Source organism: Dipodomys spectabilis, unplaced genomic scaffold (assembly GCF_019054845.1).
Source record: "Dipodomys spectabilis isolate Male_0828 unplaced genomic scaffold, ASM1905484v1 ptg000474l, whole genome shotgun sequence".
NCBI lineage: Eukaryota > Metazoa > Chordata > Mammalia > Rodentia > Heteromyidae > Dipodomys > Dipodomys spectabilis.
The window spans coordinates 628,748-684,579 of NW_024871151.1; the positions used below are offsets into that span (position 1 = coordinate 628,748).

Here is a 55,832-nt window from a genome sequence, read left to right on the forward strand (position 1 = left end):
TTATTCACCCATGTCATTAGGTCTGAGTTGTATGTAGGAGTCCTCAGGGCCTTCAAAACAGGAAGATCTCAGGGAGAGATTAACACTGGTCTGCCATTTTGAGCATAAAATAACCAGTTTGATGAAAGCTCTTAGTAATATCCTACAAATATGTGCATTTATCCTACTACACTTGGTAAGTATCCCCTCAATAAATTATCTTTGGTTTTGTCACTTGCTGACATAGCAGCTGTCTGGTAGCTCCATTGTGAATTCACTTTATGCTGTGAACCAGAAATGGAGGAGAGACTGACTAGAACACATTTACATCTTTCTCAATGAGCAGTGAATGGCAGCGGAGTATTTAAGAAGCTCCCCATGTTATCAGTTAGCTAGTACCATCTTGGATTCCAGCTCAAATCTTGATAAACAGATACAGAAGTTAGCTTGTTGTACCATATTGACAGCTAGAGAGGTAGATGAGAAAGTGGAAGGGTTTGGTGTGAAAGCCACAGATTAATATGAAGCACAATTCAAAAGATGTGGAGATGAAGCGAGCTAACTGGAGGGAAATGGAGAGGCAGCTGAAACAGAAGAGCACCTAGAGAGAGAAGATAGAGCAAGTTTGATGCCACCTATACATCAAAGTATTCCATCTGAGGTACAACAAACTGGTTGGGCAGAGCCACAGAGAGAAGTTGGAAGAACATCAGCAAGTGCTCTTGCCCATTTCTAGGGAGCTCCCAAATTGCCATGGTAAGAATTGGTAGCTGTTCAGAGCACTGCTGCTGAGCACATCTCAGATCCCTTGCTACCATTATAATTGACACTTGAGAGGAGCATCAAGAGTTGTATGCGGTGATTGCAGCTCACTATGTGGAGCCTGTTCTGTAGCATTGTGGAGTGTGGTCTCTCAGGATGCTTAGAGCAAAGATCCTATAGCTGATGTCAAAGAATGCAATCTACTTGGAGAAGACATTTATATATGGCACGTGCCTGAACACAAGCTGATAATGAGCTGCTAGAGGTAGTTTCCCTAAAGATCTAACAGCCAAAACTGGACAGGAAAACCCAGAGCTCTGCACCACATCAGGCCACCATGCCAATTGCTTCTACCATAGTACTGGCTATCCAGTTTACAATCCCATGACTTTGTTACCCTGATTGTGCCCCACAATCCTTCACAACTTTTACTCTTTCACTTTGTCTATGCTTACTTGTCCCTGCTAAACAGTTCTGGATACCTGTGTTAGCTACCCCAACCCCTGGAAAGCTGTTGTTGCTAACCGATTTCCTAACACTGGAACTCAGCAATTACAGTCACAATTAACCTTTACCTGGTATCCTAGTCTCTACTACTCTTTTCTGCTACCCATAATTCATAACACCATGGTTCCAGCCACCTGAACCCTGACACCCCTGTCTCCCCGGTCTCTGATACCCCCTTCCCAAACAAAGTAAGGGAATAGTGGGCACAGAGAGTTGACTTGGATACTCCTCTTGCAGGCATATTGGGACAAGTTATTCCTCAGGTTTTTAATGCGAGGGACTAACTGGTGGTGGAAAGAAAACAGCTTACTCAAAGTTGACAAAAATCCAAGGACATGATATAACGTATTGCTAGGAAAAGAAGGCCCTGCAGTGAAAGTTAATGAGAAAGAAAATTTTACAAATAGCATTGGGAACGATGCAAAAGGTTGAGCTTACTCTCTTCTACTAGTGGTCTGAATTATTTTATGACATATGATATGTAACTACATTGCATTTTAAAAATTATATGAAGATGCACATTTATGTGGTATTTATATTAATTGATGGACTAGTTGAATAAGATCACGTTAATGATATTCAATAGCTTATCTTTGGCAATATGTATTGAGCTATCTAACAACAAATGGAATTTCATTGTCAAATACTACACGGAGATTATTCGTGCTAGTATCAAAATGAAAGCGGGAACAAGAAAACTGAATAAAGCTACAAGTTTGAAGGGAGGGGGTCACTGGTAAGGGCTACGATAAAAGAGAAATTCTTCACCATGGAATCTTGGAAGAATAGAATGTGTTTTATTGAATTACTAGCTTTTAAAACATTCTTAGAAAGCAAAACATTGTTTTTATTCTTGATATTTGGAACCTCTTTAATGAATAGTTTAACAAAAAATTCTCAATACGAATTTGAAAATTCAATGATGTGAATTATCAGATTAACATTATACTCAAAAATTTCCTTGAGAGGCAGGCAGGCTGCATTCCTTTTCTATTAAATTAATGGAATAAGCTTCCTTTTGAATGGTTGAACAATCCATGACACTTGTTCCAAAACAAAAAATATACTGTAGAAAAAAAAAAGAGTAGTTTCGGGAAGATGGCAGAGGAGAACCTGGAGGCTAAACAAGCTCTCACCTAGAAAGCAGTTTTAGTGAGTGTGCCATCCCAGTACAGAGAGTTTTGCCAGAAAGGGAAAATCCAGGAAAGGAAACAGATCTGAGCAATTGTCCGTAGCTGTGGCTGTGGTGACAGCGGCGGTAGCAGTGGCCGTTGCTGCCATACCTACAACACAGAGAGTCCTGGACAAATGTGCCAGACACAACAAGTGATCGGATTCTACCCAAAACCAGCAAGAATTGACAAGGAGCAGGTATCTTTATCCTGCAGATCACAGACCAGAGACGACTCAAGAACCAATACACTGGCATGAGTCGAACCCTGACATAATAACACCTTCTCAGGGAGCAGAGGAGGCAAGGTCACCCCTCTCCCTCCTTCTCCCCACTGTGCCACTATCTGAGATCTCCATCTTTGATACTGGCAAAGGCTCAGAATATAGCTCCAACCCTGGCCTTGGAGGAAAACAAAAGAGTCATTTAGCAGGTCACAGGAACCTGACCTGACCTGCCAGGCTCAGCTCCACCCAGGAGAAAGTCACCCAGCCCAGGCAGTGAAAACTCTGCCCCCAGAGGAATGTCTTTCTTCACTGGGTAAACAGAGCCAGAGGGTTCCCCTCCCTATAGCAGCCTAGATAATCAATTGAAATTCAGTAAACATAAACCCTGAGAATTACTCCATGCTGGGCTCTGTGAGTGTCCCAGAAGGAAGCCCCTCAGGGAAAAGCTACTGTTTGCTGAAAGGCCTCAACTCTACCCAGAACCTAGGCTCATCACAGCATCTCCAAAAAAGAGGAAACAGCCAACTCCCTCTTTTGTAAGAAACAAAGCAGATCTCCCTCCCACTGAACTTGCCTGGGAGGAGGGTCACAAAATTCTGGGTAAAGCAGACCATTTTTCTGCGTGCCCAAACAAACTAACTTAAGAAACCAATCAAGCCACAGGAAAACCAAATACCACAAGTAGACCAGAGACTCCACTAAGAGACTAGTTATAGACACAAGGGAGATACAGGATCTTCCCATTCAACACCCCCCCCCCCCCGCCGCCAAAGAACCCTTTCTTTGTACCTTTTTATTAACTTGTAATTTTTTAAAAAAATTATTTTCTATTAATCTTTTTTTCCTCTTATAATTTTTATTTTAGGTGTATATGTATGTGCACTTTTGTATTTTTATTTTATCTCTACTGAACTTTTGATCCTTTTCCTTTCTTTCTTTCTTTCTCATTCTTTTCACTTTTTCTTCTCTTCATTCTCTTTTGGGTGATTTAATTGCTGTTCTGCTCATCCTCAGATATACCCTTCATTGATTATTAGACCTTATTCCATATTGTTTACACACTTAATCCAGAAATTTATTACTTATTTCAAAAACTCTTAGGCTTAAATTCCTTAATAACCATATTATCTCATAATACCTATATAATATTATAATTATTTTTTATTTTTATTTTTATTATAAGTATTTTTAGTTCTTCATATCTCCTTTCTACTCCTCCTCTCCTCTCATCCTTTTCCCATTCTTCACTCAATATTACTTCTTTAAACTTGAATAATTTTTGTGTTTCACTTTTTAAATTTAAATTTTGGTTTTTCCATTTTTTCCTGCCTCTTTTATTTTCTCTCCTCTTTCTCCTATCATTCTGTCCAATCCATTTTCCCCTTTGAGATTAAGACTTGGTTAATTTCACTCTCCGTTTACCTATCCACATCTCTCTAATCCTATTTTTCCCCTTTTCTCCCTAAAACTAATCATTTCTGGTTTGCCAAATTCTACTTTGCTGTTCATAGCCCATTAATACATTGTTGTTTTATGTTGAATAGATTGTATCTGTTGAAATAGATTGTATCTGTCAACTTTTGACTATGCAACTACAGGACTTTGGTTGATGCTTGCCTTAAAATACTGTTCTAGCACAAAACTGATGTTACTTTCATACCAAATAGAGGCATTCATGGAATCTATTAAAAGACAGCTGAAAGAAGTCAGGGAGACCCGAAAGGGAATGTTGAATGGAGTCCAACAGAAGGAATTAGAGTCCAAGGAAACCATAACCAATCAGCTAAGTCCTGTGAGAATAAACATTGAACACGAAATTAAGGAAGTAAACAAATTCATACAAGATCTAAAACAAAGCTCCAATAAAGAATTTGAAGCCATCAAAGCTGACCAATTAGAAGGAAAAGAAATTAAAAAAAGTAGAAATTCTTGACAGTAGGTTAGACCATGCAGAAGTCTGAAACTCGGGGATTGAAGACAGCCTATATATTATAGAGGAAGAACATACAACTATCTAAGACAAATCCAAGAAATATGATAGATCTATCCAACATTTGGAAGACACAAACAGGAAGCCTAATCTGAGGATAATAGGTGTAGAGGAGCTCATTGAAACAGAAAGTCTAGGAAATTTGTTTCACAGGATCCTAGCAGAACGCTTCACAAACATGCAAAAAGATAGGCCTATTCAGATACAAGAAGCTTTTAGAACCCCAACTAGACCAGACCATAACAAGACATCACAACTACACATTATAATATCCACAGAATCAATTCAGAACAAGGAAAAGATCCTTAAAGTTGTCAAGGAGAAAAGATCAATTACCTATAAGGGAAACCAATTAGAATCACCTCAGATTTCTCAGCAGAGACAATTAAAGCAAGAAGAGCCTGGAATGATGTAGGCCATGCCCTAAAGTCAAACAACTATCAACCAAGAATACTGTACCCAGCTATACTCTCCTTCATAACTGAAGGACAAATAAAAATTTTCCATACCAAAGAAAAAGTGAAACAATATATCTCTACCAAACCAGCCCTACAAAAGTTACTTAAAGATGTCCTACACTGAGAAAACCAACAGGAACATAATAAAGGCTAAGAAACTGCACCCAAATTGAGAATCCAAGAACCGTAGGAAGAACCCAGTTGGAGCAGCCCCCAAGAAGGTGCATAAAATGGCAGGAACTCCCAAATATCTCTCAGTACTATCTCCCAACATTAACAAACTTAACAATACACTTAAGCAACATAAACTGTCTAGTTGGATTTTTTAAAAAAGATCCTTCTGTCTGCTGCATTCAGGAGTCACAACTTGCTCATAAAAAGGAACACATGTTGAAAGTAAAAGGCTGGACAAAATCTAACAAGCAAACGGCCTCATAAAGAGGAAGGAGTTGCAATCCTAATATTAGATAAAATACATTTCAAATTAAAATTAATGAGAAGAGATAAAGAAGGTTGCTATATACTAATTAAGGGATCTCACCTTCAGGAGGATATTACAATTCTAAATATCTATTTCCCATAAGAGCATCCAAAATTATCCAAGAAACTTGACTTTTTCTCACATCTCCCATAGATCCAAAGATATTAATTGTTGGGGACTTTAAAACACACTCTCCCCACTAGATATATCAACTCGGCAAAAAATTAACAGAGAAACCATGGATATAAAAAAACTGCATAGATCACCAAGATTTAACAGACATCTACCGAATATTTCACCCAGCAGCATCAGAATACACGTTTTCTCAGCAGCACAGGTAACTTTTTCCAAAATAGACCACATTTAGGTCACAAAGCAAACTTGTCCAAATCCAAAATCATTGAAGTTATACCTTGCATTCTCTCAGACCACAAGGGAATAAAATTAGAACTCAACACCAAAAGCCACCAATGAAAGTCATTTAACACATGGAGGTTGAACAACACACTGTTGAATCATCAGTGGGTCATGGAAGAGATCATAAACGAAATTCAAATGTTTATAATATTCAACAAAAATGAGCACTCAAATTACCAGCTCCTCTGGGACACAGCAAATGCAGTACTCAGAGGCAAATTTATAGCTCTGAGTTCCTACATCAACAAATTGAAGTGATCTGAAACCAACAATTTAATGACACATCTGAGCCTCCTTGAAAAAGAGCAGCAGGATAAACCCCACTCCTGTAGATGGAAAGAAATAATTAAAATTAAATCAAAATTAAATGAATTAGAATCCAAAAAAGCATAGAAAGAATCAACAAAACAGAGTTGGTTCTTTGAAAAATTAACAAATTGACAGACCCTTTACAAATCTTATTAGAAGAACAAGAGAACACACTCAAATAAATAAACTCAGAGATGAGAATGGAAACATCACCACAGAAACAACCAAGATTCAGTACATTATAAGGAATACTTCTCAAACCTTTATGCTAATAAGTTTGAGACCCTGTCAGAAATGTACCGTTTCCTAGTAAATATAGACATGCCGAAACTAAACCAAGATGAGTTAAACCATCTTAACTGGCCCATATTAAGCAATGAGATAGAAATAGCAGTAAGAGACCTCCCATCTAAGAAAAGCCCAGGACCAGATAGTTTTACAGCAGAAATCTACAAGGCCTTCAAAGCAGAGCTCACATTAATACTCCTCCAAGTCTTCAATGAAATTGAAAGAGAAAGTTCACTACCGAACTCATTCTATGAAGCCATCATAAACCTCATCCCCAAACCAGGCACGGACTCATCAAAGAAAGAGAACTATAGACCCATTTCTTTGATGAATATTGATGCAAAACTTCTCAACAAAATTTTGGTCAATTGACTTTCACAATTCATCCAAAAAAATCATACATCATGATCAAACAGGATTCATTTCAGGGATGTAAAGCTGCTTCAAAATACGCACATCAATTAATACAATAACTTACATCAACAAGAGCAAGGATAAGAACCTCATGGATACCTCAATAGATGCAGAAAAAGGATTTGACAAGATCCACCACCCATTTATACTGAAGGTTCTGGAAAAATTAGGAATTCAGGGAACATTCCTCAATACAATAAAGGATGTATATGACAAACCTACATCCAGCATTTTACTTAATGGTGAAGAAATAAAGGTATTTCTTCTTAACTAATGAATGAGATAAGGATGTCCACTCACTCCACTTCTCTTCAAACTAGTATTAGAATGCCTAGCTACAGCAATAAGATTCAAATATAAAATGGAATCCAAATAGGGAAAGAAGAAGCTCTCCCTCTTTGCAAATGACATGAACTTGGATTTAAAGAATCCCACGGACTCCACTCCCAAATTATTCATGCTCATTCAAAACTTTGACAAAGTAGCAGGGTATAAAATTAATCCTCAAAAAACTGGCTTTTCTGTATGCCAACAATGAGAAAAGTAGGGCTGAAATCAGGAAAGCAACTCCATTCATAATAGCCCCACAAAAAATAAAATACCTAGGACTTAACAAAGAAAAGAAGGACCTCTATGATGAAAACTTTAAAAACCTGAAAAAGGAAATCAAAACCTAACTTACAAAGTGGCAAAAACTCCCATGCTCCTGGATTGGAAAGATCAACATAGTGAAAATGGCAATAATTCCCAAGGCTATCTACAAATTCAATATGATACCTATCAATATTCCAGCCTCATTCTTTTAGTAAAAAGAAGAGGCAATCCAAAAATTCATATGGAACAATAAAAGACCACGAATAGCAAAAATGATTATTTAATGGAAACGACAGTGCTGGAGGAATATCAATATCAAATTTCAAACTCTTCTACAAAGATATAGTAATTAAAATAGCTTGGTACTCTCACAAGAACAGACCATAGGACCAATGGACTAGAAATTAAAACCCAGAAATGAACCTATAGACCTATAGACATCTAATGTTCGATAAGGGAGCTAAAAAATTAGAATGGAAGAAACACAACCTCTTCAGTAAATGGTGCTAGCAAAATTGGTTAACTACTTGTAGAAAACTAAAGCTAGATCTTTATATATCATCCTGAACCAGAATGAACTCCAAATGGATCAAAGACCTTGGAGTAAAACAGATACTCTGAAAACATTAAAGAATGGAATAGGAGAAACAATAGGTCTCCTTTGCACAGGCTGAAATTTTCTTAATAGACACACAGGATTACAACAAATCAAAGAAATGTTGGATGAATGGGATTGCATGAAATTGCAGAGCTTCTGCATGGCAAAGGACATAGCTAGCAAGATCAGTTGAAAGCCTATTGATTGGGAGAAGCTCTTCACTACCATAAACAGACAAGGGTCTCATATCTAAAATATACCTGGAACTCAAAAATATTAAATCCCCCAAAAACAAGTCCTCAAGAAACAACTGCCCAATAAATAAGAGGGCTAAAGACTTAAAGAGAAACTTCCCTGAAGTTGAAAGAAGGATGGCCGATAGACACATGAAGAAATGCTCAACCTCTCTAGCCATAACAGAAATGCAAATCAAAACAACATTGAGATACCACCTCACCCCAGTTAGAATGGCTATAACCAAGAACTCTAATAACAACAGATGCTAGAGGGGATGTGGGCATAAGGGAAATTTATTGCACTGTTTGTGGGCATGTAAACTTCTTCAACCACTTTGGAAAGTAGTATGGAGGCTGCTCAAAAGTCTCCACATAGAGCTACCATATGACCCAGCAATCCAACTTTTGGGCATTTACCCAAATGGTCAAAAACAAGACCATATTAAAGCTACCAGCACAATTATGTTTATTGAACCATTATTTACCATAGCTAAGACATGGAACCCACCCAGATGCCCCTTAGTAGATGCATGCATCAATAAAATGTGATATATATATATATATATATATATATATATATATATCACATTATATATATATATCACATTTTATATATATATATATACCACATTTTATTGATCCTATATATATATATATTATATATATATATCACATTATATATATATATATATATATATATATATATACACACCACATTTTATTGATCCATGCATCTACTATATATATCATATATATATGTGATATATCTATCTATCTATATACAAATATATGTATATATATGCTATATATAAGTATAGGTATATATACATACATATATATGATATATATACCATATATATGGTATATATATCATATATTTATGTATATATGTATCATATATATGTATGATGTATATATATGTTCGATATATATATATATGTTCGATATATATATATATACACACACACACACACAATAGAATTCTATGCCTCCATCAGAAAGAATAACATTGCCCTATTTGTTAGGAAATGGAAAGACTTGGAAAAATTGATATTAAGTGAAGTAAACCAGTCCCAAAGAAACATAGTTTCCCTGGTTTCTCTTATTTGCAATAGCCAGAATATGTCTGAGACGAGCAGAATAGGTCAGAGAATTTGGTGTTAGGTGAAATGAACCACAAGATAAAGATTCCATGTTTATTTTTCCTTGCGATATTTTCTAACATATTTATAAGATGATTTCTATATTGCTTTATATGTCCATCACCCACAGTATAGCCCCTGCTTTCACTGTATTTGATGTTGTTATAATTCGTGTAGGGGATGGGAAAAAACTAATCTTTTATCTAGGGATACAGGTGGACCCATTGCAACAATGAGATATACAAGTCTTTAGGTCCAAAAATGAACTTTACAACTTTGATGGGGGGTGGGGGGAGGGTCGGGTGGGGAGAGGAAGGTAGTATGGAAAGGAATGGGAAGGGGAAGCAAAGAGGTGGCAACAATGCTTGATAAGAAATGTACTCGTTATCTTGCCCATGTAATTGTAACTCGTCTGTTTGGTATTCTCACTATAAAAAAATAAATAAAAAATGAAAGAAAAACGATCTTTACACCTTGGCCAGCGAGGGTGGGGGGCGGGCAAAGGGGTGTCTGGAGAGCATGGGGGGCGGCAGATGAGAACAGATGGGAAGGGGAAACAATGGAGGAGGCAACAATGCTTGATGAGTAATGTACTCATTATGTTGCCCATGTAATTGTTACCGCTCTGTATGGTATTTTCACAAATATAAATAAATAAATATGAAGGAGACTCAAGGCTGCTGAAATGACCATATTTCCAATTTGGACTTTAATTGGACTTTTCTACAAACAGCAAGATTTTCATCTTAACATAATAATTTCAAAAGGTATTGCTACAGAATAGATTGTAAATGTAATATTTAATACTATTGGAATACTTGAAGACAAAGTTTTACAGAAAACTTTAAATTTCAGATAAACTGCAATATTCCAATAATTAAAAATTCACTAATCAAAGCAAACCCTGACAGGAATGTCTGAAAGATGCTTATCTGAAAACAGGAATTGGCACTGTGGCTCAAGTGGTAGAGGGCTCCACTTGAGCTGAAGATCTCAGGGATATGTTTACACCCTGAGATTAAACTACAGGACTGACAAAAATAAAATTTAAAGAATTGAAGCATTAAGGCTGGGAAGGAGACTCAGTGGTAGAGTGCTTGTCCTGAATGCATGAGGTCCTGGGTTCAATTTCTCAGCACCACATAAGCAGAAAAATGTGGAAATGGCTCTGTGGCTCAAATGGAGGAACACTAGCCTTGAGCTGTAAAGCTCATCAGGTACAGCAACCAGACCCAGAGTTCAGGCCCTCCTACCACCACCAACAACAACAACAAATTAAAGCATCAAACAACCTGAAGTTGTCCAGAATAATGAGTGCGGCATTATCCATTTACATGACTTAGTGACTTTAAACCTAGTTTAAAAGGCGAGGTGGTGGGCAATTTGTGTGTTTGCTAAAACCTGCAAAATTATTTTGTACTTTCCCAAGGAGGAAGAAAGGAAGGAATGGGGGAGGAAGGGAGGTGTTTGGTGACCTTTCCTTTTGGTTCAGTAGTTGTTTTCTGGAGTCAAATTCATAGAAATTCTGCTTGCAATCCTAGTTGCATTGGGGAGGGGGGAATGAAGAAGCCATGCCCTGGAAGTGGTTTTGTCCTGTCCTTGGCCTAGTTCCAACCATCACTGGATAATCTAAGTCCCACTTCACGACCAAGAAGCCTTGAAGACTACTGATCCACTAGGCAGATGGACCTAACCACAGCCAGAAAAGGCAAAAAATGCAATGCCGAGGGCAGCACTGGAAATCTATACCAGGAAGAGAGTTTTATATTTTTTATTGTAAAAATATTATACAGAGGGTTTACAGTTACATGAGTAGGGTAATGAGTACATTTCCTATTGAGCATTGTTACCTCCTCCTTTGTTTTTCCCCTACTACCCTTTCCCTCCCCAACTCTCCAACTCCTCCCTCCTTGACCCCTACCCGACATTGTAAATTCATTTTTGACACAGTGTCCTGTACATCTCATCATCACAATGGGTCAACCTGCATCCCCATTTCAGCATTCTGCTATAACCTTTCCACACCCCAAATTACAAAAATGTATACAAAAATGCAGAACACTGGAATCAAATACAATGAAAACAGGGATTATACCATGGGGGGATGAACCTACAAAAGAATCACATAGTGCATTATAAGTATATTAAAAACAAAAACAAGAAAGAAAAAATCACTTGTGTGTCTGACTTGGGGTACCTTTCAGTTAATGTCATCTTATATGGTTATACATCCATAGCCTTTGATCTTCTCTGCTTGTCCTAGACATATACTAGTCCTTGCAAACAAGGAAAACCATGGGAAATATGTTTCCTTGGGCCTAGCTTACTTCACTTAATATAATATGTACCAAATCCATTTCCTAACAAATGTGACAATTTCATTCTTTCTAATGGAGGCATAGAATTCCATTGTGTGTGTGTGTATGTGTGTGTGTGTGTGTGGTGTGTGTGTGTGTGTGTGTGTGTGTGTGTGTGTGTGTGTGTGTGTGTGTGTGTGTATCACATTTTCTTGATCCATTCATGAACTGAGGAGCATCGAGGTTGGTTCCATATCTTAGCTATGGTGAATAATGCTGCAGTAAATATGGTTGCACAGGCAACTTTCGTATGACCATGTTTGTGATCTTTTGGGTAAATGCCTAAATGCCCAAAAGTGGGCTTGCTGGGACATAGGGGAACTTTACATGAAGTCTTTTGAAGAACTTCCATACTGCTTTCCAAAGTGGTTAAACAAGTTTACACTCCCACCATCAATGAAATAGGGTTCAGTTTTAGCCACATCCCCTCCAACATGTTGTTATTAAATTTCCTCATTATAGCCATTCTAACTAGAGTAAGATGCAATCGCAATGTTGTCTTGATTTTTCAGTTCTTTTGTGGCTAGAATAGTTGAACATTTCTTCATGTGTCTAATGGCCATTTTTATTTCCTCTTCAGGGAAGTCTCTCTTTAAGTTTTAGCCCACTTAATTATCGAGCAGTTGTTTCTTTGAGGATCTGCTGTTGGGGGATTTAATTTTTTGAGTCCTAAGTACATTTTAGATATAAGACCTTGTGTGTTTTATACCTCATGAAGATCTTCTCCCAGAACGTGTGTTTTCTATTGATATTGCTAGCTATGACCTTTGCCTTGCAGAAGCTCTCATGTTTCATGCAATCCCATTTGTCCAACGTTTCTTTGATTTCTTTTTCTGACTATTGTAATATGTTTATTACATACAGACTGCATCAGCATTTGGAATTTATAATTTCATCTCATCTTGTAATAGTAAATTACTTGTTTCATAAAGAGATGAATTAAGGAATGAATTTCTTAACTTATTTTTCTTTACTCTTTGTTTCTGGCTCTCTATTAAGAAAATTTCGGTATGTGCTAAAAAGCCCTAGAGTTTATCCTATTCCTTCATGTAATGTTTTCATGGTGTCCTCTTTTATTTTGAGGTCTTTGATCCATTTGGAGTTGATTCTTGTGCAGGATAATATACACGGATGCAGCTTTAGTTTAACAGGTGTTTAACCAATTTTTCCCACACCATTTACTCAAAAGTCTGTCTTTCTTCCATACTCTTTTTTTAGCTCACTTGTCAAAGATTAGGTGGCTATCGGTCAGGGGGTTCATTTCTGAGTCTTCAGTCCTACTCCATTGGTCCTCAGGTCTGTTCTTGTGCCAGAAACAAGCTGTTCTTATTACCATGGCTTTTTAGTAGCGTTTGAAATTTGGAACTGATATTGCTCTAGTGCTGTTCTTTCTGCTAAGAACTGACAAACCTACAGCCAGCGTTATACTTAATGGTGAGAAGTTAAACCCATTACTTATAAATTCAGGAATAAGATAAGGATGTCTGCTCTCTCCATTCCTTTTCAACTTAATATTAGAATGCTATCTTGGGCAATAAGTTAAGATGCAATCTTAAAGGGATCCAAATAGTAAAAGATGAAGTAAAACTCTCCCTCTTTGCAGATGACATGGTCTTGTATTTAATGAAACCCATGGACTCCATTCTCAAGTTACTTGAGCTGGTCAGAAACTTTGGTAAACTAGCAGATTATAAAATTAACTCTAAGAAAATAAAGGCTTTCCTGTATTCCAATAACGATAAGAGTGCAGCTGAAATTAGGAAAGCAACCCCTTTTTACTAGCCGCACAAAAAATAAAATACCTAGGAGTTAATTTAAGAGGTGAAGGACCTCTATGATGGGAACTTTAAAAACTTGAAAAAGAAAATTAAAGCAAAGCTATGGAAGAGGGAAACTTCCCATTCTCCTGGATTGGGAGGATTAACATCATGAAAATGGCAATACTGCCAAAGGCTATATCCAAATTCAATGCGATACCTACCAATATCCCAATGTCACTCTTCAATGAAATAGAAGAAGCAATCCAAAAATTCATATGGAATAATAAAAGACCCCGAATAGCAAAGAAGTTTATTGTGATTCTCATTTTGTATTGCCACCTTGATTCTACAAAGTCACTTATGAATTTTAACTTTCTTCCCTCCCTTTGGATAAACCTCACAAACACTATGCCTCTAGGTCCCAGACACTTAACTCTTAGCTCTGGACAATTGCTCCTAGATAGTGAGTTACTTAATTGTATTTTGAGCGCATAAAACATGCATATAAAACTAGCACATTTTGATCTTATGAGAAAGCAGCCTTTTTTTCCCCTCTCAAATTTATTTCCTGATAGGCATTTTTATAGAGAATCTGTTTTCATTTTTAAATGAAAGACTGGTAGGAAACTGTGTTCATAATCTGGCTCCTTCTCTCGCACCTCAACACCTAAAACACAAATTTCACAAAGCATTTACAAGAAACAATACAAAAACCAAACTTGGGAATGCTCAGATGCAGAATGTTTTACAAAACCCAGAATAACAATGCTGTCTGAGGGAGGGGCTGTCTGTATAAATTAACAAACAAACCCAAAAGAGCAGCAAGGAGTACCAGACATGAGTCTCCCTGGCTGCTACTCCATGGACAAGGAACATGGAAGGGCTTCCTGAGCCTGCTGGAGAGTGCATGGAGGAAAGTTTCCTTGCCAGCCTGAGTACGAAAAGTTGGCTTCACCTGCCTGGGTCTGTCTTCTTGTTTTCTCCCCACAGCACAGCAGAATTGTCCCCTGCCCTAATGAGAATATATACTGTACCAGCTAATCTGCAGAGTGGCTTCTGTTTGGTCTAAACACCTTCCTAGGTAGGCACCCCCTGCCCCACGGTGTGTGTGTGTGCTCCCAGGGGCTGATCCTCAGGGCCCAAGCCCACGGGGCAGGCATGTGTTAGATGTGAGTCAGTGACACTGTGTCATTCACACAGCAGCTGCCGGGTTGCTGCCCTACCTGAACAGCAGGTGCACCCTGATCCTCTCCCACAGTTCCAGGCGAGGTGCCTGCAATGGCCTGATATGGGCAAGCTGCCACTAGGATCCTACTTCACCAGACAGACCAGCATGGCAGATGAAGTGGCTGCCACCTGAATTATCAATTATTTTTTGGAGCAGTATTAAACAAAGTGTTACACATTACTGTATGTTATGTAATGCTATGCTATATCCTTGAGTCTCTAGTCCAAAATCATTGAACTTTATACCAACAAGAATGGATTTTATTGTTTGTATTCATAAGGCCATAATGGAAAACTGAAATAAAAGTACAACAAAACTCCTATCCATAAACACGTGATTAAATCACAGAATTTGAAAAAAATTATAAGTAGTGCAAATGAAATTATACTAGAATAGTAAAATACACACAAAATACATTACATTAGTTACATTCAAATGTAAAATAGGTAATTACAGACAGAATTCCTACTGGATAAAAATATTACAGTGGTTTAAAAGGTTGAAGTGATATAGTTTATATATTTTGTTTTTATAAAACTTATTTATATCTCCAAGTTCTGTTTATCTCAGTGAAGGAAAATGTTAGAAAGTATATATTATATGTGGCACCTCTTGCTTGCAGTACCACGAAGGAGAGTGGCACTTCCTAATGGGAGTCCTGAGATGAAACCCACACCCAGCCCAAGTAGGCCCATCAGGGGTCCATGTGGTGACACTAAGGGGGTCCAAGACACTGCATTGTTGCTGCAGCGCAGGACCTTTGCGGTGGGCTGTAGCCAACAAGGTTCCATTAGTGACTAAACCAAGCAACCCAGACTCAGGTGCCAAAGCCGGGGGGAAGGCAAGGCAAGTCCTGCCTTCCATCTTTGCAGCCTAAATTGTCAAGGCCAGGCATTTTCCCCTGCTTTGGAGAACAACGAGGGTAGGGGGTGAGCCCATTGCCTCCAAATGGAGTATCCCTGGAATGGCACCCAGAGCTGGGCCCATGTGGGCCAGAAAGGCGACGGAGGAGGCTACAAAGCAAAGCAAGAGGAACTTCACTCCCTCGGTGCTGCAGCTGGTGTGCTGATTGGAATATGTAGGTTTGGCCCTGTACCCGAGTCCACAAGGACCAGAAAAAGGAGGTCCACAGAGTTGCTGAAGGGGCTCCAGGCTGCTGAGCTGCTGCATCTGTCACAAGCCAGCTGGCAGAAAGGCCAACACATGGCTCCAGTACCCAGACCCCCTTAAAAACAGATGAGGTGAACCAAGGCTGGGCTGCCTGGCCCCAAGGGGGCAGACTGCATGCCCAGCCTTCCTTTACCAATGGACTGTACAGTGTACAAACAGGGTGTCCCCCACCCCGCACTCATGGGGGCAGGCAGTGACCCCAGAACAGAGTCTCGCTAGGATGGGCCACGCACTCAGGAGCACAGAAGACCAGTACCAACACAGCTGGAGGAGGAGAGGGCAACAGTGGCCTCAACTCCATACCCATAGCTGCCAGCTCCTGGGTGAAATGGAGCAACTGTGACTGGGAAGTTAGGTGGGAAGGGTGGGCTGGGCTCATCTGGAAATGCTGGGGAGCATGCACACACATCCACTCACTGCCCATCCACCATAAAGGAGTTGGCCACACATCTCAACGGGTGACCTGAGGAGGCACCCACACCCACAGGGACTACAGAAATGGAGTTTCATGTGGTGACTTGGAAAGGGCTCCAGGGCACAGCTTTGGAGCAATGAACAACTGGCAAAAAACAAACAAACAAAAAAAAAAACGAAAGACGTCCAGTAAAACTTTTCAGCAATGATAACCTACTATACTTTAAAAACAGTTTTACTTTCCTCCTGTCCTGTATTTTTGCATGGGGCCCTCTGAATTAACCAGAAGTCTCCAGAATTTCTTCATGCATAGTAAGACAAATAAATATAGCTTCTATTCTTTTTTTATTAAAGGAAGTTGCATTTAGTTCTTTCCACTGTTTGATTCATGAAAAAGAAATCCTGAAGTATATCTGTAAAACACCGAACTAAGCATTTCTTCTGAACTCCTCACTGAAGAAAGAGAATAAAATGATTGAGTAACAGGTATCACCCATATTGTCACTGTGCTAGCTGTCTCTCTGATTAGAAAATAATCCTGCCATGAACATGCAGATCGCTTATGCAAAATGTTTCCCAACAATTCTTGTTGATATATTGCATTTATCTTCCTCTTCCTGCCTCCTCACCTGCTCCTCTTCTCCAGAGTCTTGTTTCCCTCTTCCTTCTCTCCTACCTCTACTTTCTCCCTGTCCCCTCCTCTTCTCCCTCCTGCTATGCCCTTCCTCCTCTCTTACCCCTTCTTCCTCCTTTCCTTTCCTCTTTCTCTTACACTTTCTCTTCTAATTCTTTATGGTCCTGGGGGTTGGACACACACTAAGCAGATGCTCTCCTGCTTGCTACAGGCCTCCAGTCTGGACTTCATTTCAATGACACTCTATTTCTTTGTTGCAAACCCAACAAAGTCTTTATGATTTAATTCATTGTTCATATTCTACACCATGAATATGTGCTACTTCATACAATGTGGCAAATAGGTTTGGATTATGCTTTGGGCTTCAGTTAAACTCATCAGAAATAATGTGTTTGAATGCAATCCAATGTGATCCTGTTACTCCCACATTAATGAACTGGTTACTTCATATCTTGCAAGAGTACTTCCATATTGCTCCCAGTTTAATGAACTGTCATTTTGTGGTAGCACCCACAGTAACACTAACCCAAGGATTGCTGGGGATCAGAAGATTAAGTCTAGACAGGAAAATCCATGAGATATTTATCTCAAAATAACTACTAAAAAGCCAGAAGAAAGCCTGTGGCTACGTGGTTTAGTACCATACTTCCACAGAATAAGCTGACGACAGGGCCCAAGCCTGATTTGAAGACATGTGGTGGGTGCATACACACACAAACACACACACACAGACACACACACACACACACACACACACACACACACACACACACACAATTTCCCAGCTAGAGCAAGTATCTGTTTTCCCAGTAACATATCTGAGTTCCAATTTTACATGTTTGGATATTTTTTGAAAGTTTTATCATCAACTTACCCAATTTTAATAAATGACAACCTGTTCACTATTATTTAATCCTGGTTGGAAAATATTTTAAGACACATTTTCATGTAGGAAATTGTTTTTTCCCCAAATCGTGACTGTCTTGGTTTGTAAGAATGAAAGAATTGTGCCTTTAATTCATTAGTTCATAAATTAGAAAAAGTATCCCTAACCCTAGAACCAATTGCCTTTGGATTCTAAAAGCCACAAACGTACATTAAATTTATACATCCTGTCTTTGATTCATCTCATCTTTCTTAAAATAGTTTCTACTTAATATCTTGCCATTTTTCTAACACAACATTCAGGCTCCCTCACACTAATCATACCCTAATCCTAATATTATTAGCAGTTTCCTATTTCCTATTCATCCTAATTTGATCTTGACTTGTTATTCAAAGATTTATTTTCAGTTTGACCCTAAATTTTCCATTTCCCTAATGCTAACACTGTCCAGCTGGAACTGAAACCTAATTTTCAAACTAATAATAGTCCAAAATTAATAATAATAAATACTCTAGATTTATTCATTTTAATGAATATTCCAGTTTGCACTCTGGAAATGAGTTTCAATTTGCCCTAATTCCAACAAATTTCCTGACTCTACCTGTGAAGTTATCTTGTTTCCTAACATGAACCATTATATTATTTGTCCTCAAATTCTCTTACCAGGAAAAATACTGCAGTTTCCATTAATCCTACCTTTTCCTGCACCACTGTATCCTAAAACAATTTCAGATTTACATATCACCTAGTCCTTTACTTAACGCTAACTCTCAACCTAAAACGGGATGTAAAACTCTCATCAATCATTACAAGAATGATCACTTAGAAATAAATATAATGATAATGCTCTAGTTACTATTAAGGCTCACATTTTTGCTTCTACTTGTTAGTGAAATCTCAATTTTATAGTAAAACTTTCCTATTCATAACGCTAATCATAATCAGAACAAAATACTGACCCTGATTTTAATCCAAATTATATATCAATACTAACACTAACTAGTTAGTATTACACTAGTTTTCATTCATCCTAACTTGATTCAAATAAGCCTTCCAAACATAAGTTTCAATTTTTTTCCAATATCTTAGTCATTTTCTAACCCTAAACTTAATCTTAACTGGAATATTGAGAATAAATATAAGCCTAATTGCAAGTTGATTCTAATATTAATAGCAATACTCTAGTTCACATTCATTCTAATTCTTGCCAGGCTTATATTAAAATTTACCTTCAATTTGACCCTTATTTTTTTTCTCTTTCAACCTAACACTAACCATGGCTGGAATCCTAACCATAACCTTAACTCTAAAGGTATCCCAATTCTAAAATTTATGAAAAATGCTCATTTTTTGCAATCCTGAAATTCCACTGTAATCCTCGAAATAAATTGCAGGTTTTCCTAAGCCCTACAGATTTTCTCACTCTTATCTCTGAACCTATCTTTTTCCATAAGAGGAATCATTATACCCATTGATCTCAAATCCTGATATTATGAAATACATTGTACTTCCATTATCACAGATTTTTCTGAATTCCTAAAATCTAAAAAAGTTCAGTTTTACTTAACATTTAACACATTTCTTTTTCTTTTTTTTCTTTTTGTCGGTCATGGGGCTTGAACTCTGGGCCTGAGCACAATCCTTGAGTTCTTTAGCTCAAGGTGTGCCCTTGTACCACTTGAGCCACAGCACCACTTTCTGGTTTACTGGTAGTTAATTGGAGATAAAATTCTCACAGACTTTCCTGCCTGGGCTGGCTTTGAACTGCGGTCCTCAGAAATCAGCTTCCTGAGTAGGTAATGAGGCTGACGGGGGATTATAGTTAAATGCTTAAGGTAATGAGTACATTTCTTGTTGACCATTGTTACTCCCTTCTTTGTTGTTGTCCAACTATCCCTTCCCTCTCCCATCTCCATCACTCTTCTCTCTCTATGGTGTAAAGTTCATTTTCAGTACAGTGTGCTGTGAGTATTATTGTTGCAATAGGTCATCCTGAGTTGAACCTAAATTTGCTATTTCTCTAACCCTAATTCTAATTCTGTCTGGTATCCTAACCCTAACCATAATAATAATGATAGTTCAATTAGAAGTTAACAAAAAAATACTCGTTTTTGTTCATCCTGTTAATCCTCTGTACATCTTAAATTTGTAGTAGGAAGACCCCCCTATCAGGCAGGCAAGCCCACCTAGTCGTCCGGAGTGACAGAGCCCACCACAACAAAGTTGTTATTAAAGAAGCAACTTTATTGAGAAGGTTCCTACACTGACCGGCCAGGGCTGCAGCATAGGCTCAGGAGCTGATACTGCGACCCCCAGCAGCCCACGTACTTAGGTTTTTAAAGGCAAAAATCACAGCCTGGTCATGTAGGCAACCAATGAGATTGTCACACACCCAAAAGATTGCACAGTCATACCAGACCACACACAGGTGGCCAATGAGGTTACACTTTGTCACATAATGGCTGTTTAAACCAGCCTATCACTTTTGGTTTAAATGACTCACAAATTCAATGGTAAAGTGGAGCTTAAGGTAAGCATATACAAGGAGTTTAGTGGAGTTTAACATAAGCATGTGAAAAAGGTGGAGTTTATGGTAAACTCAGGATGTTGCCAGCATGAGCCTGATTACTGGCTCTCTGTTTAAAAGGTCAATCCTTAACAGAACAATGAAGGTGGGTTAAGTTGTTAAGGGGAGGGGAACCTAGGGGCATTCTTCTCATTCTAAGAACTGGGCTGGTTGGAGCCAAGGTCCAGTTAACCTTGTTTAGAGGTTTTTGGTTTTTTTCCTAAAATCCCTAAAACAAAAACAAAGTCTGTAAAGAAGCTGTACTAGTTCGAGTCTCCTTTCAGGGCCTAGTTCAAAATTAAGTTGCAGTTTAGCTTAAATCTTCCAAAAGAGTTTATATGTGCATATATAAAGATATAATTTTATGTAAAAAACAAGATCTTTGGAGGAAGGAGTAGCAAAAAGGAAATAGAGTGAGTATAATCAAATGTTTTAAATATATTATGGAAAGAGAATAACGAAACTGCCACTTCTGAAAATTAATAACCATTAATAAAATAACTAAAAATAAATAAATAAATAACACACTGCCTTCCAGTGTTCGTGAAGAGAACTATGATATGTTTTGTGAAAGAAATACTTGTTCTAAACTTTGTTCATGCATAATTTATATTGTTATTGGCCAATTATTTAACTTAATGAATAAAAATAAGATTCCCTGACAAAAAATATAAAACAGTTACCTAGTAATTGTTTGAGAAAAAGTTATGGTCATGAGTTTTAAGAATCTTTCTATTTCCCTACAAAGCAATGATTTAGGTTTACTAATCTAATATTTGTAGTAAGTTTAGAGAACATAATAGGCATAAAAAACAATGAACTGTACATCTTGTGTCTTGGATGAGTGATATTTTAAACATTGACTTTTATTCAAATGAATACTTAGGTTTACTTTTCAAAATAAATGCAATTTTAACTCCTTTCAGAACAAGTACTTACCCTGCAATTAAATGTATTAGTATATTCAGATATTTAAAAGCTAAATTTTCTATGTTTGTTATGTAGCTCTACATATTCAGAATGACATGATTTTTCTATTCGTAAATGTCTAAATTCTGGGATTTTTCCTTCATCAATATAAATTGTCTCATGAGGTTTTTGTGAAAGCTCCAGTAATCAGTGTGGGATGTTTGCTTCATCAGTATCAATTATCTCATGAGGTTTTTGTGAAGGGTCCAGTAACCAGTGTGGTCAAAAATATTCCCTGAATTCTAAATTTTAAATCTAATCATTTTTAGCCTTTGATTTTATCAGTTATTGTCTCTTCAGAGCAACTAAAATAAATACTACTTTTTAAACATTTCACTCACATTGTAAATAATATTCACATGGGTCAAACAGAGACTAATCATTTCAAACTCACCATATTTGATGATCTCAGTGTGAAGAATGTAGAGAGTATAAGAATCTTATACTCAATAATATTTTTGGTAAAATAAAATTAAATTATATATCTAGATTTCTAAATTGGAGGTAAATCACATGGAAATAAGAAAATAATACAAAAATGATTACTTTGGGATCATTTTCTTCTTAATTTTTTTATTGTGAAAATTTTGTACAGAGGGATTACAATTATATGGGCAAAGTAATGAGTACATTTCTTATCAAGCAGTTTCCTCTTCCTTTGTTTCCCCTTCCCATCCTTACCCATCTCCACACCCTCACCAGCCAAAGTTGTAAAGTTCGTCTTTCGACATAACGTCTTGTACATCTCATTATTACAATGGGTCCAACGGTATTCCTAAAATTATGAAGCAAAAATATCTTCAGGAAATATATTTTTCAATAAAATGTTTCAATCCTTAGGTAAAGTGCATTATACTTCAATATAAAGTTTATCTCAAAATAGAAATTCTGCAACTAATCTAATGCATGTTTTCATGCACAAAATTCTGTGACTTCTAGTCTTATTATGTGATTTTAATTATATTTTTATTGTGAAATGATCCCTCCTTATATTTATTACAAACTTCTGTAATTATACAAATCATGCCTGTACATACTAATTTACATAATTTAATATACAAACAAAATTATCTTTTTTCTTGTCTCCCACAGGGAAGGATGAGTTGCTGAAGTATGTTAAATGAAAGCACTCTAACAGAAAGTCTATATGGAATGGAAATTTGCAACGTGAGGATGGGAACACGAGCACTTTCTACTTGGCTGAACAAGAAGTCTTGTTTCTACAGTACTTTCTTGCCATTTAATCACACAGGGAAAGCCACAAAATTTGAAGTTCATATGAAGGAATTAAATTCCTAAAAGTTGTGGCCACCATGCTGGAAGCTCAATCTTATCACAAATTCTTTGTGCTTGTTGGCTGATCTATTTCTTTATCACATGTTTCATATTATTTATTAAGCATATTAGTAATTCAACTGGAAGTACATGGCAGGAGACTCCTGAAATCACATCTATTGCAGTGTAATATTTAGAAGAGAGGAAAAAAAGATTATATTGATCTCCAATTCCTCCCTTTGGCCTTTAATATACTAATTAATTGTCAAAACAATCGTGTAAGAGGTTAGTTTATTCTATTTAATTAGAGATTAAGCAAGTGTTTTTTTTGCAGTAAAGTGATGACAGTAGTATCACAGCTATGATATGAGCACCTCTTCCCTAACAAGTAATGCTCTATGGACTGTAAATATGGAAGCCACACTAAATTCTCTCTCTGTCTCTCTTTCTCTCTCTCTACTCACACACACACACACACACACACACACACACACACACACAAACACATAGAGTTGCCACCCAGACACATCAGAGATCAGTTCCATTCCTTTGTAATTATAGTTGACTGATGTTTGTGCTCCCTTGCTTTTCTTTGCTTCAGGATCTTGCCTGGATTTGTATGTTTCCCTGAGATCAAGTCCCTTGTTCTAAGTATACTGTGTATCTTTGTACGCTTCAGGCCAATTAAGAGTACCTTGAATACAATATCTTCATACTTGACATTCAAGTCAAACTCCGTGAATTCATACTACTGTTCCAAGATACTAGAATGTATTGGATCTCGAGACAAAAAAATGCCCACTTTGTTGTTTTAGAAGGAATTGAGATCAAGAAATAGAAGAATACCGATCAGGAACTGTGCTAAGAGAATGGGAGTATGTGGGAAAATGTAGAATGCTGTATGTGTGTTAGAGATACAGAATAATAGGATCATTTATTGAAAACTTGTTATCCTCTATTGAAAGCTCAATTTAAGCATACAGTTTTCCAATTACTTTGCTTACCTATCACTTCTGATCACAAATTCTCTTATGAGTGTGTATAGTATCTTTGAATAAATCACACGATTTGCAGGTAATTAACATCTTAAGGAAAGACAGTCTGCTTCTACATTTTTCATTCTATGTGACAAACCCTTATTTTTTGTTTCCCTGTTTGCTAAATAAATGTATTCCTGGAAACAGGATATTGGCAGCAAATGTGAGTGTAATTTTCATTTTGTAAATTTCAAATAGAATGTAAACTTTGTATTGACTAGTCATTTTTTAAAAATGAGTGATATTCATGAACACAATATTTTGATGCCTTTAAGTTAATTGAGAATTGCATGGTAGTTCTTGTGTCTAATTGACTTAACCATTATATTATTCATGTTTAAACATTGCATTGCACTTATTTATTTTTATATATAAACTAATTCCCAAGGGTTTAATTTAAAGTGGTTAATAGGAGAGTTGTCCTCATGTCCCAAACTTTATATTTACTTCAGTAAAAATACTAGAAACACATGATGTTTACTGAAGCAATTTAAAAGCTGAGAACGCATTTCTAAAGAGACTGGATTTATTGATTAAAGCATAGAATAGAGTAAAAAAGTCAGGTTTCTTGCTTGAGACTGCATAAATTTCATATGAATGTAACTAAAGATGAGACTCACAGATAAATTCATATTTATATTACTGAGATTTACATCACAATATAAGCAATATAGGTATTTTAAGGAAGTGGTCATTCAAAGCCTTAGATACATAATGGATGAATAATGGAATTGAAAATAGCAAAGGGAAAACAATTCAACATGCAGATATTATGATTTTATAATACTAATATGGAAGTTATGGAACTTTTCCCTTTCTGAAGAACGTTTAGCCAGTAATTTCAATGTAAGTCATCAATTGTAATGAGTCTATAGTCTTTTCCTCCGAGATATCCAAGAGTACTATAGTCATCCTCTGAAGAGTAAATAAGTAATTATTTTCATTAGCTTTGCTTAATATTAATTTACTTGTAGTAAATAGGTTTAAAAGTCTTCTCTTTCTCTCAATTTAATAACATACATTTCTATTTCTTCTTAAAAGCCTGAAATCACTATTTCAAAGTAGCATAAGCAGGAAAACAAAATAACCTGATACAACAATCACAAATCCTAAATTATGTGAAAAAATCCACAATATAAAAAATAAATCTGAGGAAGAGGAAAAACAATGACAGAATAACAACAGAAAATTATCCTAGCTATCTCTAATAAAGCAGAGATTTAGAGTCGTAGCAGGTACTCCACAGCTAGAGGGTCACATGAAATCAGCTATAATTATAGATATGCAGCTATAAATATAGATATAATTATAGACATACAATTCATAAGAAGGTTTTATACTGTCTTCACAAGAAAAGAGAAATCTATGAAAAGGTGCCACCCAGGAACACATTGGGCAACACATTCAAAAGCACATGTGCAGTGTGGAAATAAAAGGCAACATGGAAAAAAAAACAGGAACAGAGTGTACATCAGAGAAAACCACATCCATATACATAGACAATTTGCCATACCACTGGACAGTCCAAATGGTCACTAGAACCACAAATATTAACATCACAACATCTCACCACAACTGATTTCTATTGCTACACTTAATGGACTTGACAAAAATACAATTCCAGAAAAACACATTACAACTGGAAGCCAAACCAAGACCCTGCAAATCAACTAAGAACATAGAGAGTCACCTATTAATATCATAGATCCCCTAACGAAAACCTCCAAATGGACAGAAAAAAATCAGAAAAATACAAAAAAAGTAATGTCAAAGTAGTATTATTCATACAGTAAATAACCAGGCATTAGAATAGACAATCAAGGATGTAGAAGATAGTTATCAAAATGTATTACAGATACTGCTGGAAAATGTGATTAATGGAAAGATAGAAAACTTCTACAAGGAAATTTGTGAACAAGATGAGACCAACCAGTCATTAGCAAAATAATTCATGGAGACTTCAAACAGAAAGCTAAATAAATTCTGAGAAGGCAAGGGAGTCCAAGAAAAAATGGATGCCTAGTTAAAAGATATGACATAAGACACAGTTAAGAAAACAATCCTTACATCTCCCCCAACCAAAGAAAAAATGTCCAGAAAGTCCATACAAGACCTAAAACAAAGCTTTAGCAAAGAGACAGAACCCCTAAAAAATGACCAATTAGAAGACAGGGAAATAAAAAAACAAAGTAGAAGTCTCCACAGCAAATAGATGACATAGAAGATAATCTCAGGGTCAAAGACAGAATAGATCTAATAGGAAAGAGGAAATAATCATTTAGAACAAATCCAAGAAATAAGAAATGATCTTGCCAGAACTTCAAGACTCAGTTAGAAGATCAAATTTCGGGGAGATAGGTATCAAGAAGGAGAAGAGCAAGATACTAAATGGATGGGAAGCATATTACAGAATTCTAGCAGAGAACAGGCCAAAAATCCAGCGAGATAGGCTCATTCAAAGAAGAGAAGCCTTTAGAAACCAATCAGAATTCTAGAACTGAACAATCCACCACCATATCATAATCCATTAGAGGATTATTAAAGATCAAGGAAAGGATTCTTAAAGATGCCATAGAGAAAAGATTGATTATTTATAAAGGATATACAGTCAGAATAAATATAGATTTCTTAACTGATATGGTAAAAAGGAGAGCCTGGTATTATATATGACAAACATTAAAGGTAAACAACTACCAACCATGAATATGGTCCCAAGCCAAACTCCTTTACATTTAAAGGATATATAAACATATTTCATGACAAAGAAAACTTGAAACAAAATATGTCCACCAAATTATCAGAATAGAATATGATCTAATATATCCTACATAGAGAAGATCAAGAAGAAGAGGAACTGGTCATATAAAATGTTCCCTTCCAGAGAACAAGGTAAATATATTAAGAGTAGATGAGGGACAGCTCCTAACAACAGGTGTATAACATAGCAGGACTTATCAGATATTTCTGTCTTAACTCTCAATATCAATGGACATAAATTTCCAAATAGAAGACATAGATTAGATAGTAGTATCAAAAACCAAGATACATCCATTTAGTATCTATGAGAGAAACATTATCAAACGCATTCTATGAAGCTAGAATTAGACTCCTCCCCAAATCACATAGGGACTCACCAAAGAAAGAGAACTATGAACCAAACTCTTTGATAAGCATTAATGCAGAACTTCTTAATAAAATTCTCACTAACCAATTTCAGCAACTAACAAAAAAATCATATGTTATGATCAAATAGGAATCATCTTGGATACGATTTGAGTCAATATTCTTGTCAATAAACATAATACAAACCATCCGCAAAAGCAGGGACAAGAAACACATGATCGTCAATAGGGATGTAGAAATAGCTTTAAACAAGCTCCAATACCCTTTTATGATTAAAAGGTCTGGGAACCTAGGAATGCATGGAACATTCCTCAATATTAAACTGAGTATGTATAAGACACAGATAATTAGCATTTACCTAAGGGTGGAAGCATGAAGACATTAACATGAGGAATGAGAAAAGGATGTCCACTCTCTACTACTCTTCAATATGGTAGTGGACTTTCTTGCAAGAGCAATAGACAAGAGAAAAACATAAAGCAGAGCCAAATAGGGAAGGAGTAAAACTATCCCATTTTACCATTGAAATGATCCTGTATTTAAAGGACCCTGTGGATTCCTCCCTCTAGTTAGTAAAGGTGATGCTAACCTTCAGCAATGTAGCAGGGTATAAAAACCACAAGAATCAGTAGTTTTTCTGTTACCAACAATGGGAAGATCCACGCTGAAATCCAGAAAAACAGCCTCATATACTAGCCTCAAAATCAAATCAAATCTAAACAAAACAATACAACAGCAACAAAACTAGGAATTAATTAATTTAACTAAAATTGTGAAGGCCCTATATGTGAAAACTTTAAAAATATAAACAGGGAAATTGAAGGAGATTCAAAGAAATAGAAAGTATTTCAATGTTCCTGGTTGGAAGAATTAACATTTTGAAAACTGCAATACTTCCTCTAAACAATTGGCAATGCAATACTCATCAAAATCCCAACAATATTCTTCAAAGTAGAAGAGAAGCAATGCAACTATAATATGGAATTACAAAATTACAGATGAAACAGAATGCTTAGAAATGAATACATGGGCCTATAGTCATCTTACCAACACAAACGCTCACACACACACACACATACACACACACAATGGAATTATATTCACCCATCAGAAAGATGACTTTTCATCAGTAGTAAGGAAAATGAAAGGTTTTGGAAAATTATATTAAGAGAAAAGACAAAGGAATGCAGACTCAGAGCAATATAGGTTTCATGGATTCATTCATTTATGATAGCTAGAAGATGCTTACAAATCTATAAGTAAACAAGACAGATTCTACCTCGTCCATTAGAAAGGCCATTACTAAGAAAATTAACTATAGCAAATTCTGGCATGGATGTAGCCAATTGGGAACTCTATTACACTGTTGGTGGGAAATTAAACATGTTCAACCACTGTGGAAGGCAGTACGGAGTTTCCTGAAAAGAGTAAATATAGATCTCCCTTAAGACTCAGTAATTCCCCTCATGGGCAGTAATCCAATAAATAACAAACAAGCTCACATGAAAACTACCAGCATAACCGTATTCAGGGCTCAGGCCCAGAGTTCAAGGACTGGAAAAATGTTACCACTGCTGGTATTTGTTTCCGTAAATATGAACCATTTTATATAAGATACCAAATCAATCTATTTGCAGTAGCTAGATTAGGACTTAAATGTTAGTGGGTGATAAAATGGCTCCTTTGTTGAATGTTAGGAAGAGATGTAGGTAGTCCATGAAAGGGAGATTTTGTTGTTGTTGTTGTTCGAGGGGCTTGAAGTCTGGATTTGGACACTGTCCCTGAACTCTTCAACTCAAGGTGAGTGCTCTACCACTTGAGTGACAGTGCCACTTCTGGTTTTCTGATGGTTAAATGGAAATAAGAGTCTCAGGGTCTATTTGCCCAGGCTGGTTTTGAACTGTAGTCCTCAGATCTCAGCTTCCTGAGTAGCTAGGATTACAGCTGTGGGCTACTGGCACCAGGTAAAAATGGGGGAGTTTTAGAAATGAAAATCCACCTCTTCACCTGTGTCTAAACCTCAGATATTGCTATTAGAACACTTCACCTTCACCTCATTTCATCAGACATTTGTAAATTTTCTCTTTTCTTTCATGTGGGAATACTGCAGTCAATATCAAGTCAGCTGGGGGACTGGATCAATTGTATGGTAATTGTTAGCACCTAATTTAAGAACTTTTACATCAGAAGAAATGAAACCCTCACTTGCAATAATTGTTTTCTCCTTTTATTACAAATCTGTGCTTGATTATTCCCTAATGTGATATTGGACTTCCTAATAGAGTGATGAAATTTTCTTTATTTTCAACCTTCTCCCACATGTGGTCAAATATTTAAGAATTCAAAGATTTGCACTGAAAATTGATTAAGCTGACTTCTAAGAAAATGTGCATTTCTGGAATTTGGTCTTCTGTCATGTTCTTACATGCACAAGCTTTCTATGATTTATTTGTACTACAAGGAATTCTACTTTCCAATCTTTGTGTGACCAATTTTAGTCTGATCAGTCTTTCTGATCCTCTCTCTGGAGTCTCATTTGAGTATGACTCATAAAAAAGATATTAGTTATCAGCTAAATGATTCTCAGCTTCTGTTTTTTGCCTGACTTCTTGTAGGCTGTGATAGCAACCCTGCCTGACTGTGCTTACTGGAGTGTGTGTGTGTGTGTGTGTGTGTGTGTGTGTGTGTGTGTGTGTGTTTTGTTTTAGATATCTAGGATTACTATTCAAGGTAGTAGTTTCTCTGGGCCCCTGTGATCCCCTGGCCTAGAGTCAATGAGTTATACTCCTTAGGATACAAAGAACAACTGACTAAATTCCTCTTAATTGTCTCAAAATGAGGCAATCAGGCATCCTTGCAAAGCCATCAATAATGCTTTGTAACCACTTACAGAAGTCGTCTATCAAGATGGCTTTTCAAAGTTGAAATATTCATTTCTAAGTAGGCACCATAAAGCAGATCACATTCCTGGGATCAGACTTTTGGAAGGAAGGTTCCCCTTCCTTCTGTCTCTTATGATAGTTCAAACCATAGTATTCTTCAGTTGTGGCCTGCCTGGAGCACATATTCCCAAGAATATTCTGTAAATATGGGGTAAATACTTGTCTACTACAGACTGATTTATCTTGCTTTTATCTGTTGTTATTTTCATTACTTCAAACACATGGATAATTTATATTGGGATTAGACAAAGGATTAATGGAATAAACATTCAGTTTACTTTCATATATCCAATATAATACACTTAACCCGTAATGGACAAATAAATTCAACTCTAGAAACAATGTCAGGAATATAAAATAAGCTTTAATACGTATAATCTGGCACACATAAACCATCATCTACAGAAAAATGCAGTCTCTCTGTAAATATTTATTTGGTATGAAATAATAAAAATTTAATTAATGAATATCACTTTTAATTATCATCTGAAATAGTCCTCGTGTATATAATTGTAAATAATTTTATAAATGTCACCTAGACAAGAATTTAACATGCATGTAGAAATCAAATTTCCACAATTCAAGCTATATGAGAGGGATCATACCCTCGTGTACTATGTGGTGTGAATTTTGCCACAGTGCTGAAGCCTTCCAAATAATACCAAGGGTCATGTGTAATAATTTATTATTTGATGTTAAGATGATTGCTAAGTGTAGAATACACTTTGAATTATTACATTAACTCACAGAAATGAAGCAATGATTTGTTATTTGTTTAAATTCTAATGCTTCTCAATTTTACAATTCATTAAATATATTATTAAAATTATTTTCACTTTCTTCTTTTCTATAGCTGATGAAATTAAAATTATATATTAAACATTCAATGTTTAGAAATCAATAATAAGTAAACTATTATTAAAATGATATACTATTAAACTGTGATTTGAATTATACTTCTAACAAATTGTGATGTAAACAAGTCAATAGAATTAAGGGTGATCATTTTTAAACTTAGCAGCTTGTTATCGTGGGGCCTGAACTCTGGGCCTGGGCGCTATACCTCAGCATTTCAGCTCAAGGCTAGCGCTCTACAACTTGAGACCCAGCACCACTTCCAGCTTTTTTCCTTTTGCTTATGTGGTGCTGAGGAATCGAACCCAGGGCCTCAGGCATACAAGGCAAGCATTCTAGCACTGAGCCACCTTCCCAGCCCAGCAGCTTGTTATTTGTTTCCTAATTGTGTCATTTGTTATTCTTGGTCCAAGTCATCTCTTCATCTTAATTGTTTAGTTTTCTATTTTATCTCAATTGGTTTGCTGATTGTGCATTTTGTTTTCCCTTTTTAATGACTGACATGAGGCTGAAAATCTGTATGCTAGTTTATTACTTCCTACATTAAAGTCAAATTGCTGTTCTCCACAGCTGTTCTACTCTATGATACTACAGTATTTCCCCCACTCCCATCTCCTGTATTGCTGCTCTCATATATTTTATTTTATTTTTTATTTAAATTTTATTGTCAAGGGATATAGTTACATAAGTAAGGTAATTAATTTATTTCTTTTCTAACTTGTTAACCTTTCCCCTATTTTTCTCTCTCTTCACTCCCAATGCACCCCCCAAGATTATTTACAACATATTGACTTGTGATTACCACTGTTGCATAGGTTCCCCCTTTGTCCTTTGTCTCACCATTTTCTTTTTTTTTTTCTTTCCCTTCCCTAGTTCAGATCAACATATTTAAAATACCCAGGGTATCAAAATCAAATGCAGTGACTACAGGGGATAAACCATAGGTGGGGAAAACACAAAAGCATAAAAAGAAATCACAGTACATTAAGAACAACAACAACAAAGAACATGTCTTGGAGTTCATTTCACTTAGAATCACCTTATACAATCATATGTACATAGCTATTGAACTATTCTGCTCATCTACTAAGATTATCCTTGATGTACACAATAATGCTCCTCTATTACCCAGTAATCACACTTCTGGGCATATAACCAGGTGATCACAAACAAGGCCACAGTAAAGCTACTACTGTGTATCACAGTAATATTTACCAAAAATGACACACACACTCACACACACACACACACACACACACACACGCACAGATAAATACACATGGAAAACTATGCTTCAATCACAAAGAATGTGACCACCTCATTTGTAAGGAAATGGAAGATCTTGGAAAAAATCATATTAGTGAAGTAAGCCAGATTTAAAGACACATAGGTCCCACGGTTTCCTTTATTTGTAATAATTAGTTTACATGAATGATAATCTCATGTATTTTAATTTGACATTTTGTTCTATGTTGAGCGTGCAACATTATTGCTATATTTTTTGTTATTATTTCTGCAAATAGGCAGATATACTTAATGAATTACATTCATCTTATCCATTATTGAAGGAAGAACAACTAAAAGAGTAACCACTACTAGGAAGAACAACTCCTACTTACTTAGCTTCATTCCTATGTAAGACCAATGTTGTCCCCTGTATCCTCATGTTGTACATTACAACTCTATACCTGATCATAATGTATATCTAGTATCTTATGCATTGTGAACTAAATGCCAGAACTAAATGCTTTACTTTAAAAAAAAATTCTGTCAATGTTTGAGGATGGTTTGTGTGTGTGTGTGTGTGTGTGTGTGTGTGTGTGTGTGTGTGTGTTTACAAAGATCAGAACATAACATTTTTCTTCATTTCGAATACATCTTACAGGTCATTGCAAGTTGTGGCTAATGGGAGCAGTCTCTTGTTATTTTAAGGATGAAACAGAAAAAGATATTTGTGCATGTAACACAGTTGCTTTATTAGTGTCGTTGAACACTGAACTTCGATTTACATCTTGGCTGTTGTTGTGAATAATGTGAATAACAATGAACTACAGATATATTTACGAGTTACCCAGAGAGAAATAATCACATGATTGGTGGGTCAGATGATATTTCAAGTATGATTTCTTTAGAAAACTGCATACTACTTTCTACAAGGAGAATACTAACCTGGATTTTGTCCAAGAGTAGAAAATTTCTTTTTCTTCACACTCTCACCAACACGATTACCTTTTATTCAAAAGGGAATAAAGGGCAAGTTTTTACTATCTTCAGTACCTTAGACTGGCTTAAGACCAAAATCCAACCTCCTAAATGCTTGGAATTACAAACTTTTACCACCACACCTGGTTCCTTTGATTTTTTTTGATAAGAGTTATAATAGTTATAAAGTAGTATCATAGTAATTTTGAATTACATTTCTCTAATGACTTCTTCTCACAGCATTAAGCCAGCACAGAAGTTGTATTAAACACAACTGTGTAAACCCACTGGTGATATAGAGGGGTTTATGGAAAACATGTCTATTCGAACTTTTGTCCATTTTTAATCAACTTTCTTGTTAATCTCATCTTTAATCTCTCTATACAAAAATAATTAATTCAAGGTAGTAAAAAGGAAAAAATTAAGCAACTCCTAACATTTTTCAATTTTCAATAACATGATATTGCTTAAATCATTTTCTGTTTATGCTTGAGACTATATAACAATTTAGTTAGACCTTTTACATATCTATATGTATTTTATTTATTTTACATTGATTGCTCTTTCCAAAGCCTGCGAGTCTAATTTTGGTTTCTTTCAGTCTTAAGAAGTTCAGATTTCAAACTCAAGAATAAATAGATGTAAGCAAACAAAAAAATACAGTTCCTCTCATCTGATAATGCCTCTACAAGGATGAGAAAAGAGTTCATCATTCTAAGGACACTTAATTCTTAAGATAACATTTGCTATAATGCTAATGTTATTACCATTTTAGTGTTGGGAAAAATTGTAATTAAAGGCACTAAGTGCATGGCCCAAGACACACACTGAGGAAGGAAATGAGTCAAATTTTCCAAAAGTCTTCCAGCAATACACAAAAGGTAGATAAATTCTCTCCATTCACTGATACTCTCAATTCAATATTCATACTGTCCAAGAAATAATAGCATAGCAATTATTGCCCATGGTAATTGTTTTCTGTTACATTTTGTCTTCAACACAGACTGTGTTGGTGACATTGTGTTATCATGCACAGAGCTGAGCTTATAAAATATGGTCCAAAGAGAGGCAAATTTCTTCTGTCCCATAGTTCCAGTATCATTTTTAAAAAGTACTAAATCTTTTAAATGTCATCACTTACTGTAGTTTAATAATTCAAGAATGAAAAATTTCACATATAATCACTCCAAAATGCTTTAAGACTAGGAGATGATAAAACAGGCCTCTGTGAAGTAAATTTTCTTCTACTTTTAAAATTATTCTGAAAGCCTGGTACTGGTTTGTCACACCTGTAATCCTAACTACTCGGGATACCTACTAAGGAGCCTGAGATCTGTGGATAATATTGGGAAGCCAACAGGACAAAATAAATTCATGAGATTATTTTTCAAAATTTTAACGAAATAGCAAAGGGCCAGGAATGGAGATGTAGCTCATATAATAACTCACCAATCTAGAGAGAAAGACGTAGCGAGATGTTGAAGCCCTGATTTCAAACTCAGAGCATGCCAACACGCAGGAATGCACACACACTCACTTTTTCAAAATATCTTCATATCAGTGTTTTGCATTAATTTCTTTGTTAATGATATTATATGGGTAAAATGGGCGTCATAAACTCTTCCATCTCAAAACATTTTTATACATTTTTGTTGTAAAAATACTGTACAGAGGTGTTATAGTTATATGAGCAAAGTAATAAATACATTTCCTATCAAGCATTGTTACCTCCTCCTTTGTTTTACCCCCACCATTCCTTCCCTTACACCTCCACAAGTACACTCCTCATACCCCAAAGCCCCACCAAATGTCCCTAGCCTAAATTGTAAAGTTCGTTTTTCAAAATAATTTCTTGTGCATCTATTGTTATACAATGGGTCAAACTGAATTCCTATTTAAGCATGTTGTTTTTTTCCTTTCCCTGCCCAAATTAGAGAAGTGTACATTCAAGATGCAGGTGCACCAACATCAAATAAAGTGAAAACAGGGTTATACTGTTGGGGAGGAACGTATAAAAAGGAAAAACAATCATGTCGTACATTATAAATATGTGAGAAACAACAGCAAGAAAGAAAAAAAACACTTGTGTCTCTATCTTGGGGGTTATTTAGCTTAACATCAACTTATCTAGTCATATACACATAGGCTTGCAACTTTTCTGCTTATCCCAGACATATACTAGTTATTGCAAATAAGGGATACCATGGGACCTATGTTTCTTTGGACTTGGCTTACATCAGTTAATATAATTTTTTTCCAAGTCTTTCCATTTCCTAACAAATTGAGCGATGTCATTCTTTCTGATGGAGGCATAGAATTAATATACATACAGATATATATATATATATATATATATATAGTATATGTGTGTGCGTGAGTGTGTACACACAAATACACACAGAACATTTTCCTTTTTTGTTTTTTAGAGCAACTTATTTTTCCACCTTCATCATTTTTTCAAATGTTTTTATTGTGATTAAGTGGTTACAAATTTCTCAAATTTCACAATATTGTGGGAAAGTGATGCTTAGTTTAAGTCACAAACACATTCTAACTTCGATGGAGCAAATTGTCTATTATGGTCTACAACATTTATCAATTCTATGAGCTTTGCAATAGAGTTATTTCTTCCATATGTAAATTTTTTGTTTTGAAATATGTATATTTCTTTTGTATTGCATAGCGTCAGCTGTTCCCTCTTTCCCACTTGTTCCCTCCCTCCCTCCAGTGACATTGAGTTGCTTAGTTCATTTTGGTCAATGTCCAGTGCAGCTGATGGATCCCACTGTTGTATGTTTTTCCCTGATTCTTTCTAGTTCTGTGTCATCCTCCTGGTTTTCCTTCAGTGTGCACATATGAAGGGGAGAATGGAGTTATTTAGTAATGATTCGACCAGATGAGTGGAAGTTCTTGGTTTCTTAAGTGTTGTTAATTTTGGCATATCACCTTACATTTTGGATTTAACATCTGCTTATCACGGAGACCATGTGCCATTTGTCTCTTTGCTTTTGGCTTAACTCACTCAACATGATTTCCTGTAGCTTGATTGATTTCCCTACTAATGCCATTATTTTGTCCTTTCTAATGGCTGGAAAATATTCCATTGTGTATAGTTTCCACAGTTTTTTGATCCATTCATCTCTGGTGGGACATATGAGTTGTTTTCATATCCTGGCTATTGTGAACAGTGCTGCAATAAACATGGAAGTGCATTTGTCCTTGAATATTGGTACCTGTTGTTCAGGATAGATGCCTAGAAGTGGTATGAGTGGGCCATAAGGAAGGTCAATATTTATCTTTCTGAGGACTCACCAGACTGCTTTCCAAAGTGGTTGTGTAAGTGTACATTCACACACACACACACACACACACACACACACAGAGAGAGAGAGAGAGAGAGAGAGAGAGAGAGAGAGAGAGAGAGAGAGAGAGAGAGAGAACATTTTCTTGATCCATTCTTCTACCTGGCAGCATCAGGGTTGGTTCCATATCTTAGCTATGGAAAATAATGCTACAATAAACATTGTTGTGTTGGTGTTTTAGTATGGACTGGTTTGTGATCATTTGGGAGAATGTCCAAAAGTGGGATTGCTGTATAATAGGGAGCTCTATGTGGAGTCTTTTGAGGAACCTCCAAACTGCTTTCCAAAGTGGATGAACAAGTTTACACTCCCACCAAGAATGCAGTAGGCTTCCCTTCTGGCCATATCCCTTCCAGCATCTGTTGTTTTAAAAATATGGAATGATTCACTAATTTGTGTATCATCCTTGTGCAGGGACCATGTTAATCTTCTCTGTATGTTCCAATTTTAGTGTATGTGCAGCCAAATTGAGCACAAAACATTTTTTATATATAAAGAGTAATTGATTTTCTTAAACTAGACAATTCAACAAAAATAAGTTCAAAAGAATTGTGAAATTTTAGAACCATGTGTTTCTTACATAAGCACACATTTAAGAATAAAGTCAAGATTGACATATCAAAAACAAAATAATTCCAGATATTTGTTGTTCATGAGATTTGTAGGAGGAGGAATTCAATTATTCTACAAAAGGCACTTGTCATAATGATCATTGCAGCAAATGTTAAGGTTTGTTAAAAGTTTTAATGTTTTAAATATGTTTAATTTTGGGATTTGCTTATATATGGCAAAATTAAGACTGTTTGGCAGGTCATAAAAATTTTTGATAAAGTATATAATATTTCTGGTAGCATGTACTAGTAAATATGAACATTTCAGATTTTATAGAAACTTTACTAATGAGAAGTTGTAAAGACTGTGTAAAGAAGCAGAGTGAAGGGTTAAGATTTTAAGTACACAGTTTCTGTTAAATCTTTAGGGCTCCTTTACGTTATATGTTAGTGATGAACAAATAATGATATAATCCACATACAAATGATGAGATGAACTATAAATAGTAATCTTAGTGAATAAATTTAAAGGCTACTTATAGCTTTATCCAGTTTTAAATGTACAGGAATATGAGAAAATAGTAAACTCTACTATGTACACTTCAAATACTGAAAACCCTGGTAATTGTTTTGTTTTTTATTTTAGTAATCATTAATATTTAATTATTGCTTTCTTTATTTATAGCATTTTTCCTTGTTGTAATATAATACAACTTTTTGTGAGTCATGATTAAGAGGTACTTTGAAAATATTATTGGGATGGCCACACAATTTTTCATAGGTGCATGTGAATTTACAAAGAGCAAAACTAAAAACAAAATATTGATGAAAAATTATATCAAGTAGAGTCTGAATCAGGAGTGTTGATAAATGTCCACACCTAAAATCTTAACCCTAGGCTGGAGCATCTTATTTAAATATTGTTGAGAATTTCAAGACTTCCTTTATTTAGGGCCCTTAGAAGTATGTACAGCATGCATGTGTACAAAGCCAGTGACAACAGGCAAATATGACTAAGTTTCCCCAAAAACAATCTATGAAGTCAGTAGTTATCTTCCCAAACAGATGAAAAAATGCATCCAAAATGATTCAGTGCACCTACATTTGTGGAGTTATTTAAGTTATGGATTCTTTGTTAGACATATTCTTTTCTTTTAAAAATTGTCAAATATTAGTTTATAATAAACTTTGTCTAGTATTTCTTGGTTCAAAACAGAAATCTTGATACAGTTGATGTCACTTGGCTTTCTTACTATCTCAGTTCAAAGCCAACCTAGGCAGGAAAGTCTGTCACATTCTTATCTGTAACCAAACACCAAAAACGCCAGAAGTGGAGTTTGGCTCAAGTAGTAGAGTCCTAGCTTTGGGGGAAGTTGGCCAGGGAAGACATTTCTTCAGGGACATGGTACAGCCTCTGAGTTCAAGCTCCAGAACAAGGACAAACTAAACAAACAAACAAGAAAAAAATGCACATATTTCTCTGGGACCATCTATAAAGCACTGGTTTGAGAACAGACTCCTTTTGCTGATCATACTCACTGAATCCTGCTTTTTTGGAATACTAATTGCGCTGGAGAATTCAGGACAAGACTAAATGAATTAATAAGTGACTCCTGCAACAACAGAATCATCTCAATAGTGAAATATCCATGCATAAGACAAATTAAAACCTCCAAGTCTTTGTTTCCTTGCAAAAGAAAACTTTTAAAACAATGTTTATTTCCTTTTGTTCTATGCTGGCCTTCAAATGGCAAATTGTTTCCTTTTGAAATACTTTCAAGAAGAAGTTTTCAGACAATTTTTATATGAATAAAGAACACACTCGAAAAAAGTCAGGGACAGTTTCTTCAAGCGTGGATTCTTTTTTTTCTAACAATGAATATATATTTTTTACAGTGAAAATACTGAACAGAGTGGTTACAATTACATGTGCAAGATAATGAGTACAGTTTTTATCAAGCATTGTAGCCTACTCCTTGGTTTCCCCTTCCCGTCCCTAGACATAAAAGAAATGCAAATCAAAACAACATTGAGATATCACCTCACCCCAGTTAGAATGGGTATAATCAAGAACTCTAATAACAACAGATGCTGGAGGGGATGTGCAGTCCCACTTTTGGGCATTTACCCAAATGTTTACAAACTAGACCACACTAAAGCTACGAGCACAACTAAGTTTATTGCAGCATTATTTATAGCTAAGATCTGGAATGAGTACATTTTTTTATCAAGCAATGTAGCCTACTCTTTGGTTTCCCCTTCCCATCCTCCCCTCCCCCCTCCATCCAATCCTCCTCCCCATAACAATAAAGTTGTAAAGTTCGTTTTTGAAATAACGACTTCTACATCTCATTGTTGCAATGGGTCCACCTGTATCCTTATTTAAATGATTCGTTTTTTTTCCATTCCCCTCCAGAAATTATACCGACATCAAATACAGTGAAATCAGGGGTTATTGTTATCCCGTGGGGAAGGGACATAAAAAGCAACAAGGAAATCATCTTATAAATGTGTTAGAAAAAGTCACATGAAAGAACAAAAAACATTCGAATACATATCTTAGGGTTCATTTCCCTAACATCAACTTATCTGATCTTTTTTGTTTGACTCAGACATATACTAGTTATTGTAAATAAGGAAAACCATGGGACCTATGTTTCTTTGGGCGTGGCTTACTTCAATTAATGTAATTTTTCCAAGTCTTTCCAGTTCCTAACAAATGGGGCAATGTCATTCTTTCTGATGGAGGCATAGGATTCCATTGTGTATATATACCACATTTTCTTGATCCATTCATCTACTGAGGGGCATCTGGGTTGGTTCCATACCTTAGGTATGGTAAATAAGGCTGCAATAAACATAGTCGTGCTGGTACCTCTAATGTGGCCTGTTTGTGAACATTTGGGTAAATGCCCAAAAGTGGGATTGCTGGGTCTTAGGGGAGCTCTATGTGGAGTCTTTTGAGGAATCTCCAAGAACCGACCTCAGGACTACTGGAATAGAATTGAAAACCCAGAAATGAACCTACAAACCTATAGCCATCTAGTCTTCGATAAGGGAGCTAAAAAAATTGAAGAAAGACACTCTCTTCAGGTAAAATGAATGTTTTCAGGCTTCATAGAACTAGCACAAAGACATCTTTGGACATGAGGTAACACGCCTTTCAGAGACAACTTAGTAAATACAAAATATAAAATTTAAATGACTTATAAAAACATTATTCATGTACATATGGCCATATAAGATAATGTTAAGAAAAATGAAACCCAAGATAGGGACACAACTTGTTTTATTCTTTATTGAAATTGTTTTAAATGTATCTAAAATGTACTATGTGATTTTTTCGTTTCTCCTCCATGTTCTTCCCGCATGATATAACTCCTGTTTTCACTGGATATGATGTTGGTGCCCTGCATCTTGCATATACATTTTTCTAGTGTGGGGAGGAGAAGGGAAACAACAAAATGCTGAAACAAAGATTCAGGATGACCTATTGTAACAATGATATGAACAAGACACTATGTAGAAAACGAATTTTACAACTTGTGGAGGGGAGGGGGAATTGGGCAGATGGGGAGGGAATGGATAACACAGGAAAAACAAAAGAGGATGTAACAATAAGAAATGTACTCATTACCTTACTTATGTAACTCTAAGCCCTCTGTACATTATTTTTTACTATAAAAACATAAAAGAAACCATTATCCATGAGTACATTAACTTCAAATTCCATAAGTGCTCTTAAATTAAATTTAACTTGGAGAAGATTCTCAGAAAAGTTTATTTGTGTGTGTGTTGTGAATTATTTCCCAAGTGTACACAAGTTAACAGTAGAAGAAACAATAGGAATAATAAGAGAAAGAAAAGTTCTGTGTTTAAGTCTAATGGTTCAATATACTATAGAAGACTCTGCAAATAAGACAACATTGAACCAATAAAGCCAAGGCCATTATGTAGATCTATGGGAGTGACATAGAGAAATAATTAATACTAAGAGGAACATGAACGATGAGGCCACTCTCTTTCAACTTCTATCTCTAAATCATGGTTGCTAATCACGCAAATTTGTAAAATGTACAATTGAAGAATAATTCTGGTTCCAAAGCAAGTTAGATATAAGAGCATGGACTTAACTGGAAAAAAAGTCCATGGTGAGAAAACAGGAATTATACTAGCAATGAACTGGTGGCCAAGATCTCATTTCTTTTTCTTTCTTTCATCTTTTTTCTTTCTTTTTTTTTTTTTAATGGTTGAGGCAGGGTTTGAACTCAGCTTGGGAAATATCTCTTCACTCTTCAGCTCAAGACTAGTGCTCTACCTGTTGAGCCACAGCGCCACTTCCAGTTTTCTGGTGGTTAATTGGAGATAAGTGCCTCAGAACATTTCTTTCCTACTCATACAGGATTTGAACTGCAATCCTCAGATCTCAGCCTCCTGAGTACCTAGAATTATAGGCATGAACTCAAGTGATGGAATACTAGTGATGAGCAAGATTGCTGAATGAGGTTGCTGAGGCTTTTGCATACACACATACAAACATACACATACACACAGAGGCACATATATGTGCAAACACACCTGCACAAATAAAACAACTCTCAGAATATGGAGAAATGTTAGAAAACAATAGAAAATATATCCTGAGTAAGACTAGATCAAGTGATAATTTTTAATATTAGAAAGTCCTCAAGTGAAATTTATTCAAAGTTTGATAATATTACATACCTAGGGACCAGAGATAAAAAGAAAGTCAAGTAATCATTATTAAAGGGATTGGATCCATGGAAGAATGAATCAGAGACCCCTGCAGGTGCATCTGAAAATGTTCATATCCTGTGTGAAATGATAGAACATCTTTGAAAATAGTACATAAACAACTTGAGCAGTCAGTCTAATGAATAAGATCATAGGAGAAGTTCAGAATTGCTAGTCTGTATCTAGATTAAATAAACCACCAAACTATGGAAGGGCAATTTGATACAAGCCTGGAATTCTAGCACTCAAGCTAAGACAGGAGATTAGAGAGTGGGATTACATAGTGATACGTTCCCTGGACAAGGTAGTATAATTTTGTCTCAATGAAACAAACCAAACAACAAGAAAGGAATACACAGTTGGAAGTTTGGGCTAATTTTGTCATTATGTTTTGAGAAGGCAAGTTTCCTATTGAAATGCAACTCATATATAATCCTCAGTTGTGTTTTAAATGCTCTCTGCATTACACAACATTCCTAGATGCAAAATGGCTCATGATTCCCAATCAAAAATTTGAAAAAATAAGCATCATTCTGTTGGATTTCAAAGAAATAATGAAGGATTACAAAATTTTAAGCCTGGAAAAATAAAAAGTTCATCTAACGTAGGACTTTGTAGACCTTGCTAAATTAGAATTTATATTTAAAATAAATATTTTGGTTGTGTTTCTAATTTCATATTCTATAGGATACTACAAAATTTTTTTTAAGTAGAGGTTTTAATTCACAAATTCACACATGAATCAGGCATTTTATTTGCTTAAAATATTCTTTCAAGCGAGGTATAATTAGAACTTAGTTAATTGATAATTCCAACAGTTCATGTATAAAATGAGATAGTGTGAATAATCTGCACAGAGTTGCCAACAAATAGATGATATTAATTTATTAATTTAGAACAAGCAATTTTTTGAGGCTTTGGTGTAACATGGTATGAAGACAGTAATTGTGTGAGGTCTTGGTTCTTCTATCTATTTGTAATACAGGGAGAAATTTCCTTAATTACATGCCTCTGTATACAATGAGAAAAATGCGAGGTTGGAGTTGGTTTTATTTTTTGGTTTGTCCTCAGGTTTGAACTCTGGGCCTGGCCACTCTCTTTGAGCCGGTTTTTGCTCAAGGCTCATGCCCTACAACTTCAACCTCAGTGGCACTTGAGTCTGGCTTTTCCTGAGAAGTTTATTGGAGATAAGAATCTAAGGAATCTTCCTGACTGGGTGGGCTTTGAACCATAATCTTCTGATCTTAGCCTCCTGAATATCTATGATAGATAAAAATATAAATAATATTTGCAAGTGCTCTGATTTCTAGAAATCAGAAAAATGTTGCAGCAAAGTTTAGTGTAGTGTACTTTCCACAATAGGAAAGGCTTCATATTAGCACAAGTGTAGTATTTTTTCACAATAGTGATAAGCTATTCATGATGTGAATTAAGGGAATTTTAAGGTGCATCATACAAATTGGAAACTGTTGGGCTAGGAAGACGTTATGGCATAAAAGCTTGGGATTGATGATCACAGAAATAATAGCTTACTATGATGAACAAATGTTTACTCTTGAGGAATTAATTATTACACATACTTCGTAGTTATATCCTCCACCAGAATGTGGCTATTTTTTTTGTTGATTTCTCAATATGTAGCACCCCATTAGAAACTGCAGTTATTCAGAATTAAATAACATACAAACAGGTAATGTTTTGAATATCTCTGATATGGAATGTTCAGAATTTGAAAATGAGTAGTTAGTATTTGTAAGAACTTTGAAGAACACATATATTCTGTCCTTTTAACAATTATTCAGTTTTAAAAGTTAGGAGTTTCCATAGAATTAAACTGTTTTCTGTTTTACTATGGGACAATATTAGCTTATAATTTTTTTTGAAAATTATGACAGATATATTGTGAAAATATTGTATATTTGGATAACATTCAAGTTGATGAACCTCTGATAAAGAAAGGTGTAATTGATTCAAATTAGATGGCAAATAGTGTTCATTTTTTAAAAGGTAATGCACATAGGATAATATTTACTATAGCAATACAGTGAAAGTATACTTTATGTAACTTATTTTTGTTTAATTTTATTTTTAAGGTGATATATACAGGGGTTGCATTAATTGTAAGGTAGTGAATACATAACATGTACCTCATTTTTCTCACACTTTTCCTTTCCCCCCAAACCCTTCACAAGTTGTAATGTAAATTTCCAACATGTTGTCTTGTGAGTACTGCTATTGCATTGGTTTGCCCTTTGTCCTTTGTCTCCCCAATTTGTTGTTCATCTTGTCTTCTCAAATTAAGATAAATGCATGTGCAATACACACAGTACTGAAATCAAATACAGCAGGGGATAAACTATAGGGGAAAACACAAAAGAAATCACATAGTACATTAAAAAAAATCACAAAGAAAAACCTCTATTTCCATATCTAGGTGTTTATTTTGCTCAACATGATCTTGTATGGTCCTATATGCAAAGCTTTTGAGCCATTCTGCTCATCTGCTAGTGTTATTCTATACATATCTTATTATTACAAATGAGGGAAACTATGGAATCTGTTTCTTTGAGTCTGGCTTATTTTATTTAGCAGGATTTTTAAAAATCTTTCCATTTCCTTTTGAATTGGAAGCATAGAGTTCAACCATATATATATATATATATATGTCCACAAAATGTGATATATATATACATATATATATCACATTTTGTTGATTCGTTCATCTACTGAATGGCATATTGGTTTGAAAATGTTTGCATGTAAGTATTACTTAGGGTCATTCAAAAATGACAGATGACACCTCCCCAGAAATACTAAAATCATGATTTCTTCGTAAGAAAGGATTTTATGGTGGTACAAGTGTTGAAATATCTGGATGAATGTAATTTATATCTTGCACTGAATTAGGCAGGAAGATATCTAATATTATATAGGATAAAAATGGTAGTGACAAAATATTCCCTTGAGAAAGATATAGGAGTCTGCCAGAAGTATGAAGAAATTCAGATAATTTTAAAGAATTTAGAAATACAAGCTCAAATATGTTTCTTTAAATAAAAATTATGTAAGTGGAAGGGCAAAAGAAGGAGAAGAGAGGAAAGTAACTGACAGCAGATCATTGTCCCAAGTTAGAGTATAAAAAGTCATAATCTAGAGTTCGGATGAAGATGGCAGAAGGTCTAGGCTAAACGAGCTATCATGTAGACAACAGTTTTAGTGTTCCAGTCAACAGTCCTAGGCTAGAGAATCACACCCAGTGTGCCATCACAGTACAGAGAGTTTGGCCAGAGATGGAATATCCAGGCAAGGAAACAGATCAGAGAATCAGCGGCCAGAGCCAACATGCCTACAGAGAGAGTCCAGTCAAAAAGATGCCAGACACAGTGTGCGTATTCTACTCAACACCAGGAAGAACTGACAAGGAACAGATATATTCATGCTGCATATCACAGACCATAGAGGGCCCACTCACCAAGATTCTGACATGAATAGAACCCTGACATCCTCACTCCTTCTCAGAAAGCAGAGGAAGGAAGGTGGCCCCTCTCCCACCACCAGAGAGCTCCATCTTTGATACTGACAAAGGCCCAGAAATTGATACTGACAAAATGCCCAGACTTTTGACTGTGCAACTACAGGACTTTGGTTGATGCTTGCCTTAAAATAGTGTTCTAGCACAAAAATGGATTCATGGAATCCAATAAAAGACAGCTGAAAGAAGTCAGGGGGACCGGAAAGGGGATGTTGAATGGAGCCCAACAGAAGGAATGGGATTCCAAGGAAACCATAACCGATCAACTAAGTGATTTGAGAATAAACACAACACCAAATTAAGGAAATAATGAAGTTCATATAAGATCTAAAACAAAGCTCCAACAAAGAATTTGAAGTCATCAAAGCTGACCAAATAGAAGGAAAAGAAATTAAAAACAAAGTGGAAAGTCTTGAGAGTATGGAAGACCATGTAGAAAATCGAATATGAGGGATTGAAGACAGCGAGGTTATTATACAGCAAGAACATACAAATATCCATGACAAATCCAAGAAATATGCTAGATCTATTCAACATTTGGAAGACATCCTCAGAAGGTCTAATCTGAGGATAATGCACCTAGAGTCAGAAGTTAATGGTCTAGGAAATTTGGTTAACATTTTCCAAGCAGAGAACTTCTCAAACATGCAAAAAGATAGACCTATTCAGATTCAAGAAGCTTTTAGAACCCCAAATAGACCAGACCGTGACAGGATATCACACCATGACATTATAATCCCCACAGCATCAATTCCAAGGAAAAAATCCTTAAAGCAGTCAAGGAGAAAAGATCAACCACTTACAAAAGGAAACCAATTAGAATAACCTCAGATATCTCAGTGGAGAAAATTACAGCAAGAAGAGCTGCCATGCCCTAAAGACAAACAATTATCATCCAATTATGCTGTACCCAGCTATACTCTCCTTCATAACCGAAGGCCAAATAAAAACCTTCCATACCAAAGAACAACTGAAACAATATATATACACCAAACCAGCCCTATAAATGACACTTAACGATGTATTACACATAGAAAATCAACAAGACCACAATAAAGGCAAAGAAACCGCACTCAAACTGAGAATCCAAGAACCATAGGAAGAACCCAGTTGCTGCAGCCCCCAAGAAGGGGCATAAAATGGCAGGAACTCCCAAACAGCTCTCAATTCTAACTCTCAACATTAACGGATTGACTCTCCAATTAAGCGACATAGACTGTCAAGATGGATTAAGAAGCAAGATCCTTCTATCTGCTGCCTTCAGGAGTCTCATATTGCCCATAAAAACAAACACATTTTCAATGTGAAAGGCTGGAACAAAATCTACCAAGCAAACGGCCCACATAAACAGGCGGAAGTTGCAATCCTAATAACAGATAAAATAGACTTCCAATTAAAATTAGTGAGAAGAGATAAGGAAGGTTGCTACATACTAATTAAGGGATCTCTCCTTCAGGAGAATATTACAATTCGAAATATCTATTCGCCAAACAACCAAGCACCCAAATTTCTTCAAGAAACACTACTTTCCCTCAAATCCGACATAGATCCAAAGACATTAATTTTTTGGGACTTTAACACACCACTTTCCCCACTAGATAGATCAACTCGGGAAAAACTCAACACAGAAACTGCATATCTAAACACCTGCATAGATCAACTATATTTAACAGACATCTACCGTATATTTCACCCAGCAGCATCAGAATACACGTTTTTCTCAGCAGCTCATGGCACATTTCCCAAAATAGACCACACTTTAGGTCACAAAACAAACTTTTCCAAATTCAGAAACATAGAAGTTATACCTTGCATTCTCTCACACAACAAGGGAATAAAATTAGAACTCACCACCAAAAGCCACCGAAGAAAGTCCTGTAACACATGGAGGCTGATAAACACACTGTGGAATGACCAGTGGGTCATGAAAGACATTACAAAGGAAATTCAAATATTCATGATATTCATCAAAGGTGAACTCACAAATTACCACCTACTCTGGGACACAGCAAAGGCAGTACTTAGAGACAAGTTTATAGCCCTGAGTTCCAACACAAACAACTTGTAGATATCTGAAACCAACAATTTAATGGGACATCTGAGAGCCTCTTTGAATAAGAGCAGGAAGATAATCCCTAATCCAGTAGATGGAAAGAAATGTTTTATATTAAATCAGAATTAAAGAATTAGAATCCAAAAATACCATAGAAAGAATCAACAAAAGAAAGAGTTGATTCGTCGATAAAATTAACAAAATTGACAGAACTTTAACAAATCTTACCAGAAAAAGAAGAGAACACACCCAAAAAAATAAACTCAGAGATGAGAATGGACACATCACTACAGAAACAACCAAGATTCAGAACATTATAAGGGAATACTTCTCAAAACTTTATGCTAATAAGTTTGAGAACTTGGCAGAAATGGACCTTTTCCTAGCAAATATTGACATGCAGAAACTAAACCAAGATGAGTTAAACCATCTTAACAGGCCCATATCCAACATTGAAATAGAAACAGCAGTAAGAGTCTTCCTATCTAACAAAAGCCCAGATCCCGATGGATTTACAGTGGAATTCTACAAGACCTTCAAAGAAGAGCTCACACCAACACTCCTCCAAATCTTCAATGAAATTGAAAGAGAAAGTTCACTACTGAACTCATTCCATGAAGCCATCATAACCCTCATCCCAAAACCAGGCAGGGAGTCTTCAAAGAAAGAGAACTATAGACCCATTTCTTGGATGATCATTAATGCAGGAATTCTCAACAGACTTTTGGCCAATCGACTTCAACAATTCATCCAAAAAAATCATACACCTCGATCAAACAGGATTCATTTCAGGATTCATTTCATGCAAAGTTGGTTCAATATACACAAATCAATTAATATAATTCATCACATCAACAAGAGCAAGGACAAAAACCACATGGTTATCTCAATAGATTCAGAAAAAGGATTTGACAAGATCCAACACCCCTTTATGTTGCAGATTCTGCAAAGATTAAGAATCCAGGGAACATTCCTCAGTACAACAAAGGCTCTATATGACAAACTTACAGCCAGCATTATACTTAATGGTGAAAAACTAAAGCCATTTCCTCTTAACTCAGGAACGAGACAAAGATGTCCACTGTCTCCACTTCTCTTCAATTTAGAATTAAATGCCTAGTTAAACCATAAAACCAGATGCAAACATTAGAGGGATCCAAACAGGGAAAGAAGAAGTAAAACTCTCCCTCTTTGCAGATGACATGATCTTGTATTTAAAGAAGCCCACGGACTCCACTCTCAAATTACTTAAGCTGATTCAAAATATTGGTAAAGTAGCAGGGTATAAATTTAACCCTCAAAAATCAATGGCTTTTCTGTATGCCAACAATGAGAAAAGCATGCTGAAAACCAGAAAACAACTCTATTTGTCATAGCCCCACAAAAAATAAAATACCTAGAAATTAACATACCCAAAGAAGTGGAGGATCTCTATGATGAAAACTTTAAAAACTTGAAAAAGGAAATCAAAACAGAACTTAGAAAGTGGCAAAAAAAAAAAAAACTCCCATGCTCCTGTATTGGAAGGATCAACATCGTGAAAATGGCAAAACTTCCCAAGGCTATCTAAAATTCAGTGTGATACCTATCAATATTCCAACATCATTCTTCAAGGAAATAGAAAAGGCAATCCAAAAATTCATATGGAACAATAAAAGACCCCAAATAGCAAAAACGATCCTTAACAGAAAGAACAGTGCTGGAGGAATATCAATACCAAATTTCAAACACTACTACAAAACCATTGTAATCAAAACAGCTTGGCACTGGCACAAGAACAGACCTCAGGACCAATGGAATAGAATTGAAAACCCAGAAATAAACCCACAGACCTATAGTCATCTAATAGTTGATAAGGGAACTAAAAAAATAGAATGGAATAAAGACAGCCTCTTCAGTAAATGGTGCTGGCAAAATTGGTTAATCACTTGTAGAAAATCAAAAATAGATCCATAAAGTCATCCTGCACCAGAATCAAATCCAAATGGATCAAGGACCTCGGAGTCAAAGCAGACACTCTGAAAACATTACAGGTCTGAAATCATTACTAGGTCTCCTTGGCATAAACCTAAAGTTTCTTAAAAGAGATACAGAAACACAACAAATCAAAGAAAATTTGGAAAAATGGGATTGCATTAAGTTGCAGAGCTTCTGCATGGCAAAGGATATAGATAGCAAGATCAATAGAAAGCCTACTTATTGGGAGAAGATATTCACTAGCCATACAATGGACAAGGTTATCATATGTAAACTATACGTGGAACTCAAAACATTAAATCCCCCAACAACAAATCCTCAAAGAAACAACTGCCCAATAAATAAGTGGGCTACATTGCAACAATGAGATGTACAAGTCGTTATGTCGAAAATGAACTTTACAACTTTCATGGGGGGGCGAAGAGGATTGGGGGGTGGGGGGAGGATGGGAAGGGATGGGAAGGGGAAACAAAGGAGGAGGCTAAAATGTTTGATAAGAAATGTACTCATTATCTTGCCCATGTAATTTTAACTCCTCTGTACAGTATTTTCAAAATAAAAATAAATAAATAAATAAAAATAAGAGGGCTAAAGACTTACGGAGAAAATTCTGTGAAGAGGAAAGAAGGATTGCCAATAGACACATGAAGAAATGCCCGACCTCACCAGCCATAAGAGAAATGCAAATCAAAACAACATGGAGATACCACCTCACCCCAGTTAGAATGGCCATAGGCAAGAACAAAAATAACAGATGCTAGAGTGGATTTGGCCAGAAGGGAACCTTACTTCATTGTTATTGGGAGTGTAAACTTGTTCAACCACTTTGGAAAGTTGTATGGAGGTTCCTCAAAAAACTCCTAGAGCTCTCCTATGACCCAGCAATCCCACTTTGGGACATTTACCCAAATGATCACAAACAAGACCATACTAAATCTTCCAGCACAACTATGTTTATTACAGCATTATTTACCAGAGCTACGATATGGAACCAATCCAGATGCCATTGAGTAGATGAATGGGTCAAGAAAATGTGGAATATACACACAAAGGAATTCTTTGCCTCCATCAGAAAGAATAATAATGCTCCATTTGTTAGGAAATGGAACGACTTAGAAAAAATTATATTAAGTGAAGTAATCCAGCCCCAAAGAAACATAGGTCCCATGTTTTCCCTTGTTCAAATACCACTTCAGGTTTGCACACACACAGTCTATGTATGAGGGTACGTTCTCCATGTTAAACAATAGGGTAGTACTCCCTATCTGAACGGGAAAGTTCCACAGTATAACCCTATGCCCACATTAGAGGGTGTACAATTTTCTTGGAGCTCATTAGTTTACCCAGGAGAAATATAAATATCCATAAATTTTGGAGCTAATTAGTAAATATCTGAATTAACACTAGATCCTAGATGTTGTGTTATTACAAGTCAACATTGTATTATTGTTACATAAGAATCCTTCCCTACTTGCCAATGTGTAAGAGAAAATGAAAGAAAGGCATTAAAGCAAAATGCCTTATCTTTTTAGGAATTTAATCCTAGTGATGAGGGTAATGTCTGAACTCTTCCATTCAATAAAAGCTTGAAGTTTATCAGAGCACTTCCTACATATAAGAATTTGTGGCAGTTTGAATGACAAGGTTATTTCATCATGGAGATATCGCCAAAACACTGTTCTTATTGAACTTGTCTATACCTTTTTAATTTTCAAATCCAAATAGCATATTTCCTTCAATATCTCTGTAACCGTTTTGAACTTTTCTTCCTGCAAATTCTTTCCTTTCTTTACTTCTGTAAATCTGCGTTTATTACTTTCTTGTTTCCTTATTTATCTCATTCTTCCAATCTTGTCCACACTGGTACTCACATTGTTCAGAATTGTGTCAGAACTTTCCCTTAACTCTTCCCTTTATAATGCCCCCAATTTTATTATTCTTTTTCATATAAACTTTACAACTATCAGAGTTTTTTTTTTCTCCCTAAATCCATCATTTCCACCTGCAATCCCTATCACCAAGAATATCACTAACACAGTTGCCTGACCAGAGATGTAGACCACTTTAGATTTCTTCATACCCTTCTGCTCTCACCCATTAGTTAAGATGAATGATCAAGATTTTCTGAGTTTCTGTCACTAATATGATTTCTATGTATGCATTTTTATGCCCCTGACACCAGCCTGTTTCATGTAATCATCACTGGTCACCTAGATTTAAGCAACCTTTTACAAAGTATGTTTTTCCCCATAGTCTTTTCTTATTGGCCCTTTCCATCACCAAATTACTTCTGCTTGTAAGCACACAGAGTGAAGGGCTCAGACACAAATTCTAGTATCATTATTTACTCATTACATTGACTACTGACCTTACATTTCTCATCTGTAAATGGATGTAATCTACCAGAAATATTGAAGAATATATTTGTTGGCTTATAGAGCAAAAAAAAAAAAGAAAGAAAAGTGAAGAGTCCTTACATTTTCCTCCTTAGCTTACAAATAAGGAAAGTGTCAAATTCAGTTTGTTGGTATAAAGTCACAAATTTTTTCATGCAGAAATAAAAATAAATTTTCCTCCTGGCTCTAAGGACCTTGTCCTTTTAATGTAACTCCAGATATTTAAGTGGTATTATGTAATTGTGTCATGTGTTTACAGCTATATTGAAGAATATGTCATTGGAAAACATTGGTTATTGAATAGTGTCTTTATGAGAATGGTATTTGAACTAATCACACTACATTGAAAACTACATCTTAGTCCATCAAAATTTTTCTTATTGCTTTATGTGTTGCCAAGAGTTCTTAATAAATTTATACATAGATTTTCTCCAGTTAACTGGATGAAACTAAAACTGATCATGGATTTCTGCCTAATGAGTGAAGTATGCTTCTTGAGGCATGTGTTGTTAACGTCTAGGGATATATAACTAAGCCAATGGCTATGTGGGTAGTTAAAGGCTTTCTCCTAAATTCCTAAGGCTAGAACAAACAAGATCATTTGTAACAGAAAGCACTCAGCTTATTATATTTTATCTATGTGGGATAATCAACATGTGCAAATAAACGATTTTATTTATAAGAAAACAATAGTACCAAGAAATGTGAGTATATTTAGAGAGACTGAAAGAATAACATTAGGGTATTTACTGTCTCACCTGTTTATGTGATTGTATTTCTTGATATTGAGACTCTACTCTTATTATTCTTATTGCATTAATCCAATGCTTTTTAGTACTATGAATTCAATGTGGGAAATCTGGCTTAAAAGATGTCTAAAATTTTTTCCTTTTTAATCACAACCTTGTCATTATCAGGCTACACTGTGGTCATCATCATCTTCATAAAAATTATTATTAGAATCATAAGTGCTAACTATTGAACGTATGAAACTTGTCTATGATTTTGCAATATTTGTATTATGATTAATAATTTTAATGTTACCACTGTGCATGCATACATGTTAAAATTTTGAATAAATAAAGAAACAAAAAAAAAAAACTAAGCCATATCAGGTAGCTTGACTATGTGCTTATAACAAATTATTCAATAGATTTTTGAGGCATTGCAAATTCCTAACCAGTATGAATTATCTTCCTCTCTCCCTGTCATTACACACGAATATTTAAGAGTTTGAACAGAATTTTTTCAAGTAATATACTATAAACGTTACCACAATATCATGCGTATATCTAAAATTCCCTTGAAATTAATAAACAGTACTTTCTACTTTGAAATATTAGTTATTTTATACTAGGAAACTTTTCGAAAAATAGACAGCCTATTTTTGAAATAAAAAAAATAGTTGAATAAAGGTTTCAGAGGGAGTTCCGGGATGATGGCGGAGGAGAAGCTGGAGGCTAAACAAGCTCTCACATAGAAAGCAGTTTTTGTTCCAGTGAATAGTCCTAAGCCAGATAATCACACCAAGTGTGCCATCACAGGACAGAGCGTTAGGCCAGAGAGGGAAAATCCAGGCAAGGAGACAGATCTGAGCACTTGCCAGCTGCTGTAGCTGAGGTGGCAGCTGCTGAGGCAGCAGCAGCGGCAGCTGTAGCCACCATACCAGCAACATAGATAGTCCCGGATGAAGGCCCTAGAGGCGGCAGGTGAGCAGATTCTACTCAACACCAGCAAGAACTGACAAGGAACAGACATCTTCATCCTGCAGTTTGCTCGCCGACCAGAGATGAAACAGGAACCAAGATTCCGGCGTGAGTAGAAGCCTGACATCCTCACTCCTTCTCAGGGTTCAGAGGAAGGAAGGCCACCCCTCCCCTCGCCACTACCAGAGATCTCCATCTTTGATACTGACAAAGGCCTGGCTGAGCAGCTAGCTCTAACTCAGGCATTGAAAGAAAACAAGAGTAATTTAGTAGGTCACAGGAACCTAATCTGACCTGCTAGGCTCAGCTCCACCCAGGGAAAAGTCATCCAGAACAGGGCGCAAGCCCCAGGAGTGGATTTCTTCGCTGATTACACAGAGACAGAAGCTGTCCCTCCCTACAGCAGCCTTGAAAATCAATTGAAATACTGTAAACATAAATCCTGAAAAAGGCTCCCGGCTGGGCTCTGTGAGTGACTCAGAAGCTAGCCCCTCAGGGAAAAGCTACTATGTGCTGAAAAGCCTCAACTCTACCCAGAACCTAGCCTCAACACAGCATCTCTAAAGTAAACAGCCATCTCCCTCTTTTGTGATACTCAAAGCAGATCTCCCTCTGGGAGGAGGATCAAAAAATCCTGGGTAAGCAGACCATTTTTCTGCGTGCTCATACTAACCGACTTAAAAAAACCAACCAAACCACAGCAAATTCAAACACCACAAGCAGACCAGAGACTCCAACTAGAGACAGGTTAAGGACACAAGGAAGATATAGGATCTTCCCATCCCCCCCCAAAAAAATCAAAGAACTTTTTTGTACCTTTTATTAAAAATTTTTTCTAAAACTTTTAAAAAATTTTTAATATTGAACTTTTTTTTGAAAAAACATTGTTTTCTATTAACTTTTTTCTTCCTCTTATAATTTTTTTTTAAGGGTATAAGTGTGTGCTTTTTTTCTTTTTTGTTTAGCGCTACTGACCTTTTGATCTTTTTTTCTTTCCTTCTCATTCTTTGAACCTTTTCTTCTCTTTTATTCTTTGCATGACTTAATTGCTCTTCTGCTCATCCTCAGATATATCCATAGTTGATTATTAGATCTTATCCCCCATTGTGTACACATTTAATCCAGAAATGTATTACTCAATCCAAAACCTTTTAGACTTAAATTACTTAATAATAGTACTACCTCTTTATATCTATATAATATTTTAAGCATTTTTAAAGTTTCCCACATCTCCTTTTCATCCCTACCCTTATCTTATCCTATCCACATTCTTCTCTGAATATTACGTTTTTAAATTTGAATAATTTTTAAGTTTTTAAGTGTTTCACTTTTTAATTTTTAATATTTGTTCTTCTATTTTTGTCTTTTTATATCTTTATCTTCTTCTCTTTTCTCTCTCTCTACTATCATTCTATACAACCTAGTTCCCACTTTAAGATTAAGAATTAGTTAAGTTAACTCACCCTCTGCCTTTACATATCCTTCTATCCCTATTTTTACCCACATCTCTCCAAACCTAATAATTTCTAGTTTGCCAAAATCTTCTTTGTGGTTCATAACCCATTAATACATAGTTGTTTGATGTTGAATAGATATATCCGTTGAACTAGAGTGTATCTGCAGACTTTGACTGAGCAACTACAGACGTTGGTTGATGCTTACCTTAAGATAGTGATCTAGCACAAAACTGGTGTTACTTTCATCCCAAATGGGCAGAGCAATCAGGAAAAACACAAGAAAAATGGCAAGTCTGGGTATCTCAACTCCCACTCATGATAATCCGTAGACAGAACAGATAATAATCCAGAGGAGAGTTCCCAATTAGCTCTACAAACACTACTGGTAAACATGGTAAATGAAAAGATTGAAAACCTGCAAAGGACTCAGTATGAGCATGATAGGGAGAGAAAGGAGGCAAAAAAAGGCCAATACAGGAATATCATGAGCATGAGGAAGCTACTCAAAGATTGATACAGAATTGCGTGAGCAGCTTGAGAGCACTCAAACAGAAATAAAGGAATGGTGTGAGCAGGCTGAGATCAGTCAAAGAGAGCTACAGGAATTGCATGAACGGGAGGAAGCTAATCAAAAAGTAATACAGGAATTGAGAGACCAGGATGAGAATACACAAAGATAATTAAGGCATTCATGGAATCCATAAGTGGTGAACTAAAAGAACTCAAGGAGTCCACAAAGGGAATAGTGAATCTAACCCAGAAGAAGGAATGGGAGTCCAAGGAAACCATAACCAATCAACTAAGTGATTTGAGAATAAACACTGAACACCGAATTAAGGAAGTAAAGAAGTCCATACAAGATCTAAAACAAAGCTCCAACAAAGAATTTGAAGCCATCAAAGCTGACCAACTAGAAATAAAAGAAAAAAAAAAAACAAAGTAGAATGTCTTGATAGTAGGTTAGAACTTGCAGAAGATTGAATCTCCGGGATTGAAGACAGCATGGATATAATAGAGAAAAAACATATAACCATCCAAGACAAATCCAAGAA

At 35.9% G+C, this 55,832-nt stretch overlaps 1 non-coding gene across 1 annotated transcript; it reads right to left on the minus strand.

Moving 5' to 3' along the window:
* Positions 1-36,722: 36,722 nt before the first annotated feature.
* LOC122098320 lies at positions 36,723-36,828 on the minus strand. Its single transcript, XR_006145724.1, has one exon. It is a non-coding gene; the product is annotated as a U6 spliceosomal RNA (small nuclear RNA).
* Positions 36,829-55,832: the final 19,004 nt, after the last annotated feature.